The sequence below is a fragment of the Triticum urartu genome, chromosome 7A (genome assembly GCF_056163025.1).
Source record: "Triticum urartu cultivar PI428250 chromosome 7A, HENAU_Tu73, whole genome shotgun sequence".
In the NCBI taxonomy this organism is placed as follows: Eukaryota; Viridiplantae; Streptophyta; class Magnoliopsida; order Poales; family Poaceae; genus Triticum; species Triticum urartu.
In genome coordinates, this window is record NC_141879.1 from 380556878 (window position 1) to 380628966 (window position 72089).

Here is a 72089-nt window from a genome sequence, read left to right on the forward strand (position 1 = left end):
ATCGGAGCCCGGGGAGCGTCATCGAGCTGTACGTGTGCTAAAGAACTCGGAGGTGCCGGAGTAACGGTGCTTGGATCGGTCGGATCGGGAAGACGTACGACTACTTCCTCTACGTTGCGTCAACGCTTCCGCTTCGGTCTACGAGGGTACGTAGACAACACTCTCCCCTCTCATTGCTATGCATCACCATGATCTTGTGTGTGCGTAGGAATTTTTTTGAAATTACTACGTTCCCCAACATTCAACCCAAGTGAAAACCTTTCAGAATATTGTTGGACTTGTATATCTTTCCAAGACCATTTCTTTTATCAGTGGAATTATTTCTATAATTATTTTTCCTGAGCTTTATTTCTTTAAAAATGGGTTTTCATAAGTTTTAGGGTTCCATTTGCACTACAACCCTTTCAAATACTCCTTTAAAATCCCCACCAAAAATTGGGGATGTCATGTGATGTTCCCACATCACTTTTATGCAAAACCTCTTTTAGTCATTTGGAAATTTTGAGCCCTACCTCAAGTTTTCAAATCTGGATCAGTTTGTGGTTTGCACTGCAACCTATTTAAATATTCCTTTAAAAATTCCACCAACGTTGGGAGATGTTAGTAGGAGTGTATAATTCAACTTTATGCAAAAACCCTTTGGTGTTCTTTGAAAAATTTGAGCAAAACATCCTCATCTTCATTCTGGTCCAGTTTAGTGTTTTGCACTGCATTCACATTTTATCTTGCCCTATTGCCCTTGATCTTTCTCCTGCTTGTAAACCACCCTACCAAACCCCTAAGTCCAGGAGATTGGACCCATTGGAGTATTTTTGGTCCATGCAATAATGCCTTTCATTTTCTGTCCAGATTTGGTTTTCTCAAAAACTTGCACTAACAATTTTCTGGTCTTGCCAAACTAACCTTGCCACCATCACCTACATCTAAAGAGACTATGATCTGGAGTTTTTGGCCACCAGTAGAGATGCCTAGATGCCCATGGCATTCTGTCGAGCAGGTTAGGAGCATGGCCAGTTTTGGCATGCTTTTAGACTTGCATTAGGAAGTTGCTCTAATGGCCTTACCAGCATGTCTATTAGCTCTCATATAGTCATTAGCCTAGTTCTGTTTAGTTGCAGAGGCATCGGAGAGGCCTAGAACACGTTGGCATTTTATCGAACGCCTGGTGTGCGTGCTCTGGGCGCGCCCAGAGCGCACGTTTTGCACGCGCGCGCAACCGAGCCGCCGCGTCTTGCCCCTGGCCTCCGCTCGCCCGCAGGGCCGTGCCTCGTCCTCATCCACTCGCCAGAACCCTCCAAACCACCCCTGGCGCCCTACAGCGCCGCCGTCAGAGCCCCTTGGCGGCACGCCGGCGTCCACAGCACGCCCCTGCCATGGACGGCGCCGCCCGAGCCACAGCCGTGCGCCAGCTCGCCCCTGAGCAGCACGAGCTTATCCACACACACATCCGCTAGCGCCCGTCGTCGCCACACACCCCCTGGCTACAGAACGGCGGTTCGCCGTTCCTATCCACGGCCGTTGTCGGAACCGACCTCAACCGCTATAAATAGGGACCCCCAAGCTCGTCCAGACCCTCAGGCAACCTTAGGCCGTCCCTCTAGAGCCCCCACGTCAAGCAATCGACGGAGGGAGGCTTTCTTCCTCGTCTCCGATCAGTTCGGCCGCCGCCACGCTCCGGTGCCGAACGTCGTGAGCAGGGCCTCCCCTGTCCTTCCAGCACCACCATCCTCTCCCCCTCGACCTTGCGGAGCCACCCCACCTCTCAAACATGATCGAGAGCCACCGTAGCTCGAGACCCCAATCCTCCCGAAGCTACCGTTCGTCGCGGAGCTCGCCGCCGGCGACTCCCTTCGTCCCTGCCAGCCCTTCGACCACTGGGAGGACCGCCCTGGACTGGCGGATCCATCCCTGCCCTCGGGACCCCGTGGGGAGCCGCCGTTCGTCGACGGCGATCGTCGGAGCCCCGCCTCTGCTCGGCCAGAGGAGGAAGGAGGCACGGGCGACTGGTCAAACCTGACCAGTGGGCCCAAGGGACCCACTGTCAGCGACACAGCGACGACCCGCGCTGGCTTAAGTGGAAGCGTACTCCACCGATTACGTCTTCTCTAAAAGAAAAGCGTAAGCTCCCCGAAACGTTTTCTTTTTCTGATTTTTATTAAAAACATATTTTTGACTAAACTTTGACTGGCTATAACTTTTTAAATATAAGTCCAATTGACTTGATTCTTTTTCTATTTTTTCTCAAATTTTTTCTAGTTTATTTTCATATTTATTTGAAAAATTTCCAAGCAACTTTTTTGTACTGTTTTGAAACTATGTGTTAATTTAGATTTTCTTAAAATAGGATTTTTGAAGAAGGAAGCAACTTTCAAAAGTGCACTCCCACTTGCATACTCTTGAAGGCAAGCATTCTAAACCATGGCATAATATTTGTTGTGTGTCATTTGATGCAAATACGACACCACCTTGACGCGAAGTATTCGGTATTTTATGTGGTGTCATGATCATACTCATGAGTGCATATCGATGATTCTGTGTTGTTGGAATTTGATATGTTTGTGATAGTAATCACCCTTGTATGCCTTTTATGCCTACCGGAGGGAATCCGGGAAAGCCTCTGTCTTGGGTAGACATGAGCTTGTCTCTAGTTCTTCGTCGAGACGGTTGTGTCCGGTAAGGCATGCCGAGGTATGATGAGTGGTGATTCTGTCTGATTGGTGTGAAATATATTTCTTATGCCTATCATGCAGGAAATGCTTTAACCTCCTGAGTCGACCATAGATCGAGTCTTGTTCCAGTAACCCCCATACTTGTTTCGTACTACCACTCGTCCCTACCATAGGTAGGGTATGGTTCAGTAAGTTGTCAACCCCTTCCTAGCACACACCGTACAGAGAGGCCATGGTGGAAGATACCGGCTGCATCCGGTAGGCATGCCACCTGGTCCGGGGGCATGGGTGTTTTCGGTTGGAGCCGAAGGGGGTAGCTCCCCTAGTTTGCGCGCGTTATAAATTTTGTGATCCCATGCTATTCGAGGTTGTAGCCTCCCCACTTAGAGTTTCGCTTAACGGGTGTCGTGGGTGATTCCAGACACTGATAAGTTAGGCTGGTGTGTGCAGTCAGGTGTGTTTTCAATTAAAAGACCGTAGACAGAATTAGTCCCAATGGACTAAAGGAATCCGTTACTCGTGGGTAAAGAGTACACCCTCTGCAAAGATTATATCTATTCGAATAGCCGTGTCCATGGTTAAGGACTACAGTCTGGGATGGGTCAAGTGTCGGTCTTAGTGTCGGTCTTGGAGGAAAGATTGCTAAACCATAACATGGATCATGACTTGTGACTCATGATGATTATGATTACTGTTATTATGGACTAACCATTTACATTATTTGAATATCCCTGGGACGGTTCTACCTCCTGGATATTCACTGTGATTGTTCTCATATAAGCCCTTTATGTGGTGTCGCGGAGACGCCCGACTGTGGCATGCTTGTTATTCATTTACTTATAAGCCCTTTATGTGGTATCGCGGAGACGCCCGACTATGGCATGCTTGTTATTCATTTACTTATAAGCCCTTTGTGTGGTGTCGCTCAGACGCCCGACTGAGGCATGCTTTATATTATTATCCTTTCGAGGCGTCGCTTCAGACACCCGATCCGTGTATTCTAATTCTACTCTCTGACTACATATTCATATTTGACATGAATAACCTGCTTGCGTGCATCATGGATTTTTATTTCGTGACTAACGTTGTGATCATGGAATATCTCAGAGCACGATTACCATTTGTTATATTATACCTGTGTTCATAATGTTTGCGAGTACATTCAAAAGTACTCACTGGCTTGTCCCTGGCTATTGTCTTGGCCAGATTTCTTGCGTGGAGAGGAGCGTTGCGATGATAGCCCGGAACCTACGCAATGGTGATAGCAGCCTCGCGAAGATAGGAGTTATCCAGGTCAGCTGTTCATGTGGGAAATGGAGTCCCATAGACGCTGATGAACCACAAACCGCTTCCGCCATCAACCACTAGAAACCATTTGTTGTACTCATAGGCCAGGATGGTCTTGTACTACACATTTTGTATTTTGCTTGGAGTTTCTGTATCAAGTTGGTGTCTCATCAGCTAACAGTAATCCTGGGGTTGGTGAGCACAAGGGCCATTTTCTGGGAAATTAATATCCCGAAAACCCGGTCCTGACAGGTGTTTTGGCTAAATGTGCATTCTTGGTTTCCTAAGCAAAAGCACTTCGCGCTTTACAACTTGCAAGTGATCCATGATTGCAATGTTAATTCGCTAACCCATCGTTGGTACATCATCTCAAACTCTGTTGTGAAGTATTGTAGTGCAATTGCACAAGTGGAGAGGTTTCCAATGAGCGTGTCAATAAAGATCCTAAGTTTTGCTTCTTGCTCTACAAGTTGGTCAATTTATTCATGCACTCACTAGTGTAACTTGATAATCATCATGTTGTATAGCTACCACACGCTGCCTTGTTGTTCCAAAGAACGAGAGCGGGCCATTCAAGTATATGCATTGTTGAGGCACATCTTGATTACCAACATTTGCACATACTGATGCATTGTTGGACTCTAGTAACATTGAACTTGTTACTTCATGTTATTTATGGACAGATTGTTGGACTAGTAACGTTGAACTTGTTACTTGCATGTTATTTATGGACAAACTGTGCTACTGGACACAGGAAAAAAACCCGAAGAGGGCGTTTGATGGACAGGGTTCCATGTCCGCGGACGGACGGTGAATCTGTTTTGCGGGTTGGAGATGTCCTATGTTAGGAGCTAGGGCCGGTTCTAGGGCGGAGATTGTAGGGGGGGTATGGAGGAAGACGAGGTCGAGGGCGCGGCGGCCGGCGGCTGGGCGCCGTCCTTGCGTGGTGGAGAAGAGGTGGTGGCGACGCAAGAGGCGGCTAGGGTTAGGTCTCCCGGCTCCCTAAGGGAAGCCGAGCAAATACTGATTGCTTCTTGCTTGATTAGATTGATACATCTCCTCTCCTTATATAGAGAGGTTTACTTGACTCCTAAGAAAACGATCCTAATAAGGATAAGATAATTGGGCTAAGCCCCTAATAATGATAAGATAACTTGGGCCACAACTCATTGGGCTAAGCCCCTAATATGCCAGTCATAACACTTCTCCCCGCCCGCACAAACAGCTCGTCCTCGAGCTGTAAGGTGGGGAAGCGCTTGTTGAACTCCTCGAGGTGATCAACCAGCATCAAACACCTTCGCGACAGCTGGGGCGGCCAGGTCGGCGGCGACGTCCTCCGGAATGTAGTCTGAAGCCTTCAGGTAGAAGAGTCGTGGGCAGACGTGGTCGGGCGTGTAGGGCTCGTCACAGTTGAAGCACAACCCTTGGCAGCGGCGCTCGAGTAGCTCGGCCGAGGTGAGCCGGTGGAACGGGCGCGCCGCGGTCACGGCAAGGGGTGTCGCGGAAGTCTGAGCAGGCCGAGCCTGTGCGGGAACATCTGGCCAGGGTAGCGACCCAGCGGCCCGGGACGGTGATTCCTGCTGGATGGCCACCGCGCGGCGCTCGAACGCGCGGGCGTAGTACATGGCCGTATGGAGGTCCTGGGGTCCACGAAGCTCCACGTCCACGCAGATGTGATCCGGATGTCCACCGACGAAGAGGTCGGCCCGCTGCTGACCCGTCACGCCCAATGCGTGGCATGCCAGGGCCTGGAAATGGTCGGCAAAGTCCTAAACCATGGAGGTGAAGGGAAGGTGGCCTAGCTCTGCCAGGTGGCTCCCGCGGATCGTGACCCAAAACGAAGGATGCAGAGCTCGTGGAGGCGCTCCCAAGGGGGCATGCTGCCCTCATCCTGCTCGAGGGCGTAGTACCAGGTATGTGCCGCGCCGCGGAGGTGGTAAGAGGCGAGCCAGGTACGCTCTGAGGCGAGGGTTCGCTGCCCGCGAAAGAACTGCTCGCACTGGTTCAGCCAGTTGAGGGGATCCTCCGTGCCGTCATAAGTGGTGAAGTCTAGTTTGGCAAAGCGCGGCGGTGTCTGAGTCGGAGCGTCGTGGACGACTGGCTCGGAGGTGCAAAGCAGCGAGGATTGGGCCGCCCGGTCAGCATGGTCGTGGTCCGTGGAGTGCCCCGCCGAGCCGGAGGGATCGCCAAACTGCAGAGTGGGTGCCGGCGGGTCTCCAGCCGACGTGTAGACGGGTGGCGGCGATGATCCGGTCAGCTAGGCCGGTATGGGGGACGGTGACGGCGAGAAGCGTACTTGCTGGATCAGTACGCCTCCCTGCGTGGGTGACCCGGGCCCTGTGCTGGGCGGGGGCGGGGCCGGCAGCTGCGGCGGTACGAACCCGGGTGGCGTGGGGGCGCAGCAAGGGCCGAGGCTGGCCACTGTGACCATTGGGGCGCGGCAGCGGGCGGCGGTGGGGCCGGCAGCTGGAGCTGCGGCTGCCCGGACCCAGGAGGCATCAGGGGCGCGGCGATCGCCGAAGCCGGCCACTGCGGCCAGTGGGGGGCGACGGCGGGCGGCGGCTGACCGGGCCAATGGTGGTGTAGAGGCCCGATCGGCGTCATGGTGGTCGTGTACCAGGGGAGGGCGGCCGGCTGCAAGGGTGGCGGCTGCCCGTAGGGCCCGGCCAGGTAGAGGCGTATGCCCTGGACGGCAGTGACGAGGTCGTTGAGGATCCCGGTCATCTCCGCCGGCGAGTAGATGGCGACGGGCGGCGCGGTGGAGGGCGGCGGCGTCTGGCCGGTGGAGTCCAACGGCGCGGTGGGGAGAGCCAGCGGCGCAGTGGTGACGGGCAATGGGGCGGTGGTGACGGGTAGCGGCGAGTTGGGTGGTGGTGCAGACATGATCGGAACCGAGCTACCTGATACCAAGGTGTTAGGAGCTAGGGTTCTGTCGGTTCTAGGGCGGAGATTGTAGGTGGGAGATGGAGGAAGACGAGGTCAAGGGCGCGGCGGCCGGCGGCTGGGCGCCGTCCTTGCGTGATGGAGAAGAGGCGGCGGCGGCGCAAGAGGCGGCTAGAGTTAGGTCTCCCGGCTCCCTAAGGGAAGCCGAGCAAATACTGATTGCTTCTTGCTTGATTAGATTGATACATCTCCTCTCCTTATATAGAGAGGTTTACTTGACTCCTAAACAAATGATCCTAATAACGATAAAATAATTGGGCTAAGCCTCTAATAGTGATAACATAACTTGGGCCACAACTCACTGGGCTAAGCCATAATGATAAAATAATTAGGCTAAGCCTCTCTTTTTTTTCTTGAATATGCACGAGTGTACATATCATATATTAAAGAAGAAGGGCAAAGATGCCTCCACAGTTACATTACAAGCCTGTATGGCCTTACAGCCCATACATGCTCCACTTACACGATCCCATATCCTACTCCTCCCTACTCATCCACCTATGTAGTCCCCCCAGAAACCCCTCTAGGTTCCCTTTGAACAGGCCCGCATCTGCCCATAACGCGCACTCAGATTTTACCTTGTGTATGAGTCTCTCCACCGACGGTGACGCGTCGTCGAACACGATTGCATTACGATGCTTCCATAGCTCCCACAGGACTAGTAGCAAGATAGTATGAATGTCCTTGGTGCCGAGGTAGTTGTCTCCTCTCTTGGCACACAACCACTCCCCAAGCTCATCCTCATGACTTGGCTCCCAAGCAAGCTTACCCAAAGCTTCTCCAACCACCGCCCACACTGTTCTGACGAAGACACATGTGAGCAGCACATGGTTTAACGTCTCCGGCTCCTGATCACACAACGGGCAAGCAGATTGGTGCGGTAGCCCTCTCCTTGCTAGTCTATCTAAAGTCCAACACCTGTTTTTCAGGGCCAGCCATGCAAAGAAACGACATTGCAAAGGTGCCCGGCACTTCCAAGTCAGCTTCGCCGTGGGAACCACCTCCCGACCCCAAAACCTGGCTGCATACGTCGAGCGCACCGAGAACTGCCCATTCGCATCCCAAGTCCAAGTGAACTCATCCTGCTCGCCTGGCAAAGGCTCCCATGCCGCGACCCTCGGCCAAATCTGGAGGAACTGCTGCAGCGATGCTACATCTAAATCCGGGTCGATATCCATCGCCCACCGCCCGTTGGCTGCCACTTGCCCAACCATCCTAGCCCGACGAACTCTCTTCGGAATCCTCCTGTACAAGTCTGGAGCCATTTCCTGCATCTTCAATCCATCTAGCCACCTATCTTCCCAGAACAGGGTGGATTCTCCATTCCTGACGTTGACCCTCAAAGCAGCTTGGCAAACTTGCATGGACTCGGCCGGCACTTGTATTTTGAACTCACTCCAAGGTCTGCTCCCATATGCACGTGATAGCCATGGCCACCGCGCCTGCATCGCCGGATTCATCCAGCGCAAATTGGGGATGCCAAGGCCACCCGCCCACTTGGGTGCACACACAGTCTCCCATGCAACGGCACAATTGCCCCCGTTGGCCTTTTCCTTGTTACACCATAAGAACCCTCTGCACACTTTGTTCATCACCATAATCGTTTTCATTGGCAGCTCCAGAGCCATCATCGCATGTATCGGCATGGCACACAACACTGACAAGACAAGCGTCAGCCTTCCACACTTTGCGGCATTAGCGCGGCCTTCCACTTAGGCAAGCGGCTCGCCATGTTGTCCACCAGGTACTGTAGCTGTGCAGCGGATTGTTTCCTTAGAGCAAGAGGCAATCCCAGATACTTGATTGGGAAGGCCCCAACCGGGCATCCCAGCTCATTCGCGGCCAAAGCAATCTCCTCCTCCGTACACCTAATCGGCAGGGCTGCAGATTTTGTCATGTTAATTCGCAGACCAGAGGCTTCCCCAAACAAGGCCAAGATTGCCCTACAAGCTTCCAAATCCACCAGCCTTGGCTTTACGAACAAGACCACATCGTCCGCATATATCGACAGCCTTTGCTTCATGCCCCTCGCAGCCAATGGTTCCAACACCCTTCGGTGCATAGCTACCTCGAACAACCTCTGAAGTGGCTCCATAGTGAGGATGAACAGCATAGGAGAGAGGGAATCGCCTTGCCTCATCCCCTTTCAGTTGTAGGTAGTTTCCCCTGGTTCACCATTCACCATTACTTTGGTAGTTGATGTGGCTAAGATTCCACATATCCACGCTCTCCACATGGGGCCGAAACCAAGTTGCTGCATTACTTCCAACAGAAAAGGCCATTGCACCGAATCAAAAGCCTTAGATATGTCCAACTTGAGCAGCACCGCAGGACTCCTCAACGCATGCAGCCGTCGTGCCATACACTGAACGAGCATGAAATTATCATGCAGCGACCTTCCCTTCACGAACGTGCTTTGATGGTTTCCCACCAGGTTCGTAAGATCCACCGCAAGCCTAGTCGAGAGAACCTTTTCAAAGATTTTGATAGCACCATGCACAAGATTTATCGGCCTGAAATCTCCCACCTCCAACGCACCTTCCTTCTTCGGCAGGAGAGACACAAGGGATTTAGTGATTGCAGCCATTCCCCTCATATCCTCACGGTACACGCAGTCCATGGCTTTCATGAAATCCACTTTGATAATGTGCCAGCACACGGCGTAAAACCTCCCCGTAAAGCCATCCGGCCCTGGTGCCTTGTCCAAGGGCATGGCCTTTACCACGTTCTCCACCTCTTCTAACGTGAATGGCTCCTCCAAGTGCGACAAGTCCCGACGTGGAAGATCCAGCTGATCCAGATTTAGGGTGTGCTCCCGCTGTTCCCAATAGCCGAAAGCCTGTCCATAATACGCATCCACCGCAGAGGCAACCTCCTCATGTCCCGTATACAGCCTCCCATTGTATCTAACCGATCGTATCACATTTTTCCTCTGCCTATGGCTCGCCTGTTGATGAAAAAGTCTTGTGTTTCCATCCCCCTCCTTTAGGTGTAACAATCTCGACCTTTGTCTTGCAATTGATCGTTCCAAAGAACATAGCCCCAGAAGTTTTTGTTTCAACGTCTTCCTCATCTCCCTTTCCATGTCCGAAAGAGCCCTAGAGTCCATTGCCACATCCAGCCTCAAAATCACTTCCATGGCAATGGCAATCTGCAACTTGACATTGCCAATCCAACGGTCACTCCAACTTTGTAAGGCTTTTGCCGTGGCCCTCAATTTATTGTGCAGCGTAACATAGTCATTGGACGCTGCTGGCGTTGAGTCCCAAGATCTCTGCACTATCTCCATAAAATCTGGCGCCTTGACCCAGAATGCCTCAAACTTGAAGCGTTTATGCATCCCAATCTCCACATTCATATCTAGCATTAAAGGGCAATGATCCGAGATCGCCATCCCAAGGGCAGATAAGAAATAAGCCGGGAACGCAGCATTCCAATCATTAGAGACAAAAACATAGTCAATCTTCTCAAGGGTTGCATCCTGCCTTTCATTCAACCATGTGTACCGGCGCCCATTAAGGTACAACTCCTTCATTTCAAGTCTATTCAGCCTCGCCCGAAACCTTGCTAACATTCTTCTCTTAATTAAGTCATTGCTCTTGTCCTCCTGCTTCGCAATTAAGTTGAAGTCTCCTGCTATCAGCCACGGCCCTGCGTGCAACTCCATGATGTCTGCAAGCTCTTGCAAGAACTTCACTTTGGCCCCATCCTCATGCGGACCATACACACGTCATCCACCACTCCGCGGCCCCCGACGACTTTACAAGCGCCGTGAGCGAGTTGTTTTGATAGTGTGGATTGGATAGCCTTGTCACTGCCTCGTCCCAGGCCAGAAGAATTCCACAAGATAACTTGGCCACAACTCACTGGGCTAAACCCCTAATATGCCAGTCATAACAGTAACATTACACTCGACTAACCAAACAGTTTACGTTTTTGGTAGATGCCGTTTACATTCCTAGTGTCAGAGATGCATGTGCGTTCCACAGACAGCAATCATTGGAAAATAGCAGTCATTAATGAGGGCGAAATAGAACATGTTACAGAAGGATAGCAGCAACAGCGTGCTATGGTATTTTCATTCGGACGGAAAACCAAGTCATGACAAGAACAAATGACACACGACACCTGATATGGTACTTCAAAATGAAGTTCTATACAACCAAAAGGTGGATCTTCATTATGCCCATTATATGTACCTCCAAGACGAAATAGAGGCATAAATCACACCATGTTGAAGCATGAAAGAATTTTTACAATAAGGCTTAGGTTAGATCATCCTCATCGTCCTCTTGCTTCTTCAGCTCATTCTTTGCCCTCAGCAGCAGTGTCGTTTTCCAAGGATCCTGAACAACAAATGCAGTCACTCCAAATATACACAACTACACACCTTACCAAGATATAAGTTGTAGTTTCAGTCGAATGAATGGCATGAGTTGTTTATTTTTACATGGTTACAGAGAACAAACTTGCAGCATGCCTTTGCCATATAAATGACACACCAATGGGTAAGACTAAAAACCAGAGTACACTACAACATACCAGGCGTGTCATGCCGTCAAATTCCTTGATGGCATCAGTAAATTTGGCAACATCTCCGTCATCCATTGATGCAGCAAGATCCTACAATAAAAACCCAAAATCCTAGATAACTATCACTATACTTCATGATAACCAATGGATACAATTTTTACTATTAAAGCCAGGAAATGCAATGATCAAAAGGGGCAAGTGTTGCAACGGAAAGGCAAATAAATGTTGTATCATACAGCTAAAAGTTTGTATTCACGAGTTCCTGAGAAAGTCGGGTCGATTTCCTGCAAATGGTAAGACAACTTTAGAAATAAAGCAATGGCAGAAAATAACTGGTTGAGATTTCAACAGAGCAATATACACCTGGTATCTCTCCAATGAATTTTGTATAGCAACAGCATCAGCTCTACATAGTTGGCAGATCCCTGCATTAAGGAGGATGCCTCTGACACTATACTTCAGCAGATTGTTGTTAATTGATTGACGAGCAATTTCTTCAAAAATCTCAGTTGCCTTTGGGTACCTAAAACATAGAAATTGGCATGAGAGATAGCATTGAATGTTGTAGTGACACAGTGCGAGTTAAATACATACTCCCTCCGTCCGGTGAAGAGTGTACATCTAGAGATTTTAGGACAAATTATGGAGTGAAGCAAAAAATGCATTGGAAAGGTGCAAGCCACCATCTCTCTCCTCTTTAATTACTCAACCCCCAATGAGCTAAGTGCATGTAGAAATTAAGAAGACCATGCGTAGATTGTTGTTGGTCTTGATTACCGTGTGATGAGAGGTATTTTTCTACTTTAAAGTGCATTGGGAAAATAGAAGTACACTCTTTTGTGGACAAATTTTGAAGCCAAACGTACATTTTTTACCGGACGGAGGGAGTACTCACTCGGGTCACTATTGAAGCTGTCGTTTGAAAAAAAAAACACTAGTAATATATTTACATCTACAAATATTTGTTGGATACTTTAGTCCCAAACAAGCTGGGTTAGGCTAGAGCTGAAACCCATAAGATCTCAAAACCAACTCATGGTTCTGGCACGTGGATAGCTAACTTCCACACGCATATATATATCAACGTGCCACCCCATTTTATCTCCGTTAAATGCATGCCTCGTGATCTGTGCGACCACTATGTATCGTCTTTTCTCTATCGGGATTGAATTAATGAAGCATGCTAATGATCACACTAATATATTCAAGCAGAGCATGTGTCAGACTATTGGTATCAAAATCTCAAAATCATTAATACTTAAACCATCTAATTAAACTCAACACAGATGTACAAAAATGATATAACTTCATAAGTTTCTATAATAATACAAAAAAGTTGGTTCATGAGTAAGACTTAGATTCCCTAAAAAAATTCCCCATGAACTCAAATAAGATCCCCCCAAAATGGATCGATGCGTATACACATAATCAACATTGCATTTTGTTACTACTCAGTGAATGAACTCATCTTGGTGCAATTAGAAAAACGAAAAATTAATCAATGGCAAACCTAAAAGATGCTACACGGATCTCAAAACATGATCAAACGGAAGCTGGAGGGGTGGTATAGGCCCCAGGTGGCAAAGACATATAGTAATGCTATTCATCAAGATATACATTTTCTTACATTCTCCTTTGACTTCCAGTGTAAGAACAAATTTGCGGGACGTAAAAAATATATATAGGCACCCCAGAGTATCATAACAGAAGTGAACAAATGAGGATACCAGATAGATTAATACCCACAACCTAGAAGGCTAGAACAAAAAAGACATGCTCATGAAGCATAAATTTGAGAAGTATGCTAATTCAAGAAGCATAAATTTCTGGGCAAATCTGCAAGACTATCGCAGAAGCTCATGACCTTGAACTCTGAAACCAATTGTTCCAGGTTCTGACTTGTATCAAGCTAACAGCACATGAAAGTAGTCTTACTGTTCCAACTGCGCAGCAATTTCTGCAACTTTCTGCTTAATGGTGTTTGATTGAGATGTCTGTCCTTCACTGTCGAAAAGATCAGCGGCCCTTTCTAGGTAATCTGAAGCCTTCTCCAAATCTTGTTCTTGCTGATAAATCTCACCAATGTCCTGAAAATGCACAAAAATGAGATCTCTCTCCTGCTGAAATAAGTCTTCATGCAATGATAAAGATTGATTGAAAGGAAGGATTTACCTTGCAGTATCTTGCAGCCATGCTCAATCTACCAATTTCCAGAAAAAGATTAACAGCCTGGTCTAGCGCTTGCGCAGCTTCTGCATAAAATGGAAACATTTGTAGAAGCTAAATGAGAAAGATGGAATAAGAATAAAAGAAGTTACAGGGAACATTAAACAGCACACATAATGAATGATATATGCAACAAAAATGAAATTTATATTTCCCTAGTTTCAAATGTTTTCAAGATTCCAATCTTAGAGATGCAATACTTTGGCTCGGTTTGGTATACCAGTGGCTTGGTTAGTTGGAAGCTCCTTAGGATGGTCGTACCTTTTCATGAGGTGTAAAACTTTTTTCTACTAAAACTAGTAAGATTTCCCTAACTCCAAATTACACAGTTCAGCACACCGATGATAAGTTATGTTCAATACTACAAAGCTCTCAAAGACTGTACTCCTTCTAACAAACATTTGCTTTGATGAATTATAAATTCATTGGGAGAAGTTCAAAATATCATATATCAGACGCATATCAGTCAGGCCACCCAAAAAAGGATGTGACTGGGATATCGGTCGATACTACTGGTATATCGGTCTATACACAGTATCAGCAGCCAGCTGATACCACGATATCGTCAAATACAATTAGGACAATGACTGGGACTGGATAAACAGCTAAGTTTGCATAAAATCACTAAGTACTTTATGTCCTTAGCAGTTGGCACGATTCATTCCCTTGTTTATTTTTGTAGTTAATCAAGTTGACTGAGGTTAGATAGAACTTCCTTTCAATGGCTTTGAGAATGGTGGTAACTGGTAGAAGTATAAATAACTGGTCCAAAGCTGATCCAGTTTAATGGAAGAGAGTTGTTATTAAATCAGAAGAAGTGCAGCAAAATTGGATCACGCTGGTTCTGATGACATGAGGTAAGGAAAAAAAGTACAGAATCGAAGAATTTTTAAAGGCGAAGGATATGTATCATGTGCGGTAAATTGTAGAAAGAAATACCCTGAGGTGAGAATTTTTTGTAGCAGTTTGCGGCTTCCACATAAGCTGAGGCAGCTTCATGCTTACTATCACCCTGTCAAGCATGGCAATAAGCAACATAAACATCTCACTGAAATTGCACCATTGATCAAGATGACAAAACTGATAACTCAGATAACCAAACCAACCTTCAGATGGCAATTAGCAATCTTGATATACACAGATGCAGCTCTGTTCCCTGCAAACCAAGTTGGTAGCAACATCGATAGAATAAAGGGATGAGTGCTTAGACACTAAGCCATTAAACAAACTCGGAAATGCAGAACAAGGGCAGTAGTCATACTCCAATGCATAGCATAGTTACTCAATTAGTGATTCGCTGGGTTCATGGTTTGCAAGTTACTACCTCATACAAATCTGGTTCGCTAGGGGGTATACATCTCTGTTTCGCGAATCAGAGCTAAGGTTCGCAAACCCACTATATTCGATTCGATATTCGCCACCAGTATGCATATCGATACATAAATACTCTTTTCAGTGGAGTATAATACTCAGGAAATAGCAGAGAATATTCTAGCCCACCAACAACCTTAGGGCCTAATCGTGACTCTCATCCAGCTGCCTCACATCCTGCTTACTCCAGCCGCTGCTACTCAACATATGTAGAGTTGCAACTTACCACCACATCCATGCTTGACTGCAACCTACCACCGCATCCATGCTTGACTGCAACCTACCACCGCATCCATGCTTTACTGCAACTACCCGTTACCTGTGTCCCCTCGGGTAATTACTCTGGGGCTGTTTGGATATCGCCCACGCTGACCCCGCCAATGCATAGGCGAGCCAAAATATTGGCGCTGCTTTTTGCCGCCCATGCCCTGACCGATAGTTGGCAAAAAAAATGAACTAGAAAGCTGAAGGTAGTCAGGGCACGCCAAAGAATTGGTTTCGATCCAAACGACACCCATGTGCCCGGTCAACGCCGATATTTTGGCTTGCCAGCCTCGGGCGTCAATCCAAACAGCCTCTCTATTACGAGACAGGGATGGGCCAAATGTATTACCCAGCAGATGGGACATGGACGGGGATGGGACAGTGTTACCCGCCTTACCCGTCTAAATCTGACTACTGGGCACCTTAAACCCTAGCTCCTGCCCATCTAACTGGAAATTTCCAGCTGCCCGAGCAGGCATGCCCAATAAACACCTGAACCCCTAGCAACCGAGCCCAAAGGCCCCCAAAAAACCTAACCTAGCCTAGTCCAAAGTCTAAATTGATATTGTGTAGTGTGCTGCTAGTGCTGGTGCAGGTTTACCCGCGGGGACGGGCTTGGGTTGCCCCTCAGCTCCTCCCAGCAAATCGCCTATTCTTTTCTCCCTGAAGGCGCCTGCAGCTGGGTGACCACAGCGAAGCACGGCAGTACATTGGGCCAAGCAAAGGGCTGAGCTTCAGAGATACACTTGGAAACTGTTTAGTTGGCGTCTGGGATTCAACTTTTCTGATTGACAAATCATGGTATGAATCGACACTTCAAGAGCAAATCGGATGCAAACCGGAGGGGTCTCAAACCCCGATCTGGATTCAAAACCCATTCCCCGGAATCCGGTAACTAAGCCCCAATGCTTTCCAATGACACAACTTAAAGTTGAAGCCAACCAGACCTATATAGACACAAGACAACAGAACTTGCAACCCTAGTCGGAATCTCTACTATTTAAGGGGAGTTTGTACGTCGTTTGTTTCGTCCCCTGCAGTCATTAATGCGAAAACAATCTGGAAACTGAACGCCGAATCAATTTTGAAAACAAGCCATTAATGCAATTTATCAGCTAGACAGTTAATTAGATGTACAGTTAATTAGGTCCGTTTAAGATGTTTTGCGACGAATCTATTTGGAAACCGAGCCATTAATTAATAGGTCTGCTTAAATAGGGGTTTTTTCCAGCAGTCTAACTCCCTCTGATCCATAATAAATGTCGCAGTTTTAAACTAAGGTCCCTTCGACCCATAATAAGTGTCGCAGTTTTAAACTAAGGTTGCGACACTTATTATGGATCGGAGGGAGTAATAAAAAGGGGAGCTGCTTCATGGCTCGCCGACCCTATAATCCCGAAAGGAGGGAATAACTTCACCCATTGTTGTTTTTCTCACGCACCAAAGTATGCCAACCGATTTGTCTACGTATAACAGAATTAGGCTTTCCATCTAAACAATCAATAGATCAGGCAGCAGCAAGTGTTTCTACGCTAGGGCTTCTACGCCACCACCACATCTCCCTCTACTACTTTATGGTCGGCTCCGACGGCTATGCACTAATTGCTCATCAACCACAGACACAGGTGCCTCATCGACCACGGAAACAAAGGTGGCTCCCCCACGATGACACTGTCTGGCGCCCCGGCTGCCTGCACAGGCGGCCGTGCTAGGTCGCGCAACAACGCTTATTACCCATCAATCAGCAGGCGGCATGACACACTAGCGTCCCCTTCCGCTGTTGGCGTGTGACAGAGCACAAGGAGACCTGGGTGGTTGGTTCGAGCGACAACCCCAGGATCGGATCTAAAACCCAACCTCACCTCTCATCTCGCCACCCTTCTCCGGGCAGGAGCTGGCAGTCACCAACATCGTCACAGCCACCATGGCCAAGGACAATCTTTCACACGCCACCACTCTCCGATATTGTTTCATCCCGCAGCAACGCACGGTATTTAGCTAGTAAAAGTAGACAACTAAGAACCTGACCTGAACTAGAAAGAGAGCGCCAACATATGTATATACATGTGGGATAAGTCCACCAGATCCCGCTCATGGAACCTTATAAAAAGAGTTGGAAATCAAACCAAACCGCACCGCACAATCAATTCCGTAGCCTCCTCAAGCGAAACTATCAAACAGCTCCCTCCCCTCAAACTCGAGATCGGCACAAGAGAATTGGGCGTCAATAATCTAAACACGGTTCACTGACTAACAATAACACCAGATTACGCGGCACAATAATAGATCCACAGCCCAAAAAACTCATTTTAACCCCAGCGGGTCGCCGGCCAGGATCCTGCCCAGATCGACCGGCAGATCTTGCCCGTGTAGAGGGAAGAGAGCGTAGTGAAATTGGGGGCAAAAGAATCCGCCGATCGGGGACGGCGCGGTAGGAATGGGAAAGAACGGAGGCGTCGTGAACTCACAGTTCTTCGAAAGCTTGAAAAAGTTGGCGGCCTTATCGTATAGGTCGGCGGCGTCCTCGTACTTGGAGCCGAAGAGCCCCCAGCCGGAGAGCTTCTTATCCGCCTTCCTCTCCGTGTCGTCACCGCGCGCCTCGTGGTCCCCCATCGCTGCCGACGGGCCGCTGCTCCGATCGCTTGTGCCGGCGGCGAAGCGACAAGATTTGTTGCGGGGGAGGAGCAGAAAACGAAGGGAGAGGAGGAAGGGGATCGGAAACGCAGCACGCGACCCCGCAAACAAAAAAAAGGAAACGCAGCACGCGACCCCGCAAACAAAAAAAGGAAACGCGGCACGCGGGCCTGTAGTGGGCTGGCCTAGGAGCCGCGAGGGGGCGGTTTACTTCGGGGTTTTTTTTCATTGTCTCAAAAAAACTTCGGTTTTTTCAAGCGGGTTTTCTAGCTCGGCCATTGAACCTAGTGTGCCCGACGTGTGGCCACAGACGGGGAAGATGCATATGTTGAACTCGGGCAAACTTGGATGAAGAACAATCAATTCTTTCGTGTGCTTGGAGAGTATTTCAGGCAAAAAAAATTATGTTTTGTAAGAATTGATGATTTCATAAGCCTTTGCCTGTATAGATACGGCCAACAAACTATGATCTAATTTTATTCCTCTTTAACTTTGTTTAGATCATCCCTTGTTTTGCAAGTCGTGAAATTCTGAATGTCGCAGGTTCTAATTCGTCAATATATGATGGTTGAGGGTCACCTTGGAATGAAAAATGGATTCAACTTCTGGGTTATGATCAAGAATGAAGAAGATCAAACCTTATTTTCTATTGCCCCGGTTTGGGAGGATTTGCCACACATAGATGCTTGATGCGGGGACGAGCATCGAGATATACATTCTCCACCACCCCGAACTTGACATCATGGTACGCTTGCCCAACGATCCAGTGATACCCCGTGTAAGTTTTCATGACCATAAATAGGTTGAATGAGCAACCTTTGTGTTATATTACCTATTGTAACCAGACCCTTGATTACATGTAATTTGGACAACTTACTTCATGGGGTCCTTCGAAACTCATAGAATTGTGGACACGAGGCATGTCACTGCACGCATGACGCTTTCTTGGCAAGAGTTGGATGTGGTTGAGACACTTGTTCAGGAGTACAATGTTGGCATGTACGATGTCTCATTTGTGCAATTCGTGTATACCTTAAACAAGAGCAATGTCAAGAAGTCACTCCTAATATGAACTGTATTATCTATGAGGTAATATCACTGGTGGCGCCTAAACTTGCCCTGGATGTTCAGTTTGGTGCCTCAACTTGTAAAATACACGTAATGAGTGCTAAAACTTGGCAATTTGGTTCAAATACGGTGCCAAAGACGTTTGTCTACGGATTCGCTGCTGACTGGGCTTGACAGCGTGGCGTGGGGCCCCTTGTTAGCCACTGAAGAGGCGTGCCCATTGTATTTTTTCCAGAAAACACCCTCGCTTTAACATTTCTCACGGAAAAGCCCCTGGCTCGGCGGGACAGGGTCGACCGCACTGGATACTGAATATAGTTAAGTACAGAGTAGAAGGCTAAATCATCAGTTGTCTCTGACCGTCCCACTGGCTACTAGCACAAGACTTGCACACCCAGGTCCTGGGTTCGAATCCTAGGACACCCTTTTTTGGAATTTCTTGTAACATGTTCAGTTTGTGAACAATATAATCACTGGAATTTGACAGCATCGGAAGAACTGGATATTTTTTACAACATGTTCAGTGTGAACAATATAATCGCTGGAATTTAACAGCATCATAAACTGTTCTCCAATAACACATAAACTTATAAATTCTGACAGCATGAGAAACTAATCATCAGTAACACAGTTACACTGAATTTTAACGGCAAGAAAGAATTTTAACAGCAAGAATGACAGCAGATTCAGATAACACTTCAAGACTAGAAATTGACAATACATGAACATAACACTGGAGCTATAAAACATACTGAAAGTGCCGCATGCCAACATAGGACACCCTTTTTTGGAATTTTTTGTAACATGTTCAGTTTGTGAACAATATAATCACTGGAATTTGACAGCATCGGAAGAACTGGATATTTTTTGCAACATGTTCAATGTGAACAATATAATCGCTGGAATTTAACAGCATCATAAACTGTTCTCCAATAACACATAAACTTATAAATTCTGACAGCATGAGAAACTAATCATCAGTAACACAGTTACACTGAATTTTAACGGCAAGAAAGAATTTTAACAGCAAGAATGACAGCAGATTCAGATAACACTTCAAGACTAGAAATTGACAATACATGAACATAACACTGGAGCTATAAAACATACTGAAAGTGCCGCATGCCAACATAGGACACCCTTTTTTGGAATTTTTTGTAACATGTTCAGTTTGTGAACAATATAATCACTGGAATTTGACAGCATCGGAAGAACTGGATATTTTTTGCAACATGTTCAATGTGAACAATATAATCGCTGGAATTTAACAGCATCATAAACTGTTCTCCAATAACACATAAACTTATAAATTCTGACAGCATGAGAAACTAATCATCAGTAACACAGTTACACTGAATTTTAACGGCAAGAAAGAATTTTAACAGCAAGAATGACAGCAGATTCAGATAACACTTCAAGACTAGAAATTGACAATACATGAACATAACACTGGAGCTATAAAACATACTGAAAGTGCCGCATGCCAACATACTTAAGTGCAGTACGTGTAAACTGACATGTTCATTACATCAAAATAGGCCTCTAAACAAATAGACCAAGTTCATTGGTGAACTTAGTTGCATTCCATAAAGTTCAGTCATGAACTTCTGCATCCATGATGGGCATCTACATGTGCATGAAGTCATCATCCCACTCATCCCCTCTTGGTGCATTTTGCGTGATTGGCTCTTCCTCTGCTGCCACATGTGACCTATCTGAATCAGGTCCAAACATCAAGTTCCAGAATCCAGCCCCTGGTCCAGTCCTTCCTCCATTGTCATATAGAGTTCCTCTTCCACCATTTCCTCTTGCACCTCCTCCTCTTGTCCTTCCATTTCCTGCAAGCATGACAATTGAGAAAATTAGAACTGATAACAAATGACAACAATTTCATTCTTGCTGACTTGTAGATTTCAACAAAAATTACACCTCTTGTAGCATTTCCCCTCCCACCTCCTGTAGCATTTCCTCTACCACCTCCTCTAGCTTGCCTCTTCCTGCCTCTTTGTATTATCACTTGTTTGGTGGCTGGATTGAGGCACATCCTCTAGAATATCTTCAGTAACACCCCTCCTCCTACCTCTTCCACTTGACATAGCAGTTGTCATGATCATCATCCCCATCTTCTATGTCATAGTCACTATCATAGAAATCCTCATCTGTCTCTGATTCAGCTGCATTTACTCCATCTTCTTCCTCCAGTTCTTCATCAGCACAACCTGAGGATGAACCTTCCCCAAAAAACCTCCTAGACCTCCTCTTATTTGGCCCACTTCTCTCCTCGGGACAGCTATATTGCTCTTTTCCCTTGCTTTCTTTTCCTGGAGTAATGACCTTTGAAAGTACAGGAACTCCATCAAGTAAAATATCATCTCTGAGAGCACTGTCAAATCTCTCTCCATGGTCTACAATCAGTAACAAGTTCTTCTGCTCTGTAGTTGCTGTTATCATTGCAAGGATATTTGCATCACATGTCAAATTTCTTAGCCCATCAACCAATGTCTTTCCAGGCTGACACCAGTACACATCAAGCTTCAAACAATCTCTGTCATAACCTAGCTGCTGCAAAAAGTCATCAATCCATAACAAGGACCATGTATCACTATCACAGTTGTCAAACCATGCAACTTCATAATCCATGTAGGTGTTGTTGTTGTCAGTTCCACAAAAGAAACCTTTGTGATGTATCTCAACCGAGAAAAGACCATCAAAAGCATCTGAAATTAAAATTCAGTTGAGGAGCTGTAAGATAATTTTAGTTAACAACAATACATTTTCAACAGTATGCAGCACTTCATAATACAGTACAAATAGTTCACTCAAACTAAATTCAGTTTGAGTGGAGTTCAAAAAATGCATCAATGTTGTTTGGGTACTTGCCAGCAATGTTGTTCTCCTACTACATTAATTCTATAGTTTTATTTCCAACAGTATGTAGCACTGCTGACCTGCATTTGTTCAAAAATTCAGTTCAACTACTATCCACATGTTCAGTTAAGGTACTATAGAAAGATTCAGATAAAGCTACTGTCGAAATATTCAGAGAACCCACTGTCCAAAATTTCAGCAAACGTACTTTCTTTTTCAGATAACCTAATCGTTCTAACACAAGCAAATCTTAAGTAATGTTTATATGCCCTCACTTCAGATTCTTCTTCGTCACCAAAATTAGCCAAATAAAGACCCTTCTAACCCGACCAAACCCTCTCATATAAACCCTAGTTTGAAAAGCCTGCGAGTCATTGCGCATAGGGGTTTTAACTCATAATCATCTACCAAACATCAGCGCACACCAGAAACTTAGAAATTGCAGGCTTTTAACAGAAGGCGAAAGCAATCTTAACCCTACCGTGAACACGGGAAAGCTGGGTCGAGAAAGGCGAGGTGGTTCTCACCGTAAGGAGGGGCTGCATCTCCAGGAGCACGCCGACGGGGCTCCGACATCCTCGCCGGCGGCGATCAATGCGATCGCCACGATCCACGGGGGCGGCGCCTTCCCACGATCAGAAGGGAGAGACAGAGGAGGAGGAGCGCTCGAGGCAGACAAACAGGCATGTACCGATTTGCCAGATGCAACGAAACATGAGGTGATATGGAAAAAGTTGTGCGGGCTGCCCTATCCCGCCGAGCCAGGAGCTTTTCTAAGCGAGAAACATTAGTCCAAGGGTTATTTTGGAAAAAGGCCAGCGGCGGCACGGGCACACGCCTCTCCAGCGGCACACGCCCCACGCCACGTTGTCAAGCCCAGTCAGCAGCAAATCCGTAAACAAACGTGTTTGGCACCGTATTTGAACCAAATTGCCAAGTTTTAGCACTCATTACGTGTATTTTACAAGTTGAGGCATCAAACTGAACATCCAGGGCAAGTTTAGGCACCACCAGTGATATTACCTCATTATCTATCAACTTATTCATGTATTATTTTTAAATTTAATATATACATATATATAGTGCTTACCAATTGTGTTCTTGCAATAGGAACTCACAAGACGTGTGGTGCCTTGGCAATGCAGGCCTAGCATAGTGGTGATATGGGAGTTATTGTCTATGACGAGACAGATATAATGATGAGGACATCCCCAGTTCACCTTGTTTGTCATCTTCGCATGATAAATCTCGGTTACAATGCGCTCCTAGCTGATCATAATTCAAATATTCATGAGAACTGTATACTACCTAAATCTTGTGTGCTGGCTTTGCTCAGGCACAATGTTGAGGATAAGCATCAACTTTCAGCTCATGACAAAACAAGTTCTACAACCCTTGCAATAATTCTGAAGAAAGCAAGTTTCACCTTTGATGTAAGCATGTTTTGGTGACACTTCAGGTATGAATAGCAAGACATCTCAACCATCTACTATTGCACACACAGTTCCATAATTCTTTCCATAACTTGTTGCATCATGTCGCATGAATATATGAGTATCTAGCATGTGTGGAAGGCCAAAATGGACAACATATGAACTCTACTTTCAGAAAAAAAAAAAGCAAATTGTGCATCATTTGGGGTCTTGGATCAAAGGATATGAGAGTTCCAATGCAAGTTGTCCACAGCACTAAATGTTGTGTGAGGCTCCATGGTTTGCTCCCTTTTCCAGCTGGTTAGTATGAATTTGAGCCCCTCTTTTGGACTAGTTTCACACCTAAGCTAGGGGGATTGTTCCTAGTATAAATACCCCATCCTCCACTTCTACTTTAGCTCTTGGACATTAATGCTCAATTTGATTTCAACATAGGTTAGCTAAGTGCTACCAGAATCTTGTTTGAAAGTTCACTTCCTGCTTAGCTCTTGTAGTCTTGCCTTGTGAGAGGGTAAACTCACTTTGTGATTTTACAATAGTAGTCGTTGAGTCAGTGACCAGTTCGTGCTTCCAACTTCTTGTGTGGTTGCGTGGATTGGAAACTAAGAGTGTGGTTGGATGAATACTTGTTGGTTGTTGCATATGCAATAGTTGGCTTCGGTCTTGTTAGGTTGCACTACTTCTCTCTACCCAGCAGCATTGTTGGCTGGGATTGAGGGTTTCCTTCTTACCCTTCATGTGACGTTGATTCGTTTCATCAAGCAGATCCTCCATGAAGATCGGCAACCCCGTATCGCATAACATGCACCCACTCGACATCGCCAGAAGATGGACGCCTTGTCGTCAATGGCTGGAAGATTTGCGACCTCTACGACTTAACGGAGCTTGGAGACAAGATAATTGGCGTGCTCCACCTAGGACATGCATGTCGTGCCCTTTTTCTACATACCATCGCTAATGGGTGGGTGACGAGTAAGTGTCTTTAGAGAGTCGAACATGCATGTCTCTTTTGATTATGGTTGTATTTGTTAAGTACTCCCTTCATTCCATAATGTAAGATGTTTTTGACACTAGTGTAGTGTTAAAAAATGTCTTACATTATGGGACGGAGGAAGTACTATATATGGTTGTATTATTAAGTACCTTGTGTTTCAGAATTGCTACGGTGTATGTACTATGTGGTAGTTAATTATGTTGAACATGTGGTCTGTTTAGATTATGATCCTATGCTAGTAATGCCAGATTTGATTTTTGTAGCCCAAAATAGAACCGTGGCACCATATTAGGCTACAAAATGTTGCATTGATCCTATTTTGCTACCATGGCATCATAAGGAGGTCTTTGCCTCATAGATGATTCCATGGTAGCAAAATTGGATACAAAATCTTGCCTAAAATAATAAATGTTTTCTATGTTTTTATTTGGGCAATTGTTCACTAGTGCAGAAAATGATAGTGTCGGTGTGCCAAAAACCACATTGCTGGCATAGGAGGTCCACGTCACTAATATGGCGCCATTGTTAAAAAAATACTGATGGCGTCGGGCCCCACGCCATTGGTATTTTACATACTGATGGTGTGGCATTGTTCGTCACACCATCACTATGTCAAATAGCAATGGCGTGCACATGCATAGCATGCCATCACTATGTCAAATAGCAATGGTGTGCACATGCATAGCTCGCCACCACTATGTCAAATAGCAATGGCGTGCACATGCATAGCACGCCACCATTATACACAAGTAATAACAATATTTACATAGCCTCCCACGCCACCACTATGTATTTACTGATTTTTTAAAATTGTGTACAATACATGCCTGCAGTCAAATATTTATGTATTCATCTGTATATTCTAATATGTACATTTAGAATGTATACATTGCCAGAGATCCACGAGTCTAACACACCGTTGCGTCGCATTGTCGTCGTGTGTACAGGTTGTCGTTGTCGTAGCCTCTTGTGGATGTCGTCGTCGTCGCTGATACGTCTTCACCATATCTACTTTTCCAAACGCTTTTGCCCTTGTTTTGGACTCTAATTTGCATGATTTAAATGAAACTAACCCAGACTGACGTTGTTTTTGGCAGAACTATCATGGTGTTGTTTTTGTGCAGAAATAAAAGTTCTCGGAATGGACCCAAATTTTTTGGAGAATTATTCCAGAGTATATAAAGAATATTGGAGCCAAGAACCACCGGAGGAGGGCCCCTGGGTGAGCACAACCCACCAGGACGCCCCCCTCCAGGCGCGACCAGGTGGATTGTGCCCACTTGGTGGCCCCGCAAACCCTATCTCCAACTCCTTAAATACCCATATTAGGAGAGAAAAATAAGAGAGGAAGAATTACCGTGTTTCATGATACAGAGCCGCCGCCACCTCCTGTTATTCATCGGGAGGCTAGATCTGGAGTCCGTTCAGGGCTCCGGAGAGGGGGATCTTTGATCTTCATCATTACCAACCCTCCTTCACCGCCAATTCCATGATGCTCCCCACCGGGAGTGAGTAATTCCTTTATAGGCTCGCTGGTCGATGAGGAGTTGGATGAGATTCATCATGTAATCGAGTTAGTTTTGTTAGGGCTTGATCCCTAGTATTCATTATGTTCTGAGATTGATGTTGTTATGATTTTGCCATGCTTAATGCTTGTCACCTTGGGCCCGGGTGCCATGATTTCAGATATGAACCGTTTTTGTTTTCACCATTATATCTATGTTCTAGATCTGATCTTGCAAGTCATATTCACCTATTACATGTTATGATCCGTAAACCCCAGAGTGAAAATAGTTGGGATACTTTCCGGTGATGACCGTAGTTTGAGGAGTTCGTGTATTCATCATGTGTTAATGCTTTGTTCCGGTTCTCTATTAAAAGGAGGCCTTAATATCCCTTAGTTTCCTTATGGACCCCGCTGCCACAGGTGGGTAGGAGAAAAGATCTCATGCAAGTTCTTTCCATAAGCACGTATGACTATTTACGGAATACATGCCTACATTATATTTATGAACTGGAGCTAGTTTTGTATCGCTTTAGGTTATGACTGTTATATGTATCATCCAACAAAATCACCGATCTAATGCCTACGAATTTTCTACATATTGCTCTTGCTAAGTTACTACTACTGTTGTTACTGTTACACTTGCTACAAAATCATTGCTATCACTGTTACCGTTACTATTGTTATTACCACTACTATCAAAATTATCACACTACTTTGGTACCGATCACCTTGCTGCAGATATTTAATTTTCAGGTGTGGTTCAATTGACATCTCAGCTGCTGATACTTTCAAATATTCTTTGGCTCCCCTTGTGTCGAATCTATAAATTTAGGTTGAATACTCTACCCTCAAAAATTGTTGTGTGACGCCCCGAGACTGATGCGCCAGGTGTCTTCCAGTTATTCGCCGTCATTGCCATGTCATTCGATTGCGTGTTGCACCTTGCCATGTTGTCATGTGCATTTCATCTGCAGGTTTTTCAAAACCTGCATTCGTTCGGGTCTCCTAATTCTTTCTGTTGTCTGTTCTGAATCCGGCACTCTCACATGCACCCGCCGCACCTTCCAGATCTTGTTTCGTGAGCGGGAGAAAAACGTTCTCGGAATGGGCCGAGATTTGTCGAGTGGCCTTGGTATATCACCGGTAGGCCGCCTGTCAAATTTCGTTCCATTTGGAGGTCGTTTGATGCCCCAGCGGTTAACCGCGTTAACCGCCGGACCCCTTTCTCCTTGCAGCCTAGCACCCCTCCACAACAGCCCACTAGCCCATCTAAACCCCATCCATGCTCTTCGCCATTGGATCACGATCGTGTGGGCGAAAACCGCACCTCATAAGCCCTCTCCTAGCTTCCTCTATTTATAAATAAGTCTCCCCCTCAACAAATTTCAGGCAAAACCCTAGCCTTCTCATCATCGCGTCGCCGGACATGTCCACCACCGCCCTCCAGCCAATTTGCGGCCGCCACATCGCCCACCAGCTCCCCACCACCCCACCGGCTGTCACGGGCCTGCGAGCCCACACCTCACCACCTCGCCGGCGTTTTGCCGGAATCCCGCCACCGTCGCCTCGACGCCCGCGCCACTCGGAGCCGCCTCCTTCGCGCGCGCGCCGCGCACCGCTGCCTCCCGCTTGCTGCCTTTGATGAGGACATCAATACCATTGTTACACCCACAGCCCCTGCTGCTATACATACTAGACCAATTACTAGAGCTCGCGCACGCCAATTGAATTATCAGGTACTTTCGTTTCTTGGTAACGATTCTAATGCTCATGAGAATATGATGCTGCCTAAATTGGATACATTGTTTTGCTTACAAATGAAGGCCTAGCTTGGACAAGAAAGATGAACCTTGGAGCAAGTTCAAGCATGGAGATGATGGCATGCGCAAGGGGATCAAGAACGGAGTTACAAGTGGTGATTTCAGTACTTTGAATCCACCATAAGGAGTGCATGAAGCCTTGGACGAAATATACAAGATGCCACTTCATAAATTTCATCCAGAGGCTATTCTAGGTGCTGCGTCACCTTATTATTGGGCCAGGCCCATGTATTTTCGAAATACTTAAGTATATGTTGTTTTTAGAGTCCGTATGTGTGGGGAAACAAGAGTTAGGGTTGGTTTCAGACCCCTCCTCCAAGGGCCACGAAATTCCCCCCTCTCTCCTCCATATATACATCCCTTAGGGCATCGTCTAGACTCTGGGTTTTGTTTAGATTAAAAGTTCACCATATCTGCAACTTCGCGTATTTCGTTTGTGTCCAACGACCAGACTAAGACGTCACAGAACCCCACCTTCATTAATAAAGCTTTCCTCTTTAATTCGCAATATCCAGATTGCAATCTCAGTTTCTTGCTTGTTCTTCGTTTGCTCGCAGGAAATAGACCCTCATGGTCAGGTTGATCGTGCTTCGGCGTGGTCAATAACCCTCGGAAGTTGGTTTAGCGATTGCTAAGGCGCGACGTCCTCGCACATTCGTAGTCGGATCGTCAAAGTCGACTCCCACAGAAAACGATATCTATCTCATCGAAACATCGGGACACCTTTGCCTCTATCAGCCTTGCTCCACCGCCGCAGCACCTCCCACGCTGCCGCCTCACCGCCGCTGCTCGTCGTCGCCCCGCCGCCTGCAGCTCGTCGCCGCCCGCGCCAGGCGCCACCCCGCGCCCCACCATTGTCCCGCTTGTCGTCGGCCGGATCCAGATCTGTCCAGATCCAACCTAGGGCCGCCTCGCCGTCGTCCTCCCTGCAACTTCGGTGACCTCCTCGCCCCCGTCTCCAGCGAGGCGCCGCCGCCTCGGTCTGGGTTGACCTCGGAACCCTAGATCCGAGAGGTAGAAATTCTGCTAAGTCCCAATGTTTTCCATATCTTGTGCACTTGTTTGACCTAGCGTAACTTCGTGCTCTTGGCTCCGATTTGTGCATATGGTATGTCGAAATGTTCATCTCTGGATGCTCTACACGATGGTGTGCTTTGCATGTATGTTGTTGTTCATCTTCATGCCCTAATCATAGTTGCAAAAGTGCTAAATGTTATAACCTACTGAAAACTGTTGCAACTTGCTGATTTGTCTTTTTCATAGCATTTTGTGTGTTTATCTCTTGTGCATAATGTCATGTTTTAGGAGCACATTCATGCCATTTTTACAGTGGTGCAATCCATGCATTTTTATGTGCCCTGTGGTGACTAGCACAAGCATGCAAAGTAGGGTACTTGTTGTTGCTGATTTCAGTGACTGTGTTTTCTTCTAAGTCTGAACCTGCTATATTATTTTGCCATGTTAACTTGATGCTACAAGTGAATCCATACATAATCTAGAGATGCTCAGTAAGGATGTTTTGTAGATCTTGTTATGCTCTATCCATCCATGCTCTTGTTTGCAATTATGGCCTACTGTAGCTTATCATTACCATGCTCTCAAATTGCTAAATAATGTTTCTGTCAGCCTGTTATCAGTAAGTTCAGTTTTGCCATGTGAATAGCTAGTGTTCTATGCATCCTATGACCATGTTCTTGGCATGAGTAGCTGCACAAATATGACTTCTTGTTGTTGGTTGTAGTCACATGCCATTATATGCCTTGATATGAGTTGCACAGGCTTGCAAACATGCCTACTTGTCGCTGTTCCTGCCATGTTCAGTTTATTTCACTAAGTCTGTGAATCTATTATCATTTGCATTCTTGCCATGATGTTTTGAGCATGTTTGGGTGGTTTCTATCAGTAGTTCAGTGTTCATGTTTTGTAGTCTCTACCTGTGCATGCTTACCATGCCCTTTGATGCCATGAAATGTTCCTGTAGCATATACTTTTGTTGTCTCAAAGTATGCATCATGAATCTGTTTTCTGCCATACTCTGTTTTTCACTATGTCTGAGAATCTATTATAAATTGCAATCTTGTCTTGATGAATGCCATTGATCTAGAGGTTATATGGAGATGATTAGTAATCATGTTTTGTCAAGTCTAATATGTACTTTAATGCCATGATTTTGCTTGTTATGTTCTTGCAATGTAGCATGTTTGTTTCATGCCACCAACATGTCAACATGTTATTTCTTCTCACATGTATGCCATGTTTTTCACTAAGTCTCAATCCGTGTTATAAAGTTGTTTTTTGCACTGATCTCATTGGATTAATCCTGATGCCTATGAACCTGAACCTTGGTGTTATTTGAAGCATGTAATCTGTACTTTGAGCGCATGTCAAGTTTGTGTCCATATGTTTCCTGTAGCATGTTGTTTCCTTGATTGCAAAGTGCTTAGTTGTTGTTTTGGGCAGATTGTGTTTGAAACTTGTATTGAGTGTATGTGTTGAACCGTGGCTCTGTTTGGAGCATGCTCTACATGAAACTTGCTTGGTTTTGCATGTAGTGTTGGGGATATAACTATTAGGTATGACCCGCCTAGGAGGGGCCGGGTCATCCCTATGACGATTCAACATAATGAAGCCCAAGATTGTGTGGCGGTTCATAGATAGGCTTAGTATAAGGCCCAGGCCCGAAGGCGGCTCAAGGCCCGTAGAGATAAACCGCCGTATGTACATGACTTGTATTGTAAGGTAGGAATAGTTAGATACCGAGCCGGACAATTTTTATGAGCCTGCCGGGACTCTATGAGCCGCCGAGCATCAGCCTCTGTATATAAAGGGACGACCCGGTCGGCGGTTCAGGACAAGAAAACACAGATCGAAAGCTAGGTCAAGCGGATTCGCTCCCTAGCAATCGAAACATAAGCAATACCACCTCAAACTGGATTAGGCTTTTACCTTCATCGCAAGGGGATGAACCAGTATAAACTCTCGTGTCCTTTGTCCCGTTTTTACCCCTTTAAGCTTCCTAGTTGCGATGGCTCCACGCTTAAGTCCTTTCACTAGGACATCTGCCGTGACAATTCCATGATAGTTGGCGCCCACCGTCGGGCCAGTGCATGGTGGATTTGAGTTCTTGAAGGGCAGCTTCGAATGGCTCAAGGGATACGCTGTGGGCCAGATGACCAAGAGTCGTTGCGGCAAGCTCTACATCGACGACGCAGGCTGGGGCCCTGACGCTGACTCAATTGAGTACGGATACCGGGTCCCCTTCGGCGGGATCCACATCTTCATCGGCCGGATTGGCGAGCCGGGCCCTGAGCCGGACATCTGCACCAACATCGTCGGGATGGCTCAGCGTGCGAGACCCGCCCGGGCTCAGCCGGCCGTGAAGCGTGCCTTCGTGGGATGCATCCATGGAGGGGAATTTTCTGAAAGATCTGTGTCTGGTGGTGAGACGGCCGTCCAATCTGATGGCGAGTCATCCACGGGTGAGATAGATTCGTTGTATCAACTGCAAGATGGTGGGCTCGGGGGCTGTTCCGGTGGCAGCAGTATTTCGAACCCCTTTGAGCCGCCGAGCAGAGCGGGGATCTTCATGGCTGGCATGCAACTCGTTCAAAACTCTACGGCTGCGGCAGCGATAACCTCTGGATCAGCGGCAGCCGGGGCAGGAGGCCCTGTGCGCCCGCCGGCTCAGGTGTTGATGGAACTCATGGATAGGATGACAGCCCTATTAACCGCTGTGGTTACTCCGGTGGATCAGGATCAACATGATGCATAAGTGGCATGGTTACGTGAGGAGGTAGCACAAGCCAAGGAAAACCTAGCAGCAGAGGACGTCAGGATGGCCGCAGAGCGGGCGGCTTTGGATGCTCGAGCCCAGCAGATTCAATCCGAGGCTTTTCAGCTTACAATGAATATGAACGCATCAAATGAGGTCATGAGAAGAAGGAACCAGAAGGCTCAATCCTATCTGCCTCTGACATATGATCCTAGAAATCTCTTCCGCACACCCGGTGCAGGCCCCAGTAACCCGCCGGAGATAAACCACGTTGCAACACCTGGGACAGGGGCGTCAGGTCAGCCACGGGCGATGGAACCTCCTCGGATGAATACTGCTCCACCTCATTATGTACCGACACCACCAGGTCATTATTCTAACCCTTTGGAGAACATGATCACCGCGGCCGTATGATTGGCGGCTCTCCCGATGGAGGGCGACTCTACGACGGCGGTTGAAACACGAAGGGTCACAGAACTTCTTCAGATGGCTTTAGCACAGCAGGAGGCATATTCTTATAGTCGAGACACGGTTCATTTGGCCCCTCGCCCAAGCCGGAGTCCGAGTTATAGCCGACACATGGATTCAGCAGCTGTTTCAAGCAACGCTCGGCGCCATGACTAGCCGGGCGGGCATGACCCGGCATGTGATGGAGCTCTCAATTTGGTTAACCAGGACAGGATACGCCAAGAAGCTGAGCGGGCAGTTCAGCAGGCGGCTCAGTGGGCGGCTTACCAGTCTTTTCCGGTTTATCCGACGACTTCTGTTGAGGCAGGCGTAACCACGAGGACTGGAGGTGTCCCTTGTTTGGTGCCGGCTCTGTGTAATGAGCGTTTGCCCAAGGATTTCAAGGGGCCTCGAAAGGTACCTAATTATACGGCCAATTTATAGCCCGGGGCATGGATTGAAAGTTATGAGATGGCCATGGAATTATTGGAAGTCAGTGATGCAGCAATGGCCAAGTACTTCACCATGATGTTGGATGGGACGACCCACACTTGGTTAAAGGGGCTGCCACCCAACTCCATTAGTTCGTGGGCAGAGTTGAAGGCCCGGTTTATTCAGAACTTCAAAGACACATGCAAGCAGCCTGTGTCAATTGTGGATTTGACTAATTGCAAGCAAGAGGAAGGTGAGTTCATGACCCATTGGGTGCGCCGGGTCAAGGCCATAATACATTCATCTGATAAGATGGATGCCGGCTCTGCAGTCTTAATGTTGGAGAAGAATTGCCATTTTACGCCTCTGAAACAGAAGCTGGGGCAGCTCAAGCGCGATTGTAATGACATGGGTCAGTTAATGGTGGCTCTAGTCAAGTACGCTGATTCTGATAGTACCAAGGATCCCGAGTCTGACGAGGAGAAGACAGGAAAGGGAAAGAAGAATGGCAATGGTAAGGGTCAGCAACATAACCCGGCGAATCAAGGAGGCAATAATAAACGTAAGGCTGACAGTAGTTTGGAGTTTGTGGCTAACGCCAATGCATAGGGCAACAATCAGCGGCGTAAGGGGAGGCCATCTCCTCGGTCTGGTGGGTCAGGTCCCACTCTTGAGCTGTTATTAAATGAGCCCTATCCAAGGCACGGTACTCAGCAGAAACCAGCCACTCACCTATGGAAGGACTGTATGATCATAAAGGCTTTCAAAAACTCTGACATGTTCGACGGCAATCATGGGCCGGGCAGTGGCTCATGTGGCGACTGTTTTCACGGCCCGGGCGGCGGTTCAAATTCCGGCTTTCAAGGCTCTCAAGGAAATCAAGGTGGCTATAACCAGCAATCTAGTCAGGGAGGTCAGCAGCAGTAGCAGTCTAGATATCAGAGCAACCCAAATCGGTTGAACAGTGGACATTATCATGTGTTCACCACCAGTTTGTGCAAACGGGACCAAAAGCTTCATAAGAGGGCTGTAAACGCTGTTGAGCCGACAATTCCTCGTTATTTAAGATGGTCTAAGCAGCTTATTATGTGGAGTAGGGCAGATCACCCTCCCTGGGTTGACAATCCGGGTCACTTGGCTTTAGTGGTGGCGCCTCAAGTTGGTGGATATAAATTCACTAAGGTGCTCATGGACGGAGGCAGTAGCATCAACATACTCTATTATGAGACTTTTCGACGTATGGGGTTGACTGATAAAAACCTTAAGACGTCTAACACTGTTTTCCATGGAGTAGTGCCTGGTAAGTCGCGTATCCAGTGGGTAAGATTGAGCTGGAAGTAGCCTTTGGAGATGAGCATGATTCGAGGGCTGAGAAATTAACTTTTGAAGTGGTCAAAATTAAGAGCCCGTATCACGCCCTGTTTGGACGACCGGCTTATGCTAAGTTCATGGCGCGACCTTGTTATGTTTATCTGCAGCTTAAGATGCCGGTTCATAAGGGTACTATGAAAGTGCGTTATATCGACTAGAGGGGGGTGAATAGGCGATTTTTATGAAATTCTTCACTGAGGAATTTGCCGGTGAGGAAATTCCTTAGCGAAGAACTACTAGCAGCGGAATAAGTACTCAAAAGTAAGCATAACAGAATACAAGCATGGTCATCATGATGAAATGAAGACAGGCACAATGTACATGTAGCGTAAGCACAGGATGAAGACAAACAGACTGAAGAAATTAAACTGAGGAAATTGAGAAAGTCTTCAGTTAAAGTCTTCAAACACAGATATGAACAAGTACACAACACAGTTATGAGGAAATGAAAGAGTTGAGGAAATAGAACCAGTAAGCTTGGTGAAGACAATGATTTGGTAGACCAGTTCCAACTGCTGTCTCAGTTGTATGTCTGGTTGGAGCGGCTGAGTATTTAAACTCGAGGACACACAGTCCCGGACACCCAGTCCTGAACACGCAGCTCAGGACACCCAGTCCTCACCGTATTATCCTTGAACTAAGGTCACACAGACCTCGTCCAATCACTCGTGGTAAGTCTTCAGGTGACTTCCGAACCTTCACAAACTTGGTCACTGCTATGTCTTGAGCTTGCGTTGGTTTTCCCCGAAGAGGAAGGGATGATGCAGCAGAGTAGCGTAAGTATTTCCCTCAGTTTTTGAGAACCAAGGTATCAATCCAGTAGGAGGCCACGCTCAAGTCCCTCGTACCTGCACAAAACGATAGCTACTCGCAACCAACGCGATTAGGGGTTGTCAGTCCCTTCACGGTCACTTACGAGAGTGAGATCTGATAGATATAATATTTTTGGTATTTTTGGTATAAAGATGCAAAGTAAAAAGTAAAAGCAAAGTAAAAAAGCAAAGCAAGATTAAAGTGATGGAGATTGATATGATGAGAATAGACCCAGGGGCCATAGGTTTCACTAGTGGCTTCTCTCAAGAGCATAAGTATTCTATGGTGGGTGAACAAATTACTGTTGAGCAATTGACAGAATTGAGCATAGTTATGAGAATATCTAGGCATGATCATGCATATAGGCATCACGTCCGTGACAAGTAGATCGAAACGATTCTGCATCTACTACTATTACTCCACTCATCGACCGCTATCCAGCATGCATCTAGAGTATTAAGTTAAAAACAGAGTAACACCTTAAGCAAGATGGCATGATGTAGAGAGATAAATTCATGCAATATGAAATAAACACCATCTTGTTATCCTCGATGGCAACGATACAATACGTGCCTTGCTACCCCTTCTGTCACTGGGTAAGGACACCGCAAGATCGAACCCAAAGCTAAGCACTTCTCCCATGGCAAGAACTACCAATCTAGTTGGCCAAACCAAACGGATAATTCGAAGAGACTTGCAAAGATAACCAATCATACATAAAAGAATTCAGAGAAGATTCAAATATTATTCATAGATAGACTTGATCATAAACCCACAATTCATCAGTCTCAACAAACACACCACAAAAAGAAGATTACATCGAATAGATCTCCACAAGAGAGGGGGAGAACTTTGTATTGAGATTCAAAGAGAGAGAAGAAGCCATCTAGCTACTAACTATGGACCCGAAGGTCTGAGGTAAACTACTCACACTTCATCGGAGAGGCTATGATGAAGTAGAAGCCCTCCGTGATGACGGCCCTCTTCCGGCGGAGCTCCGGAACAGGCCCCAAGATGGGATATCGTGGATACAGAAAGTTGCGGCGGTGGAATTAGGTTTTTGGCTTCTGTTCTGATCGTTTGGCGGTACGTAGGTATATATAGGAGGAAGGAGTACGCCGGAGGAGCACCGAGGGGCCCACGAGGCAGGGGGCGCGCCCTAGGGGGGCGCCCCCACCCTCGTGACCGCCTCTTTTGTTCCTTGGAGCAGGGTCCAAGTCTCCTGGATCATGTTCGGTGAGAAAATCACGTTCCCGAAGGTTTTATTCCGTTTGGACTCTGTTTGATATTCTGTTTCTTTGAAACACTGAAATAGGCAAAAAAGCTGGGCCTCCGGTTAATAGGTTAGTCCCAAAAATAATATAAAAGTGGAAAATAAAGCCCAATATAGTCCAAAACAGTAGATAATATAGCATGGAGCAATCAAAAATTATAGATACGTTGGAGATGTATCAGGCATCCCCAAGCTTAATTCCTGCTCGTCCTCAAGTAAGTAAATGATAAAAAGAGAATTTTTGATGCGGAGTGCTACTTGGCATAATTTCAATGCAAATCTTCTTAATTGTGGTATGAATATTCAGATTAGAAAGATTCAAGACAAAAGTTTATATTGACATAAAAATAATAATACTTCAAGCATACTAACAAAGCAATTATGTCTTCTCAAAATAACATGGCCAAAGAAAGTTATCCCTACAAAATCATATAGTCTGGCTATGCTCCATATTCACCACACAAAGTATTTAAATCATGCACAACCCCGATGACAAGCCAAGCAATTGTTTCATACTCTAACTTTTTCAATCTTCACGCAATACATGAGCGTGAGCCATGGATATAGCACTATAGGTGGAATAGAATGGTGGTTGTGGAGAAGACAAAAAGGAGAAGATAGTCTCACATCAACTAGGAGTATCAATGGGCTATGGAGATGCCCATCAATAGATATCAATGTGAGTGAGTAGGGATTGCCATGCAACGGATGCACTAGAGCTATAAGTATATGAAAGCTCAAAAAGAAACTAAGTGGGTGTGCATCCAACTTGCTTGCTCATGAAGACCTAGGACAATTTGAGGAAGCCCATCATTGGAATATACAAGCCAAGTTCTATAATGAAAAATTCCCACTAGTATATAAAAGTGATAACATGAGAGACTCTCTACTATGAAGATCATGGTGCTACTTTGAAGCACACGTGTGGTAAAAGGATAGTAACATTGTCCCTTCTCTCTTTTTCTCTCATCATTTTTTTATTTGGGCCTTTTCTCTTTTTTTATGGCCTCTTTTTATTTGGGCTTATTTGGCCTCTTTTATTTATTTATTTATTTTATTTTCATCCGGAGTCTCATCCTGACTTATGGGGGAATCATAGTCTCCATCATCCTTTCCTCACTGGGACAATGCTCTAATAATGATGATCATCACACTTTTATTTTTCTTACAACTCAATACTTAGAACAAAATATGACTATATATGAATGCATCCAGCGGTGTACCGGGATATGCAATATGACAATGATGAATGTGTCATGATGAACTAGATGGTGGAAAGTTGCATGGCAATATATCTTGGAATGGCTATGGAAATGCCATAATAGGTAGGTATGGTGGCTGTTTTGAGGAAGGTATATGGTAGGTGTATGATACCAGCGAAAAGTGCGGGGTATTAGAGAGGCTAGCAAAGGTGGAAGGGTGAGAGTGTGTATGATCCATGGACTCAACATTAGTCATAAAGAACTCATATACTTATTGCAAAAATCTAGAAGTTATCAAAGCAAAGTATTACGTGCATGCTCCTAGAGGGATAGATTGGTAGGAAAAGACCATCGCTCGTCCCCAACCGCCACTCATAAGGAAGACAATCAATAAAATAGATCATGCTCCGACTTCATCACATAACGGTTCACCATACGTGCATGCTACGGGAATCACAAACTTTAACACAAGTATCCTTTAAATTCACAACTACTAAACTAGCATGACTTTAATATTATCACCTCCATATCTCAAACCAATTATCATGCTTCAATGTTTTCTTAGTATTCAACACACTCAAAAGAAAGTTTCACAAATCTTGAATACCAAGCGTATTATTATTAAGCAAATTACCATGCTATTAAGAGACTCTCAAAATAATTTAAGTGAAGCATGAGAGATCAATAGTTTCTTTAAAACAAATCCACCACCATGCTCTAAAAGATCTAAGTGAAGCACATAGAGCAAAATTATAACGCTCAAAAGATATAAGTGAAGCACAAAGAGCAAAAATACTTAGCTCTAAAGATATAAGTGAAGCACATAGAGCAAAATTAACTAGCTCAAAAGATATAAGTGAAGCACATAGAGTATTCTATCAAATTTTAATTCATGTATGGCTCTCTCAAAAGGTGTGTACAGCAAGGATGATTGTGGCATACTATTACACAAAGACACAAATAATACAAGACGCTCCAAGCAAAACAGATATCATGTTGGTGAACAAAAATATAGCTCCAAGTAAATTACCGATGGAAGTGGACGAAAGAGGGGATGCCTTCCGGGGCATCCCCAAGCTTTGACTTTTTGGTGTCCTTGGATTATCTTGGGGGTGTCATGGGAATCCCCAAGCTTAGGCTCTTGCCACTCCTTGTTCCATGATCCATCAAAAGAATTCACCCAAAACTTGAAAACTTCACAACACAAAACTCAAAATAGAAAACCCGTGAGCTCCGTTAGCGAAAGAAAACAAAAGACAACTTCAAGGTACTGTAATGAACTCATTATTTATTTATATTGGTGTTAAACCTACTGTATTCCAACTTCTCTATGGATTATAAACTATTTTACTAACCATAGATTCATCAAAATAAGCAAACAACACACGAAAAACAGAATCTGTCAAAAACAGAATAGTCTGTAGTAATCTGTAGCTAGCGCAAGATCTGTAACCCCAAAAATTCTAAAATAAATTTCTGGACGTGAGGAATTTATCTATTAATCATCTGCAAAAATAATTAACTAAATAGCACTCTTAAAATAAAAATGACAGCAGTTCTCGTGAGCGCTAAAGTTTCTGTTTTTTACAGCAAGTTCAACAAGACTTTCCCCAAGTCTTCCCAACGGTTCTACTTGGCACAAACACTAATTAAAACACAAAAACACAACCAAAACAGAGGCTAAATAATTTATTTATTACTAAGCAGGAGCAAAAATAAGGAATAAAAATAAAATTGGGTTGCCTCCCAACAAGCGCTATCGTTTAACGCCCCTAGCTAGGCATAAAAGCAAGGATAGATCTAGGTATTGCCATCTTTGGTAGGCAATCCATAAGTGGCTCTCATGATAGTTTCATATGGTAATTTTATTTTCTTTCTAGGAAAGTGTTCCATGCCCTTTTTTAATGGAAATTGAAATCTAATATTCCCTTCCTTCATATCAATAATCGCACCAACCGTTCTAAGGAAAGGTCTGCCAAGAATAATAGGGCAAGAAGGATTGCAATCTATATCAAGAACAATGAAATCTACGGGCACATAATTCCTATTAGCAAGAATAAGAACATCATTAATCCTTCCCATAGGTCGGTGCGAGGATAATTCCTAACTCGGCGGAGGAAGACGGCTACGGCGGTGGCGGAGTGAAGATTTCCGCGGTCGGCGCGAGTACGGCGGCGACGAGGTCGAGGCAGTGAAGCTCTTCCTCACCGGCGATGATGAAGTAGCGGCGGCGCTAGGGTTTGAGAAGCTCGAGCTGGAGAGAGGTCGAGCGGAGTAAAAGAAGTGAGGAAGGGAAGGAGGGGTATTTATAGCCACGGTGAAAAACTGTTCGCCCAAAGAAATTAGACGAACGTGCCCCCGACCCTTCTCATTCGCTTGACATGTGTCACCCACGTACTGAGAGGTGGAGATCGTGTGCGATCGTGGGTGAATGGATAAGTGTATCGTGGGATGCGGAGCGGTTTGAGCGGCAAAGCCGAAAATTTAGATAAGATAGGTTTTAAAGTTCCGTTCGCAATTTCTTCAGCTGACAAGGACACATTGAAGATTTTGAACGAGTTTCAAATAGAACGCACATGAAGAATTTGTGAATAGTTTGGGTTGAGTATAGCATAGAGGGAAAGGGTCCGATCACATTCACTTAGCAGAAAAACCAACTTGAAGAATTAGCAATAAGTGAATGCTGTAGTGGACATAAACTCATATATATATAGCCAATGAAGAAATACGACGGAAACTGTGAAGACAATGCAAAGTTGAAGAATATGAATAATTGAGAAATTTCAACTTTTGGTGGTGGCGTGACCCACCGTATAAGAATGATGATTTCATATACCGCGTACAATTATCGTAGGGTTCTGAGAATCAAATTCTTCGTTAATTTCTTCACACTAAGAGTGTTATTCTTCATTGATTGAAGAAAAACGTTTCTTCATATGTTGCACATCTAAGTCATCAATTTTGCATAAGTGTTAGGATGAGTGTCCTTTTCAAAGAACATTCGAAGATTCTAGGATATTTAGCTCACACCGCAACTTGCTAAATCTCTTCTCATCCAAGGGCTTTGTGAAGATATCGGCTAGCTGTTCTTCAGTCTTCACATGCTCAATAGAAATGTCGCCCTTCAACACATGATCACGAAGAAAATGATGACGAATCTAAATGTGCTTAGTCTTCGAGTGTTGAACTGGGTTGTGAGCAATCTTGATGGCACTCTCATTGTCACAAAAGAGAGGCACATTCTTCATGTTGACATCGTAGTCCTTGAGAGTTTGCTTCATCCATAGCAATTGAGCACAGCAAGAACCAGCGGCAATGTACTTAGCTTCAGCAGTAGATAGTGATACACAGTTCTGTTTCTTCGAGGACCAACAGACCAAAGATCGTCCGAGGAAATGACATGTACCAGATGTTGATTTGCGGTCCACACGATCACCAACATAGTCAGAGTCAGAATATCCAATGAGATCAAAAGCCGAGCCCTTGGGGTACCATAATCCAAGTGTTGGTGTGTGAGCTAGATATCGAAGAATATGTTTCACAGCCTTATGGTGTGATTCCTTCGGTGTAGCTTGAAATCGGGCACACATGCAAACACTAAGCATTATATCTGGCCTAGATGCACATAAGTACAATAAAGAACCAATCATGGAACGGTGTACCTTATGATCTAAGTCAATACCATTTTCATCAGTGCACAGATGGCCATTTGTGGGCATAGGAATTTTGACGCCTTTGTAATCTTGCATGCCGTATTTCCTCAGTACATCCTTGAGGTATTTCTCCTGGGATATGAATATGCCATTGCGTTGTTGACGAATTTGAAGACCTAAGAAGAATTTCAACTCTCCCATCATAGACATTTGATATTCTTCACTCATCATATAGGCAAATTCATCACTATAACATTGGTCAGTACAACCAAAGATAATATCATCAACATATATTTGGCACACAAACAATTCACCATCATAAGATTTAGTGAAAAGAGTAGGGTCAAGTGAATCGGGTTTGAAGCCTTTCTTCATGAAGAATTCCTTCAAGGTATCATACCACGCCCGTGGGGCCTGCTTGAGGCCATAGAGGGCCTTGTTGAGTCTGAAGACTTTGTCAGGATTCTTTGGATCTTCAAAACCCGGGGATTGAGCAACATATACTTCTTCCTCAAGCTTACCATTGAGGAATGCACTTTTCACATCCATTTGATATAAAGTGATATCATGATGGTTAGCATAAGCAAGTAATATGCGAATAGCCTCAAGTCTAGCAACATGTGCAAAAGTTTCATCGAAATCAATTCCTTCAACCTGTGTGTAGCCTTGAGCTACGAGCTGTGCCTTATTCCTCACCACAAGGCCATTTTCATCTTGCTTGTTGCGGTAGATCCACTTTGTGCCAATGATATTGTGCTTGCGAGGATCTGGACGTTTGACCAGTTCCCACACATTGTTGAGCTCGAACTGATGTGATTCTTCTTGCATGGCCTGAATCCACTCATGCTCCAGAAATGCTTCATCTACCTTAGTGGGCTCTGTAATAGAGACAAAAGCATAGTGCCCACAAAAGTTAGATAAATGTGAAGCTTTTGAGCGTGTGAGAGGACCTGGCGCTTTGATGTCATTGATGATCTTTTCAACTTGCACTTCTTTTGCAATGCGAGGATGAGCTGGTTGTCGTTGAAGAATTTGATCAACATTCTCTTCAGCACCATTTTCTTCAGTATTTTCTTCAGGTGCATTAGCTCGACGTTCTTCATGTTCTGGAATGAATTCTTCAGCAGATTCTTCAGTAGGAATGACATCCTCAAAAGCCTTGAACTTGATAGTTTCCTCAGGTGCTGGTTCATCTATCACAGTAGGTAGGTGCTCTCTTTGCGAGCCATTAGTTTCATCGAACCGCACATCTACAGTTTCAACAACCTTGTGAAGAACGTTGTTGTAGACTCTGTAGGTGTGCGAGTCCTTTCCGTAACCAAGCATGAAACCTTCATGTGCTTTCGGTGCAAATTTTGAGTTGTGATGAGGATCGCTTATCAACATTTAGCACTGAAGACTTTGAAATAAGTTACATTGGGTTTCTTATTAGTGAGGAGTTCATAGGCAGTCTTCTTGAAGAATTTGTGAAGATATACTCTGTTGATGATGTGGCATGCAGTATCAATTGCCTCAGTCCAGAAACGACGAGGCGTTTTGTATTCATCAAGCATAGTGCGAGCCATCTCAGCAAGAGTCCTGTTCTTGCGCTCCATGACGCTGTTCTGCTGAGGAGTATAAGGAGCAGATAACTCATGAGTAATACCAAGTTCATCAAGATAGTCATCGAGACCAGAATTCTTGAACTTAGTGCCATTGTCACTTCTGATGTGCTTGATCTTCACACCAAAGTTGGTTGAAGCCCTCGAGGAAAATTGTTTGAAGACTTCCTGCACTTCATGTTTGTAAGTAACAAGGTGTACCCATGTGTAACGAGATTAATCATCAACAATAACAAAGCCATATTGAGATGCTTCATTTGAAACAGCAGAATAATGATTAGGACTGAAGAGATCCATGTGAAGCAATTCAAATGGGTGAGTAGTGGTCATGATAGTCTTCGCTGGATGCTTGGCCTTTGTCATCTTCCCAGCTTCACAGGCTCCACATAGGTGATCCTTGAGGAATTTGACATTCTCAATGCCAATGACATGCTTCTTCTTCGCAAGCGTGTGCAAATTCCTCATGCCTGCATGACCGAGTCATCGATGCCAGAGCCAGCCTTCTGAAGCTTTTGCAAGTAGACACACGGCTGGTTGTGGTCCTGTAGAGAAATCAACAATATACAGGTCTCCTCTCCTAAAGCCTTCGAAGACTTTGGAATCGTCAGCTTCCATAACCACAACACAACGGTATTTGCCAAAGACAACAACCATATCAAGATCACAAAGCATTGAGACAGACATAAGGTTGTATCCTAAGGACTCAACAAGCATGACTTTGTCCATGTGTCGATCCTTTATGATCGCAACCTTACCTAGACCCAATACCTGACTTTTGCTTTGTCAGCAAAGATGATATGCTTCAGATGCGACAGAGATAATGGAGCATCCATCAATAGATTCTTGTCACCAGTCATGTGATTTGTACATCCACTATCGAGGACCCACTCAGTGGCTTTGGGTTGATCATCCTGCAGATGAATTAGTGCAGCTTACAAACTCATATACTTCATCAGTGAAGAATATGACATCAATTCACCAGATCAATTTCATCAAGCAAAAGAACAGATAAAGCAATATGAGGACGTGAGAAATGAAAGTTCATTTCTTCATGATTAGCCTGCGTCCTATCAGGCATGCTCAGGTCTCCAGCAAATTCTTTAGACGATTACGTACGTTTGGAGACCTGACCCTGCAGAAGAGATTAGTTCTTTTTCTTCACCACCCACATCTGAAGGGGTGGCAAAGAGTTCATCATTCTACGAGCTCCATACGAGAAGGATGGCATAGAAGCCAGTCCATTTCGTTTCACATAAGAGGGGTTAGAGTAAGCATAAGAGTAAGCAGAGAAATTCTTTGAGGACTTATGGACATAATGATTTGAAGAATAATGCACATATCCATAATCCTTAGATCTTCCATGCGAAACAGACGGGTTAGCACGATGATGTTCATATGAGGACTTTGATCCTTTTGAGGAATATGATCCATGTGAGGAGTTTGGTCCGTATGAGGACTTGGATCCATATGAAGAATTTGGTCCATATTAAGAATTTGATCTGGGGTTCCTATTCTTCACAGGTGGCGTCATGATGACATTCACCTGAAGATTTTCAAGGCATCTTTTGGGAACCCAGATTTTCTTCATAGGGGAACCGTTCTTGCAGTTAGTGCCAACATATCTAGCAAATACTTCACCATTCTGATTTTTGAACAGTTTATAGTTGGAGTCAAATGACTCATCATCAGAACGAGGAGATTCACATGCAAATCCAGGTAAGTTAGATGGATCAACTGGAGGTCCCTTTGCAGCAACCCATGTAGTTTTGGGGTACTGCTCAGGCTTCCAATATGTACCATCAGCATTGAGTTTCCTCTCAAAGGCAATACCCTCTTTCCTAGGGTTCCTGTTGAGGATCTGCTTTTTAAGCACATCACAAAGAGTCTGATGCCCTTTGAGGCTTTTGTACATGCCTGTCATGTACAATTTCTTCAGCCCTGCATCGTCAGTGATACTAACAATGTCCTTAGATGAGGAATTAGTGATAACAGAAGCATGTGAAGAATTTGAAACATTAGCAGCATTTGAACATTCAGGTGAAGAATTAGCAGATTCACGTTCAATGCATTTCAAACATGGAGGAACAAATTCTTCCCGAGAAGCGCTGATTTGTTGAGCAAGTAATGAATCGCGCTCCTTCTGAAGATCTTCATAACTCACTCTTAGCTTCTCAAGGTCTTGCTTTCTTTGAAGAAATTCATAAGAAAGCTTCTCATGATCGGATAAGAGAGTGTTATGATGACCTTGAAGATTGTCAAACCTAGTCTGAAGTCTCTGAAGATTTTCAGTCAAGGCTTTAGTGCGATCCATTTCTTCACCCAACATATCATCACTTTTGTCTAGCATGTTTTGAACCTTTTCTAAAGCCTTTTGTTGTTTTACAGCAATCTTAGCAAGTTTAGAATAGCTGCGCTTAAGGTTTTCATCAGATTCATTCTCACTTGATTCAGAGGAGGTATATTTGAGTACCTTGGCACCCTTTGCCATGAAGCAATAGGTGGGAGCATAGTCATCATCGCCTTCATCAGCCTTGTTGGTGAGGTCATTTTCTTCGGTGTTGAAGATAGACTTGCTGACGAATGTAGTAGCGAGATCTAGGCTCGCCACTCCGGATTCGGACTCCTCAGATGTCTCCTCTTCATCATTTTCTTCCGATTCAGCCTCAGAGTCCATTTCCTTGCCAATGAATGCCCTAGCCTTCTTGGAGCTGCTCTTCTTGTGATATGAAGGCTTTGAGGATTTTGATGATGAAGATTTTGTGGATTTCTTCTTTTTCTTCGCATCATCAGAACTGTAATCCTTGTATTTCTTCTTCTTTGATTCCTTTTCCCACCGAGGACAATCTTGAATGTAATGTCCAAGTTTCTTGCATTTGTGACAGAGCCTCCTCTTGTAGTCACTGGATGAGGAATCATTCCTCCTTGAGGGTCTTCCAAGGTGACCACGTCTTGAGAACTTTTGAAACTTCTTCACGAGCAGAGCTAGATCATGGCTTAGTTCTTCAGGATCACCAAGGCTGCTACCAGAGTCTTCATCTTCGGACTCAGATACTGCCTTGGCCTTCAGTGCACGTGATCTGCCATAGCTCGAACCATAGAGATCTCTTTTTTCAGCAAGTTGGAACTCATGAGTATTTAGCCTCTCGAGAATATCAGCGGGATCAAGTGACTTGTAATCAGCACGTTCTTGTATCATCAATGGCATAGTGTCAAATGAGGAATCAAGCAATCTGAGAAATTTCTTCACCACCTCATGGTCGGTGATGTCAGTGGCACCAAGTGCTTGAAGCTCATTTGAGATGTCAGTGAGGCGATCGAAGGTTTGTTGAACATTTTCATTGTCGAGTCTTTTGAAGCGGTTGAAGAGATTGCGAAGAACATCAACTCAAGAGTCACGCTGTGTTGAGACTCCATTCACTTTGGACAACCTGTCCCAGATAAGCTTCGTTGTCTCCAAAGCACTCACTCTGCCATACTGTCCTTTGCTCAGATGGCCACATATGATATTCTTCACTTGAGAGTCGAGTTGCTTGAATCTCTTCACATCAGCAGCATTCAGAGAAGGTGTGACTGAGGGAACACCATTTTCCACAACATACTAGAGATCGTTATCAATTGCCTCAAGATGCATTCGCATCTTATTCTTCCAGTAGGGGTAGTCCGTCCCATCGAAGGTAGGACACCCAGCAGAGACCTTGATCATACCTGCGGTCGACATAACTAAAACTCCAGGCGGTTAAACCAAAATCACATAGAACAAGGGAGTACCTTGCTCTGGTACCAATTGAAAGTGCGTTATATCGACTAGAGGGGGGTGAATAGGCGATTTTTATGAAATTCTTCACGAGGAATTTGCCGGTGAGGAAATTCCTTAGCGAAGAACTACTAGCAGCGGAATAAGTACTCAAAAGTAAACATAACAGAATACAAGCATGGTCGTCATGATGAAATGAAGACAGGCACAGAGTACAGGTAGCGTAAGCACATGATGAAGACAAACATACTGAAGAAACTGAACTGAGGAAATTGACAAAGTCTTCAAACACAGATATGAACAAGTACACAACACAGTTATGAGGAAATGAAAGAGTTGAGGAAATAGAACTAGTAAGCTTGGTGAATACAATGATTTGGTAGACCAGTTCCAACTGATGTCTCAGTTGTACGTCTGGTTGGAGCGGCTGAGTATTTAAACTCGAGACACATAGTCCCGGACACCCAGTCTTGAACACGCAGCTCAGGACACCCAGTCCTCACCGTATTCTCCTTGAACTAAGGTCACACAGACCTCGTCCAATCACTCATGGTAAGTCTTCAGGTGACTTCCGAACCTGCACAAACTTGGTCACTCGGCGATCCACAATTCCTCTTGGATGCTCTAGACCATGACGCCTAACCGTCTGGAAGAAGCATAGTCTTTAAAGGTAACAAGCGTCGGATCCACGCAGGATCAATCTCTTCAGTGATGCTCAATCACTTGGGGTTTGTAGGTGTTTGGGTTTTTCCTCACTCGATGATTTTCGCTCAAAGTCCTCAGACGAGGGGTTGCTCTCAAATGACAAGTGTCAATTTGTCTCGGAGCAGCCAACTAGCTAGTGGTTGTAGGGGCGGCTATTTATAGCCTAGGGAGCAGCCCGACATGATAAGACATAAATGCCCTTCAATGATATGACCGTTAGATGGATAGATATTTTGGGACAGCTGGCGCATAGCACAGCAACGGTCGGAATTTTGAGTAGCAAAATCCTCAGGGCTATCATGTTCCTCAGTGTGTAGGAAATCCGCACTGGCGAATTCATAACTCCTCAGTCAGAACAAATTCCTCAGAGACTAGAAGGACTTCGTCTCTGTCGCTGAAGAATATGACTGGACTGTATGAGATTTCCAATGGCTTCACTCAAAGGGATTGGTAGGTGTAGGATTTTGAGTTGAGCATCACATGGAAATTTTTCCTTAGTATTTCCTCGACCCCCTTTAACAGTACGGTGTTCCTATGACTCAAGAAAGAGAAAATGAAACAACGAAAACAAAAGTCTTCACGCTTCATGTTCCTCGAATGAATACCAAGTCTTCAAGGTCACACCAATTTCTTCACTTTCAAAGTCTTCAGAAAGTCTTCAGAAATCCAAAGTCTTCAGTCGAAGAACTTCATTTTTAGGGGTCGACTTTCTCGGTAAATATCAAACTCCTCATAGACTTATAGACCTCTGTACACTCACAAACGCATTAGTCCCTTAACCTATAAGTCTTCAATACACCAAAATCACTAAGGGGCACTAGATGCACTTACATACTATCACCGTGCATGGGAGTTGGAAGATAGCCTTGGAATGTGAGGAAGGCGATGTTGCCTATGCCGAATCTGTGTTTGCGACAGAGGAATTGAAGTTCTATAAGGACAATGTTGACCCGGCAGACATGCCATCTTTGAAGAAGCCAGCCACAGAACATGAGCCGATGTTAAAGTTTAAATCGGCTGATGAAACCAAGCTTGTTGATTTTGTCCCAGGCGACTCATCTAAGCAGTTCAGTATCAGTGCTAATCTGGATCCTAAATAGGAAAGCGCGCTCATCGAGTTCATCCATGAGAACCGAGACATCTTTGCATGGAAACCTTTTGACACGCCGGGTGTACCGAGAGAACTCGCTGAGCACACTCTCAATATTGATCCAAAGTTTAAGCCGGCCAGGTAGTTTCTTTGGCGGTTCAATGAAGAAAGGCATAAGGCTATTGGTGAGGAAGTGGCCCGGCTCTTGGCGGCCGGGTTCATTATTGAAGTCTTCCATCCGGAGTGGTTGGCTAACCCGGTGCTCATGCTTAAAAAGAACGACACCTGGCGTATGTGTGTGGACTACACGGACTTAAACAAGGCTTGTCCGGCTGATCCTTTCGCTCTTCCTCGTATTGATCAAATCATTGATGCTACGGCAGGTTGTGAGCGCTTGAGTTTTTTGGATGATTATTCTGGGTATCATCATATCAAAATGGCGGTTAAGGACCAAGAGAAGACAACTTTTATTACTCCGTTTGGAGCCTTCTGCTATGTACCTATGCCTTTTGGGCTTAAGAGTGCCCAGGCGACTTATCAGTGGTGTGTGTAGAACTGTCTTCATAGTCAGATTGGACGCAATGTTCATGCTTATGTGGATGACATCGTAGTGAAGTCCAGAGAGAAGGAGACCTTGATAGATGATCTGAAGGAAACCTTTGATAACCTCCAGATCTACAAGATGATGCTTACCCGACCAAGTGTGTTTTTGGAGTACCAGCAGGCAAGCTTTTGGGTTTTCTGGTTTCTAATAGAGGTATCGAGGCTAACCCGGAGAAGATCAAGGCAATCACTTCTTTGGCTAAACCGGCGTGTATCAATGATGTTCAGCGTTTGGCGGGTCGTATTGCTGCTTTAAGCCGGTTCATAACCCAGCTAGGTGAGAAGGCCATACCGTTGTACCAAATGATGAAGAAGACAAATGATTTTGTTTGGAGTGATGCTGCTAATACCGCCTTTGAGGATTTGAAGAGACAGCTCGCTGAGCCGCCGGTCCTTGCTGCTCCTATTGATAAGGAGCCATTATTATATGTGGCTGTGTGACAGCCGGATAATTAGGCTACAATAATCCCCTACTAATGAATTCCAAGTCATTACAATTAGTTTGCCAATCATCACTTTGTTCCAAATCAAACTCAAATTCAAATTCAAATATTGCATGTCAAATTATTTTCTTCAAAATTTAAAATACAAAATGTTCGTTGGGTTGCAAATTTTCTGTAAGTAATTAACATATAATAACTAACATTTTATAAGGTATTTAAATACCCAAAAATAATTTAAACAAGGTCAAAACAGTAATTTAAAATGTTTTCCCAAATTATAAAATTCCAAAACATTTAAGTAACTCACAAACCTTTCTGTGGCAGAGTCTAAATTAGCAACACTATTTATGGACCAAGTTTCACATTTTATAAAACTAGTTTACTATTAAAATTAAAGTAAAAAAATTAAAAGATACAGAACTACAAGAAAAGAAAAAGAGCTAAAGTGCACTGTGCACTTGAGCCCACTAACTATAGTAATGGCCCAACCCACCACAGCGGTCATCTCCTTCCCCTGTTCACCAGAGGTGCCGTGGACGCAGCACACACGTTGCCGCCGCCGATGCACACGCGTCGTTGATCCTTCGGTTCCATGGATGGGATAAGACCACCCACGCCCCCAAGAACCCTAGGCCACCCCTTTCCCCTCGCACACCCCATGCCTTCTCACCCGAGCGCCGCCGCTCACCGTCGTCACCGCATTGTCGCCGTTGCCATGGCCACGACCGCTCCCTGGTCGCACTGACTAGTCCAGGAGGACCGCCACCGTCAACTTCGTCTATCCAGAGCATCAAATCGAGCGGAGCCGTCCTGTGCGCTCGCCATCGATCTCCTATTCACCGCGTACATCACTGGCCGCCGTTGACAATTGCCTCGTCTCCGGTCCACCTCCGGCCTCCCCGTCGCTTCCGTTGGAACCATTGTGAGCTCCTCTTCCAAAACCCCCTCTCTCCCTCTCGATTTCATCACCGTAGCCGTCGTCCCCTAGTTCGTGGCCACCATGGTCGAGCTTGACCCCCCGTGCGTGCCCGCGCTGCTGGTCCCCGCATTGGCCTCGCCTCCGCGTGCCGTGGCGCGTCTGTAGCTGCCTTGTCGCTCTCGGCCGCAGCCGCCCGCTGTTGCTCCGCGCTGCTGGTCGCCGCTGCTGCTTGCTCACTGCTGCTGCTTATTCCAGCCGCTCCCTGCTCTGCTGCATGCTGTTCATGCTGCCCACGCTGGCTGATGCCGCTGCTAACTACTGCTGCTTATGCTGCGATGCTACTACTGCTGCTGGATGTTGAGACCGCCGGCACTACTCATGTGACGTGCGTGGTCATGGCCATGTGCATGTGAGCATGGCCATGTGTGTGGCCGATTGGCACTTTGGATGTGGCCGGGCCTATCCAAATTCGTTAGTATCAATTAGATTGGTTTAGGGCTAGTTTATATGTTAATTAGCCTAATGTGTCCATGACATGTGGCCCACTAATTTAAATAGTTCAGACTGGTCAAGTACTGCTGACTGGACCCACCACCCCCACTGTCATGCCCCCATGCTACACAGCCCCCATGTGACAAAAGTATTTAGATACTTATTCTGGAATTAAAATATTGCAGAAAATCTTTTAAACTTTAGAAATTAATATAAAATAAAGCGTACATCGGATGAAAATACTTTGTACATGAAAGTTGCTCAAAATTTTGATACGAATTCGGTTACGCAATCCGTTCGTTCACCACACGTCCCTAGCATAGCAAACATGCAACCGCCCCTCCATTTCATCTGTCCGAAAATGCCAAACACCGGGAATAGTTTCCCGGATGTTTTCACTACAAAAAAATACACTTCCGTGATGATACGTGTTTGTCACAGTAGGTCACGTTTTTTGTCATGCATGTACATCCATGACAAATTTATGACATAATCAAGATAGTCATACCTGTGCTGTCATAGAAGTGTTCCATGACATTACCAAAATTATCATCACGGAAGTGTCCACTTCCATGACGATAAATCGCGCGTCACAGAAGTGCTTTCGTCAAGGGTGACCGACACGTGGCATCCACCGTAACGGAACGCCGTTAAGCTATCGGGTCGGGTTTTGGATCCAATAACCCGTTAACAGCCCTGACCAATGGGGATTTTCCACATGTAAAATCATCATTGGCTAGAGGAAACACGTGTCGGCTCATCGTTGGGACAGATGTCATCCACTCACTGGACAGAAGGCGCCTATGATACATCGACACGTGGCATGACCCAATAGTGGCCCATTCCTGTGAAAAGGCCGGCCCGTTTGACTTGGTCAAAAGCTGGCGGGTCGGCCCATGGAAAGCCTGTTAACGGCCTGTTTGCATATAGCCCATTTACAGCCCGCTAACCCAAGGCTCGTTACGCCCTACCCGAATTAGGCCCAGTAGTGTCATATGGGCCATCCAATATGATTCCAGCCCGTTTTCACTTCTGGCCCATGTATAGCCCATGACGTCTTTCGGCCCATATGAGGCCCTTTGTAACTCTTGGCCCATTAGCGGCTCGTGCTGAAACTGGTCCGTAATGAACAGTGTATTACTTTACACCCATTAACGACCCATGGTGAAACTGGCCCGTAATGAACAGTGTATCACTTTATACCCATTAACGGCCCGTTATTCCGTTGGGCCGTTTCCAACCCAAGTTAACTTTCGGCCTTCTGAGGGCCCATTTATTCTTGGGCTCATTTGCAGCATTCGGTTACTTACGGCCCGTTACTGTCATTTTCTGCTTGTGGGCCAAATTTAGCCCGTCATTATAGTCGGCCCGTTTGTGGACTGTTAGTCTGTTGGGTCATTTTCATAGCATCACCAAATACGACCTATTAACGGCCCATTATGGTTAGCCCATAAAATGTACGATTTCCATTAAAGGCCCGTCTACGGCCCATTAAAGGCCCGTACAAGACCCATAAATGAGTCGGCGACCCATGGATCCTACGAGACATAGAAGGCCCATGGATCCTATGAGACGTAGAATGCCCATGGATCCTACGAGACAAACAAGGCCCATGGATCCTACGAGACGTAGAAGGCCCATGGATCCTACGAGACGTAGAAGGCTCATGGATCCGACGGCCCGTGAAGGGCCATGGTCAGGCGAGTTGGCCCCCGTTTGAATGATATAGCATATTCAAAGAATTATCCTACTCAATACTATCACCTCTAAAAAGCATACACTATACAACAAAGAGATCAAGGCATAGAAAGGTAGAGTAATCCTACACTATACAATAAAGAAATTATAGCCGATTATACCCACTGGGCATTATGGTTCGACACAGGTGATAATAAAGCATACACAAACAACAAATTACATACACTGGGCAAATACAGCTCATACATCATGGACGCGCATCAACTTAACTCCATTTGAACTATAATCTCTTCAGAAATTAGGATTGGCCGGATTCAGATAGCACAAATTTCAGTCTGCAAAATCTCCAATTCCTTCATGGTTACCTCAGTGTCTTGTTTCATTTTTTGACTCCTGCATCTAATACCTGCATGTCCAGTCTCAACTTGTTGATTATACGTTGACAATCATGTACACGTTGTCTTGCCACCTCTAGTTGATGCTCGAGAACATCAACACATTCCAATTCCAATCCATAATCATTCGGTAACAACCATGCCGCACTGCTCGCAGATCTTTGTGTTGATGTCACTTCATCCTGAAATGTTTCTGTAAGTACACATGACTAGGGCAAAAATATAGTTACAACAGTGAAGCGAACACGACACTATTTTGTACTACATGGCAAAACAGGACTAACAATAATGTTACACGTCACTTTAAAAAAATGTTACACGTCATGAAGCATAAGCAGGTGATATTTTAAAAATTATAAAAAATATAGTCTGTGCAGCCTGCATACAGAAATCCCTCTTAGCTCACCAGAGGAGCTTGATGTTGGGGCCCAATCGAAAACACAGACAAGTTACAAATTTAGACAGCACGTTGCGTATAAGTAAGCAAGCAGTTGGCCATTCTGTGCCTCAATTAAAGTCTTAGGGAGCATAATGAACAGCAGAGGGTTTCATACAAACATACTACAGCAGGCAAAACTATGCAATCATTAGCGTAGTATAAACTAGATTGTGAGCCTCATGCAATAATAGTTGGTTAATAGACTTTAAAGCTTCAGGCACACTTCGACAGAGTAATTAAATGGTAAGGCCTTTAATTATGTCAACTAATAGTGATACAAGTACCGAACATCAGGCATGATTATTTGGGCATCTCATTAACTAAGGACAAATACAGCAATTGAAAAGAGAAAATTAACTATGCCTGAAACAAACAAGGAATTGAACTGTTGAGTTGCATACAGTGACTTACCTTAGCAGGTTGAAGAGGCTCAGCGCAGCTCCTACTTCTCTTGCAAGGCTCCTTCCTAACATCTTGTACTTGGAAATCCTCAATCTTATCTTCATTGCACCCCCTCTGCAAGGTGACACAAACTAGTTACTCGTCTCCTTGGAAGATAAATATGCATACTTTCCAGTCTGTGAACACAAAAGGATGAGATTATAACAAAACAACACCACATAATGAAACATGCCGCATCTCTTGCACTTGCACACAATGAAATGAGCATTTACTATGTCTGCACTATGTAAAAACTAGGCATACCTTCGAACTGGATCTCCAGGTACTCTTGGAGAGCCTACTGTAGTGTACAACCAAACCTTTATGTCACCTATGAGTTAGACAAGGCCCCACTATAGCAGCCCTTAGTGTTTAAATCGTTGACAAGCTCTGTTAGAGTGTTAGGTCAAGAACAACAAGTAATCAAAGCAAACAGTCCTAGTATGGCTGGCTGATGCGAACAAGCAATTGAACAGATGTGTGAGCAAATCTTACATATTAAGAAAAGAAGCAAAGAAGGAGGCTTAAAGACCATCACTTGACTGACTAGATTTAAGGGGCATTTAAACATCATGTGAAACGTATGAACTAACATAAACATTGCATATTCCAGATTCTACAATGGAATGCACATGTATTAGGTTATGCCATGTATGATGATGCCTAAATGTACAGATAGCAGGCAGGAGTGATTCATCATTGCACACACAATTGAATTGCAGGTTCAGGGCCAGTTCGATTCCGCCTTTTCAGGGCATATTGTCAAAATAAGCCATAAAAGATGTAAAGAAGTCATTTTTGAGTTATAGGCTTGGGCTTAACTAATTTCGCTTTGGAGGGGGGTGTTTCGGGTAGAACCTCACTAAAAATTGAAGGGAAGGGGAATAGTGAAATGACTCTGTTGTCTGCCTATATTACACTCAAAATGCAACTGCTGATGCCCGTGTCACACCTGACCCTCAAGTAAAAACAAACACGCAAGCATTCATTGCCCTGCCCGCTTGCATCTCCTCTCCCCTTTCCCTCTACCTCGATCCCCTTCCTGCAGCACTAGGGTTCCTCCAGCGAGCCGTCGCCACTGGTCCCATCTGGCCTGGTCCTCAACGATGCTATGTCCAGCTAGGCTACATGGCCGGCGGGTAGGGGAAAATCTCCCTGGCTTCTCCTCCCTCTGGCGCTGCCCCTCATTCTCATGGTCTCCAGCAGCTGCTCCACTGTGGTTCGTCCAACGCACTACTCCGGCGGGCGCTGCACAACTACGACTGATGCCACACTGCGGCAGAAGGCACCTTATTCCCCCTCCCCTCCTCCCAGGCCATGGCCTTGAGGTGCTGTTGAAGGATGAGCTCATCCAACAAGGTGAGGATCTCCTCTGATTTTTTTGCCAAATTTTCATTCTGATCCACTATACGATGAATTGCTATGAGCTGCTTCTACTGCTGCTATATGATGCATTGCTATGATCTGCTCCTGCTGCTGTTATATGATCAATTGCCATGAGCTGCTGCTGCTGTATGATGAGTTGCTATGAGCTGCTGCTATATGATGAATTGCTATGAGCTGCTGCTGCTGCTATATGATGAGTTGCTACAAGCTGCTCCTGCTGCTGCTATATGATGAATTGCTATGAGCTGCTCCTACTGCTGCTATATGATGAATTGCTGTGAGCTGCTACTGGTATATGATGAATTACAGACTGCTGCTGCTGTATGATGAGTTGCTATGAGCTACTGCTGCTATATGATGCTTTCAGGTGGTGCTGCTATACGATAATAACCAGCCACTTGGACCATCGAATTTCAATAAATAATTGTTCTTCATTTAAATGTGGGTCATGTGTTCTTCGTTTAAATTAGGCAATGGGATCTCTATGGAAAACATTGACCAAAGTAGATTGTGCCAAGTAGATGGTATCTTTGTATTTGCATTTTGAGCAAATAGTGATGGTCTGTTTTCCTATCATATTAATTACTGCACTGGGTTCAATTTGTGATGTTTGCAAGTCAAATTAATTTCCATATGGGCAGCAAAATGAAAAAAAATATAATGCAATCTATACTTTCCACTGATCATACCAAAGATAAGCTGAAAACGCAATGAAAAGAACCGGTTGGCTTATTACATGGAGCTTATATTCATAGGTGCTTATTTTCTTAGGATAACTCGTAATAACTGTCCCTAAGAAACTTGGCTAATAGAAATGGCATACAAATAACATGTCACGATGATTGCAATGGAGGAGTGACGTGCCATAGCACACTGTATAGGCTCACTGCTGCATCTCCTTTTTTTGCGATGTTCCATGAAATTGCCACATACATCTTGTACTTTTTCATTGTGTAACCCTATCTGCAAGTTGACACGGCTAATTTCAAACATCTCTACATGATACCACATTGCATATCCCTTGCACATATTTAAACCACCAATTAACGATTATGTGCGTACCATAAACTAGCCATGACTCTGTATGCTGGACTAGCAGGCACTCTAAGGGAGCCTAATGTAGTGCACTGGATTCCTACATGCCACCTACGATTTTGTGTAATGTACTGCCCATGTTCCTAAATATATGTCTTTGTAGAGATTCTAGTATGGACCACATACAGATGTATATAGATGCATTTTCGAGTGTAGATTCACTCATTTTGCTCCGTATGTAGCCTATAGTGGAATCTCTAGAAAGACTTATATTTAGGAACGGAGGTATGAGGTAGTATCATGTATGACATCTACATATCTAATTTAGCAGCTAGTAGTAGAAATCATTGTCTGCACAAAGGGATTACTGGTCGAAAATCCTAGCAAACCACGCTGGCAGGCACAGAACAATACAAGAGAGAGAGAGACGCGCTTACAAGATCATAACAATGCCTCAGTCCAGGATCTTGGTTGGCCAAGCTGTTAGATCGAGAAGAAACATTGTCCTTGTAGTTTTTGCCAGCTGCATAACAGGTAACAGCGGCCGGTTAGTATATTTGAAGTACATCGGGCAGGTGATGCTGGATGGGTTTAAAGGTGACAAGTACCTATGCCATGGCGGGTGCTTGGCATCTCTCCAGACGATGGGAATCAGGTTAGAAATGTCGAGGGTGATGACGCTGCGCTCGCTGTCGGGGTCCGGTAAGGAGATCTAGAACCGTCGAGTAGGGTGTTTGTGGAGCGGCTCCGGTAGGGTGGACTACGGTGTAGGCGAAGCGGATCTGTGGCCGTGGACGAGGGCGTAGGTGAAGCTGCTCCGGTGGTTGGGTTAAGGATGGTGTCGATGACGCGAATCTGCGGTCATGGACGGGGCGTCAGAAGCTGCTCCAGTGGTTGGGTTAAGGATGGTGTCGACGATGCGGATCTGCGGCCGTGGACGGGGCGTCAGAAGCTGCTCCGGTGGTTGGGTTAAGGGTGGTGTCGACGATGCGGATCTACGGCCGTGGACGGGGCGTCAGAAGCTGCTCCGGTAGGTTGGATGAGGGTGCGAGGAAGCGGATCTGAGGCGTGGACTTGTGAGTTGGCAAAGCGGCCCCGGTAGGGTTGAGAATGGTATAGGCGAAGCTACTCCGGTAGGGTTGACGATGGTGTCGGCGAAGCAGCTCCGGTAGAGTTGAGGAAGGTGTCGGCGAAGCGGCTCCGGTAGGGTTGAGGAAGGTGTCAGCGAAGAGGATCAGAGGCCGTCGACGGGGGCGTCGGTGGGGCGGCTCCGGGGGGTGTGGACGAAGCGTCTCCGGTGGGGAGTACGAATGAGCCGCTGCAGATGCGCGGCAGTTGACGAGAGTACCAGCGAAGCAGATCCGGCGCCGTGGACAAGGCCGACACTGAATGGGCTGTGGTACAGTGGTGGATGAGCAGTCTACTTGTTTCTAGGGGAGGTGGGAGGGGTAGATGCAGCCGCAAAAGCAGATCCGGCGAGGTGGACGCCGCTGGCAGTGAATGGGGTATGGTACGCCGGCGGATGAGCAGTCTAGGGTTTCGAGAGGGGAGGGGAGAAAGGGCGATGAAGTACGGACGGCGTGATGTAAGATGCACTGGTGCTGTGGAGTTAGTCGTTTTTGCGGGAGGGGGAGAGGAAATGGGGGTGCTGTGTAGTGGGGGAACCGGAAGTTACCAAAGCAGCCCCGACCTATCATGTAGATGAGGGCGGTATTGTAACTGTTGGTCTCCGTGCACCAAGGACAAAAGGGGGATTTCACATGCTAAAGACTAAGGTGGCGGAAATTTTAGAAGGAGGCGGGAGATTTTGCCGCCCGCGGGATCGTTCGTATCCAGTTTCAACTAATTTTTGGACTGTGCTAGTGGGAAGGTCATGCTAGACTGTGTACACGGGGCACGCGTCAGCAGTTAATAACTGGTGTGAAGTCCACCCCAGAAAAAGAGACAATAACTCGGGATGATGCGCCGATAACTTGGACGTTCACACGGGCGTGGCCAATCATATGGGTGTAGTGGCGCGTTCACAAAAAAAGGGATCAAACGCTCAGCCTATGTATTTCTCGTGTAAATAGATAATTTAGTGCCATTGGTTATTTACTTTAAACATAATACACTGACGTGTTAGTGTAGAGGCGCACAAAAAGAAGTGGATATTGTAGTCAGCTACTTAAAATTGCGTACCCGTTGAATTCATATATGAATATTACATATATTACTTCAAAATAGAAACTTAAATCATCCAAGACTAATGAATTTGAATGCAAGAGTAACAATGGTGCATGTACATGGTAGCTAGATTGGTTGTTTGAAGAAACATCACTGTAACTTTGGCATGCACAACTGAAAAGGTTTATTTAAATAGAAAAAATGTGATATGTGAGTGTCCAATCTTTATAGCGTTGAATCGATATTGTACCTTTGGCCACGATACGAAGTAGATATTGACTTATGTTCAAGCGATGCATGCCCATGATCGCTAGATAGTGATACGTGAATGAATTGTGCAATCTCTCTCACACGCATACATATCTCATTTCCCTGTGGGCATCGGAATCACACACGCGCACTTCGTGTATTTCTCTCCCTCCGTCAGGGTTAAATTCGTCTTTCTACCCCGTCCTACAAGTCTCTCACACAGAAACACACACGCTCTCTATGTCTAACACGCCCACCCCTTTAATTCCGCCCACCCACAGCCACTAATGTCTCAAAGTATAATAATGTCTCTCACACATATGCTATCTACCTATCCCTTTATATAGCTAGATATGTGTCACACAAACTCCTTCTCACTACTAGCAAGATGCCCATGCATTTCACGGAACATCAAGATGCATTTGTATGAGAAGTTTATCTTGTGGGAGAAAAGGATGAATGAGGGAATGCCTTATTTGCAAATGCGGAGAGGGGTGTGGGTATCTTTTTGCAAAATTGCCATAGTTTCCTTCCTGTCCGTTGGATATAAATCAGATGACCTATATTGCAGGATGGCAGGAACACCATCATCACCGACTCTGTTTTTTATAAGAGTAGAGATATGTGAGTGTCACTGCCCCCCCCACACACCCACACTTCCTAACACCGAAGGAGTAGGGTGGCACCTCGATCTTGATACTAATCTATCGACTGGCTTCTCTCTCAAACACACACACACACACACACTACCTGGCACCGAAGGAGTAGGGTGGCACATCGATCTTGATAATAATCTATCTACTCCTCTTTCAAACACACACACACACACGCTAGTTGTGCCTCTGTGCCTACCGCGCACACTCTCGATACGTCTTTCTCTCCCTCCCCCCGACAATGACAGCAGAAGGGTGACAAATCGATCTGATCATAATCTATCAATTGGTTTCTCTCTCAAACATTGTGTCTCGGTGCCTCGCTCGGTAGCCCCCTCGATATGTAGACTTCTCGCGCGCGCACAACTGTAGTGATGATGACGCTGAACCCAGTGTGCCTTGTTTTTATCGGCCTCATGTTCACCCTATTTTCTGTTAATTAACAAGGCAACCTTTTCTTTGTTACTACTAGTGAATTTGAAATCATTCGGGGCAGACATAAAATATATCACTTTAACCCAATTATCGCAACAACTATTTTAAAAGAAATTAGCTAGCTACCCGTGCATTGCATAGAACATTAAGATGCATTTGTATGAGTAGTTTATCTTGTGAGAGAAAAGGTTGAACGAGGGAAGGCCTTATTTGCGAACGTGGAGAGACGTGTGGGTATATTTTTGCAAAATTGCCATAGTTTCTTTCCTATCCGTTAGATAGAAATCCGGCGGCCTATATTGTAGGATGGCACGCACACCATCATCACCAACTCTGTTTTCTACTCCCTCCGTCCGAAAATACTTGTCATCAAAATGGATAAAAAGAGATGTATATAAAACTAAAATACGTCTAGATACATTTCCTTTTATCCATTTTGATGACAAGTATTTCCGGACGGAGGGAGTATTTGTCTTTTTAGAGATTTCAACAAGTGACTATGACCGGACCTTACCAACATACTCAAAAAAGTAGTCCATAATTTTGATGTTACCCTCTTTTCTTGGCGGTGCAGTGCCATCTGGATACCTCATAAATAAATCAAGGACAAATCCGACCCCTTCCTGAAAAGACATACGGAGCAAAATGAGTGAATCTACACTCTAAAATATGTCTACATACACATCCGTATGTGGTAGTCCATTTGAAATCTGAAAAAGACAAATATTTAGGAACGAATGGAGTATATATAAGAGTGGACATGGAGATATATCTCCAGCATGGTCTACAACAAAAATGTGTTGGGCTGCTTAGCGCCGGATGCTCGCAACGCGATGACATGAGTTCGAATTCTGTATTTTAACTTTATATTTTTATATTATATATTACTCTACTTATTTAATATATACTTCTTTCGCTAATGTACTGACAGTGGAACCCATAGAGTACTTAGAATACAAGATTAAGGATGGACTTGTTTCTTTTTAACTTTCTGTACGAAGCTGTAGCCACCCTGCAAGTCACGTGTACACTCTACATGCAATTAACTTTTTATAGAGGGACAATAATACAAGAAATTAACTCAAATGGATTGGATGTCACTCTATTATTTCCAGCATAAAGAGCATCTCCAACGACAGCCGGCAAATTTCCTCCCGCTTCCTTAAGCGGAGGACGACATCAAACGCCAGCGGCATACATTTTTACAACTCAAACCAACCAGATGAAATTCGTGCAAACACAGACTGATTTCATATAAGCATGAAGGATTTCATATAAAAAGCCGGATCTTCATATAAACATGATGGATTTCATTACATTTACATGAACTAAGAGGTGCCAATCCAGCTCTCTTGTATAATTAATACTCCCTCTGTCCGGAAATACTTGTCCTAGAAATGGATGTATCTAGACTTGTTTTAGTTCTAAATGGCCACCCGCGGATCCCTTTGTCTTCCTCATGTCCATCAGACACTTGCGGGGTCAACGAAGGTCCTCGGAAGAGACGAAGCAGCAAAGAAACCACCTGAATCCGCGGTCGTCGCCTCGGCGGTGGCCTTCATGGGTCCCAAGTGGCGGCGGCCTCCCGTGTTCTACTTCTCCTCGATGATGGCGGCGGACACGGAGAAGCTGGCCACCGACTCATCGCTCTCCACGCACCTGGCTTCTGTCTCTGCCTGCATGGCGCTGCCGCAGTCACGGGAGGCGCGCCCACAGCCACAGGAGGTGCGGCCACCGCACACACTGGTGGCGCGGTACAACGCGGCAGCGACGACGCCCGCACCGGCGTGCTCGCCGCCGTGCCGGCGTGGAGCAACTCGCCACTCCTCATCGAGCTGAACTGGAGCGGCGAGTTGCTGAACCACGCGCCTGCTTGGGGCGGCAACTGGCTCCGTCGGGCCAAGTGAGGTTGGTGAAGCACCGAGCGGCCTTGCGCGTATCCGGAGGGCTCGGCGGGCCACCCAGCCGGGTAATATGCCTGAGAACGGCTCATCGGAAGCCATCAGAGGAGTGGAGAAAATGGTGAAGGAGGAGATGGGGAAGCGGCGGAGGGGTGTGATTCTTGCCCGCTGTCTGTCTGGCCTCGTGTAAATAGAGGGCGGATGGTAGGAGCTTGGCCGGCGTCTGGCCTCGTTTAAACTGAGGGCGGACGGGAGGAGCTCGGCCGGTGTTGCGGTTAATTCCAGCCCACTCATGAACAGACATGTGGCCGAAGTAGGATTCTCGGTTTGCATGCGGGTTTAACGGAGGGGTTTAATGGAGGCGCCGGGCGTGCAGCGGGCGGCGCAGTACTATTCGATTTGACAGCAGTAATGAGCCGTCAAATCACAAAGGCCCTCGCCTCTCGTGAAACCGACCGAGCTAGACTGCCCCGCCCTCTAGCCTTTTAAAAAATGCATATACTCCACTTTTGTACAGTAGCAGTATCGATGGATTGCGCCATGGAGCAAAACTTGAAATTGAAAAAGGTGTTACATATAGAGAGCGCTCGTCACCAAATTATGCATATAGTACTATTAAAAAGGCTTGTCACAATAATGGTGTCCAACACAAGTGCACAACCCACCCCTCAAATAAAACTAAGCACCCTGGAATTCTTTGACAAAACTAAGCACACTGAAATTCTTTGACAACTAAACTGCTGGCTCTATGATGTTGGCCATATATATTGTACGCATATAATGTGAAGAAACAAGTGGTAGTACTATACCAACTAAAAGATGAAATGTAAGAAATACTAGTATGTACGTACTGAAGGGTTAAAGTAACAAGAAGAAACATAACATAGTTCCGCTGGGGGCTCAGCACAACACACCCCTCAAATTAAATTAAGCACACCTGAAATTGAACTTTGCAACTATTCCGGTAGACACTGCATTAGAACCACCATGAGCAACGCCACTGCCACCTTACTCGGAGTCCTCGTCCACGTCCTCGACTTCGTCCTTGTCCCTCTTCCTCTTGGCCGATACTTCTTTGCTTGAACCGCACACTTGGCTGTTGCTCTTCATCCAACCCTTGTAGATATTGAAGCAAAGGTAGCCATCCATTGCAACGTAGTGGATGTGGTCTATATCTAGTACATTCCACTGCCATGCATGACGATGACACGTGTACGGAGGTTTCTCTAGTTTACCATACGAAGGATGAACCATGTGATGCGGAGCATCCTTCCATCATCCCCATGGACTCTATACCGACACATCAAGACCCACATGGACCTATGATAAGAGCGAGAACACGTGCTTTGGAAACCAAGGTGAACTCCTTCCTACTTAGCTTGCATATGGATACGCATGGAACATTGTTGCTACCTCACCAAGATACACTACGTCTCGTTAGGTACGAAGAGGAACACCACCAAGAGGCTCAGGAGCACCCCCAAGGAGAAGAGGAACCACCCCAAGGCCACGCGGACCAAGACGGAGTGCAACACCAGCAAAACTGGAAGTCCCAGGTGACCCAGTGCGCACGAGCCCCAGAGACCCCGTGCCCACGGGCTTTCCAGGAAGTTGGCGCTGGAGCACCCCGTGCGCACAGGCATGTACCATGCCCATGGGACCCCCGTGCGCATGGGCCCAACTTACCCCGTGCGCACGGGCCTCCCAGGATGGACGGCTGAGATCCCCAAACCGAGCCCCTCTTCATCTCTTTCGACCCCAAGACTATATAAACCGTACCTAGGGCTATGTTTAGGGTTAGCAAAGTATGAGATGAGATATTTGTGAGCTTTGCTCCTTCTACCTTCCCATTTGTGGAATCAAGGCCCCTCTTGGGAAGAATCCTACTGGATTTCAAGACCTCCTCTAGGAGAAGACTATCTTCAAGACCTCATCTCCTAGGAGTGGGAAGAACTTTGCCATTGTATCTTTCCTTTGATTGTGCTTGTGACTTGTGGATCTTACTTTGCTATTCTAGTGGATGTGTGATTGGGGAATTGTTTGAGTGATTTCCTCTTTGTGTTCTTGTGAGTTTTCCCTTTCCCCCTCCAAGTGTGAAAAGATCCCCCTCTAGGATTTCATCCTATATAATTTTGGTATCAAGAGCAAGGTTGATTCACACCTTGGAGTCCCATCCCCCCATTTGCTAGCTTGATTTTGTTGTTTTTCGTCCTAATTCGAAAATCCCCACAAAAATAGCCCCAAAATGTTTTTCTTGCAATTTGTTGGATCTTGTGAGATTTGGTTGTTTTGATCCACGAATTTGGAGTTTGGCAAGTGGATCTACCCATCTTCTTGCTTCCCCACCTTCCAAACCCACGAAAATTGCCTCACCTTGCCTAATCCCCTCAGATCCGGAGCTGTTCTTCCGCTTGCCGCACACCCCATGCACACGGGCCCTCGAGACCCCGTGCACATGGGCCCCACTTACCCCGTGCGCACGGACCCTCCAGAAACTTTTGGCCATTTTTGTTTTGCTCCATTTTGCATCCATACCAACACTCGTGTTCTTCCGCACTATTTCTCATGGTTGTTTGAGTTTCGGACCGCGGTTTCTCTTGTGTCCTAAGGTGTTTAGGCTACTTAGGCGCATTTGGACATCATCATCGCCGCCACTTGATCATCAACTCGGACGGTAACCTCGACGACATCTCACCCTTGCTTTTGCCTTGATAACCCGAGCCATTTTGCATCACTTACCCATCGAGACTAGCAAGTTGAGAATTGCCGGGCCATGCTATTGTGCACCGTAGTGATCTTGTTACCATCTTAGTGCCATAAGTCTCTCCCGTGCATTTCTTACATACTTGTCTCATATCATACTTGGCTCTAGCTTCAAAAAAAAACAAGAAAAGCTTTTAAGCAAAAGAGGAGCAACAAAGAGCTTGTAAGCAATAGCATCGAGTCATTTTTGCATATCATCTTCGACACCTCATACATAGCATAGTTGGGATTGAAGACGGCACATTTCTCTTATAGGTTGGTGCACATGCGTATCTAGCCCATTTGAGCAATCGAGCTAGCGTCTCTCTAGTATTCGCACAACAAGAGCATTTTTCGTGGTTGCACATTTGGAGCTCACCCCTTGGTTGTGCAGATCCCATCTATCTTCCGTGTGTGTGTTCCTAGTGACATCATTGGGTTTGATCTATTTGTTTTTACTTGCATTTTTGTGAATCTTCTCAACCTTATCGATATCTTGACTAACATTTGCTTGAAATTTTTGCCACTATCCTAACCGAGCTCCTCCATAAGCCTTTTACTTGTAGGTGTGAGAAACAATTCCCGGTACCAACTCCCCTATTATAGCATCGTGAGATCGCACTTGTTACATCCACAATCTTAGGAAAAGGTAACTTTGGTTTTGTTCTCTCATTTTTCCTACTCACCACCACTATCTCATGATGGATAGGCCAAGTACTTCTACCAATCCACTCTTCATGGCGCAAGACGACGACATGAACTCCTCCGTCACCAAGAGTCACCTCTTTGGTGCACAACATGCTTTGCATCAAGAGCAACAAGCTATGAGTGACCGCATCGACAACCTTGCCGCCGACTTGCGAATTTCCGAGCAACGTTCAAGGGACTACTTCGACCACAAGCTCGACGATCACAAGCAAGAGAATGACGCAAGGATGGACGAAATTCGTGCTTTGTTGCTCAACCGCTCGTCTTCCACTTCAAGAAGGAGCCGTTCAAGCCGCCACTCCGACTTCACCCTCTCCGGCTCAAGTACACCGTCATCGAACACTCTTCGTCGAGCCGCGCGCACCGACCGTCAAGCAAGCCTCAATCTACTTCGAGACACCGACTCTCAAGAGCGCCGACAACGTCAAACTCAAGAGGCCTTTGCGCTAGCACGAGAACAGCAACAACAACGCCAACATGAAGAGGAAGAACTTGCGCGTCTATACCAACTTGCACAAGATGCCGAGGCACAACGTCAAGAACAACAACTCCGTGACGCTCAAGCACTTGTGGCGCAACAAGCTCTACGTGATTCGAGTCGAGCCATTGTCGACCGAAGCCGTCAAGCCCGTGAATAAGATGAAGCACTTCGCGAAGAAATTCAAGAACAAAGATTTCAAGCTCGCGTGCATCGTCAAGTTCCTCCTCGAGCTCGCGAAGCTCCCACTCAAGCTCGACAACACCATCAAGTTCATCGAGAGCATGAAGAAAAATCGTCCACGACAAGAGCAACATGAGTTTGACAACCCCCTGCGTCAAGAGCACCATGAGTTGAACAATCATCTACAACATGGGCGTCATCATCCCCGACCCCAATATGATGAAGAGCAACACTACGACAAGCTCAAGTTCACCATGCCCAAGTTCAACGGAAGCAACGATCCCGAAGAGTACCTTTCATGGGCATTGAAAGTTGACAAGATCTTCCGTTTGCACAATTATGAAGAAGAGAAGAAGATCGCGATGGCATCCCTTGAGTTCCAGGACTATGTCCTTATTTGGTGGGAACAAGTCATTGAGCGCCGAGAGGCAAGAGGTGATCCACCCATCAGTACTTGGGTGCAAATTAAAGATGTCATGAGAGCACGTTTCGTTCCTACCTACTACAACCGCGACCTCTTCAAGAAACTCCAACAACTCAAGCAAGGAACCAAGAGCGTTGAAGAATACTACAAGGAGATGGAGATTGCAATGATAAGAGCCAATGTCATGGAAGACGATGAACAAACAATGGCACACTTCTTGAATGGCCTCAATCATCCCATCAAGAAGATCGCCGATTTCCAACCATACTCAAACCTCATTGAGCTGGTGCACCAAGCCACCAAAGCGGAACACCAAGTGCAAGATGATTTCAAGTATGCCAAGTTCTCGTCAAAGACCTACGGCTCCTCTTATCAAGCTCCCGCGACTTCGGCAACTCCTACCTCAACTAGAGCATCACCAAATACCGGCGACAAGTCAAGTTACAAGAAGACTTCGACAAGCGCAAGTCGTCCTCCTACTACAAGCAACTTCAAGCCGAAAGCTTCATCATCATCTACTCCAACCGTTGAGACCATCAAGACAAGTTCCATCAAATGTTTCACGTGCGGAGGCCGAGGCCACAAGTCCTTCGAGTGCACAAACAAGCGCACCAGGATCCTCAACGACGACGGAACCTATGACTCTTGAGTGAAGGAGAAATGGAAGCCCTTGAGCAAGTGGCCATGCACCGGCAAGTGAACAATGAAGACGAAGATGATCAAGTCTTTTGTGATGAAGATTCAAGTCCCGCTCTTGTTGTCTCCAAGGTCTTGACTCTTCAACATCAATAAGACGAAGATCAAAGATGCCATATCTTCCACACAAAGGCCGGCATCAATGGACGGTCCGTCAAGGTCATCATCGATGGAGGTAGTTGCCACAACTTAGCAAGTGAAGAACTATGCTCCAAACTTCAATTGGTCAAGACGAAGCACCCTCACCCCTACAAGGTTCAATGGCTAAGTGACACCGGCACCATACAAGTCGAGCATTGAGCACAAGTCTCTTTCAAGATCGGCGCCTATGAAGACACTTTGGAGTGTGATGTCCTTCCGATGACCGTTTGCCATCTTCTTCTTGGACAGCCATGGCAATTTGACCAAGGTGTCATTTACAATGGGCGTACCAATCACTATAGCTTCAAAATGAAAGGGAAAGAGTTTGTGCTACGTCCTATGTCTCCAAGCCAAGTGCTCGCCGACAAGCAAAACACCCATCGTGGAGAGAATAGTGAGAGAGTGAGCCACCAAAAAGAGAGTGAGCGCCACAAGCCCAAATTGAGTGCCTCCACAATGAGCGATAAGAAAAACTGAGTCCTATTTGCCACCAAACATGAGATGAGAGAAGTGTGTGAGAACCCATCAAGTGTCCTACACTATGTCCTCTTGTGCAAGGATGAGGCACCAAAAACTAACACCTCTCACAATCTACATTTGGTATTATCTTCTCTATTGCAGGAATTTCAAGATGTTTTCCCCGATGAGCTACCTCTGGGACTACCTCCACTTCGAGGCATTGAGCACCACATCGACCTCATCCCCGAAGTGCCACTTCCAAACAAAGCTCCCTACCGCGTCAACCCCGAGGAAACCAAAGAAATTCAAAGGCAAGTAAAGCATCTCATAGACCATGGCCATGTGCGTGAAAGTTTGAGCCCTTGTGCCGTCCCAGTCATCCTTGTGCCAAAACGTGACGGTAGCTTTCGCATGTGCTCCGATTGTAGACCTATCAATGCTATCACCGTTCGCTATAGGTACCCCATTCCACGCCTAGATGATATGCTTGATGAGCTTAGCGGTGCCACTATATTTTCCAAAATTGATCTTAAGAGTGGTTACTATCAAATCCGCATACAAGAGGGTGATGAATGGAAAACCGCCTTCAAAACCAAGTTTGGTTTGTATGAGTGGTTAGTCATGCCTATGGGTCTCTCGGAAGCACCGGGCACTTTTATGCGCCTTATGAATCATGTCTTTCGCCCTTACATTGGTATATTTGTTGTGGTTTACTTCGATGACATTCTTGTGTTTAGCAAATCCATCAAAGAGCATGTCAACCATGTCCGCACCGTTTTGCAAACTCTTAGAAAAGAGCGCCTCTATGCTAATATGGAGAAATGCCTTTTTGGTGTTGATAAGCTCGTTTTCTTGGGCTTTGTTGTTTCTTGTAAGGGTGTTCATGTAGATGAGTCCAAGATCAATGCTATTAAGAATTGGCCACAACCAACCAACTTGCATCAAGTGCGTAGTTTCCTTGGTCTTGCGGGTTTCTATCATCGTTTTGTGAAGGATTTTAGCACCATTGCTTCGCCTTTGCATGCCTTGAGCAAGAAGAATGCGCCTTTTGTTTGGGGTCCATCCCAAGATACCGCATTCAATGAGCTTAAGAATTTGCTTACTCACGCTCCCGTGCTTGCTTTACCCAACTTCGATAAACCTTTTGAAATTCATTGCGATGCTAGTGGTAATGGCATAGGAGGTGTGTTAACGCAAGAGAAGCGCCCCATAGCTTACTTTAGTGAGAAACTTTCCAGAGCGCAACTCAATTACCCCATCTATGACAAAGAGCTATATGCTTTAGTCCGCGTTTTACATGAATGGGGACATTACCTTCGTCCCCATGAGTTTATCATTCATACCGATCATGAGACTCTCAAGTATCTTAAGGGTCAAACTAAGTCGAACAAGCGTCATGCTAAATGGAGTGAATTCATTGAGTCTTTCCCTATGTCATAAAGTACATCAAGGGTAAAGAAAACATTGTAGCAGATGCGCTTTCCCGTATATGCATGCTTGTCACCCAACTTGAATTGAATGTCATTGGTTTTGAGCATATCAAAGACTTGTATGAGCATGATGCAACTTTTGCTACTCCTTATGCCAAGTGTTTGTCGCATACATCTTGGGAACGCTATTACTTGAAAGACGGATATCTTATGAGAGCTAACAAACTTTGCATCCCCGAGTCGTCTCTTCGTTTGTTGCTTTTGCAGGAATCGCATGGAGGAGGCTTAATGGGACACTTCGGACGCGACAAGACACTCGCTACGCTCTCCAAGAGCTACTTTTGTCCAAAGATGGTTAGGGACGTCAATCGTTTCACCAACCGGTGTTCTACATGTCGCAAAGCTAAGTCCAAAGCTCAATCTCATGGTCTCTATATGCCTTTACCAATTCCATACCAACCTTGGGAAGACATTAGCATGGACTTTGTACTTGGTTTGCCTAGAACTCATAATGGCAAGGACTCCGTGTTTGTTGTTGTGGACCGTTTCTCCAAAATGTCTCATTTCATTCCTTGCAACAAGATAGACGATGCTTCACATGTTGCAAACTTGTTTTGTAGGGACATATTACGTCTTCATGGAATGCCAAGGACAATTGTCTCGGACCGCGACATCAAGTTCTTGAGTTACTTTTGGAAGACCTTATGCGCCAAGCTCGGAATCAAGTTACTCTTCTCCACGGCGTACCACCCTCAAACCGACGGCCAAACGGAGGTGACGAACCGTACACTCTCCACTCTACTACGAGTCTTGATCAAGAAGAACATCAAGGAGTGGGAGGAGTGCCTACAAATCGCCGAGTTCGCCTACAACCGTGCAACACATTCAACTACCGGCAAGTCCCCTTTCGAAGTCGTCTATGGATTCAACCCATTGTCCCTATTGGACATTCTTCCTCTACCACTACAAGAGCGCATCAACATGGACGCGAGCGACCGAGTGAACCACCTCAAGAAGATGCATGAAGATACAAGGCACACCTTAGAGCGCCAAGTACAACGACTCGCGACCAAGCACAACGCCAACAAGTCCCCAATGGCGTTTCAACCGGGTGACCTAGTTTGGGTACATCTCCGCAAGGATCATCTCCCCAACGAATGCAAGTCCAAGCTACTTCCAAGAGCCGATGGCCCATTCAAAGTACTCGCACGCTACAACGACAACGCCTACAAGATCGACATCCCATGAGACAAGTACAATGTGAGCGACACATTCAACGTCAAAGACTTGGCCAAATACCATGGTGATGAAGATCACGATCCATGGACGGATCTCTCCCAGGGTGGGTGTAACGCCCGGGTAATTAAGCTACAGTGAACCTCTGCTAATGATGCCACGTCACCTCGATTACTGTTCCTAGACTCGTGTTAGTTCGAAACTGATTCAAATTAAATTTCAAAATCAACCAAAGAATAAAAGTTTTCAAATATTAAAAGAAAAATGTTCGGGGGTTGTCAAATATTACAAGGTTAATTATGGTGGGGTGCACACATTTTTATAAAGTGTCTGAATATTTTAAAATGAAATAAAACAGAAGAGAAAATAAATTAAGAAAAGAAAAATAAAACAAAGGAGAAGGAAACCCCCCCCTGGCCAAACTGGGCCAAGCCCACCTGGCCCAGCCGGCCAGCCCCTGGCCCGGCCCACCCCCTCACTCCCATAACCCCCCCGGTCGGCGGAAACCCTAGCCGACACCCCATTACCCCCGATCCCCTTCTCCTCCCTCCCCCGCCGATCTGGATCGGGATCCGCCCGATCCCGTCGCCCCCGACGCCGGCGCCCCACCCCACCGGCGCTCGTCCTCCTTCCCTCCTCCCCGACCGGCCGCGCAGGACGCCCGAACCCCCCCTCGTCGCCTCGGGACCGTCCCCGACTCCCACCTCGCCGGATCCGCATCGCCGGACGGCCGCCGCCTCGACCTCCTCCCCGCCGGACGCCCCCGACCGCCCCCGAGCCCGCTTCCGAGACCCCACGCGTTCCCCCCGTGAGCTCTTCCCTCCCCTGCTTCGCTCTGTAGCCGTAGGGGTCGACCCCCGCGCTCGGTCGCCATGGCCGGAGCTCGCTCCGGCGCCGCGCTCGTCGCGCTCCGGCTCGCGCCGGCTCACCGCGCCCCACGTACCCCCCCTCCCCTCGCACCTCCTCCGCTCGGTCGAGGCCCCCCTCCTCTTCCCCCTCGTTCCCCTCCGTACCCGAGCGCCCCCGTCGGGATCTCGTCGCCGGCGCCCTTCCGGTGACCAAATGGTCACGGGGCCGAGCCCCTTGTGCTCAGCGCGTCGCGCAGCCCCCCCTGGCCTTCCCGTTAGCCCCGTAGCGCGATCCCGACGCGGTCCCGAATCCCACCGCCGCCTCCGCCGCTCGCCGGCGTCGTTTCCGGCCAAGTCCGGCCGTGCCTCTGCCACCGTTGGACGCGGCATCCTCTCCACGTTCGAACGCACCCGCCCGCGGCCATTTTTGCCGCCAGACGGCGAATCCCGGCGAGGTCCGGCGCCCCTCCGCCGCGGGAACGCTCCCCGGAGCTCCCCAACGCCGGCCGCCGACGTGGCCGACCTGGGGCCACCCCTGCGTCACTGACCCGTGGGCCCTAGGGGCCCGGCCGGCCTGTTGACCCGGTCAGCCTTGCTGACTGGACCGGCCATGCCACTGACCGCAGGCCCCCCCCAGAACGTTAAAAATAAAAATAAATGTTAATTAAAATATTAATTAATTAAGTAAATACTTAATTTAATCAATCCTGATTAATTAACCTAATGGCTAATTAACCTAATTAACTATTCTTAATTAACTAACAGAGTATGACGAACGGGACCCACCTGTCAGGTTGACCAAGTCAACCCTGTTGACTGCTGACGTCAGCATGACATCATGCTGACGTCATAAATTCATTTTTCGAATTAAATAATTAATTAATTAAATTCCAGAAATTAATAAAATCTTTAGAAAATCATATCTTTTAATCCGTAACTCGGATTAAAATATTTTCAACATGAAAGTTGCTCAGAACGACGAGACGAATCCGGATACGCAGTCCGTTCGTCCGCCACACACCCCTAACCTATCGAACCCGCAACTTTCCCCCTCCGGCTCCTCTGCCCGAAATCACGAAACACCGGGAATACTTTCCCGGATGTTTTCCCCCTTAACCGGTACCACCTCATACCACGTTAGGGCACGCCTAGCATCGTTACTTGTCATGTCATGCTTCACTATGCATATGCTTGCATTATATTTATTGTTTCTTCCCCCTCTTCTCTCTCTAGACGCCGAGACCGACGCCGCTGCTACCCCGTACGACTACGGTGTTGACGACCCCTCTCTCTTGCCAGAGCAACCAGGCAAGCCCCCCCTTTGATCACCAGATATCGCCTACTCTTCTCTATACTGCTTGCATTAGAGTAGTGTAGCATGTTACTGCTTCCCGTTAATCCTATACTGATGCATAGCCTGTCCTTGCTACTACTGTTGTTACCTTTACCTGCAATCCTAATGCTTAGTATAGGATGCTAGTATTTTCATCAGTGGCCCTACATCCTTGTCCGTCTGCCATGCTATACTATCGGGCCGTGATCACTCGGGAGTTGATCACGGGTATATACTATATGCTTTATACATGATACATGTGGTGACTAAAGACGGGTCGGCTTGTGGAGCACCCGCGAGTGATTCACGGATTGGGGGCTGAAAGGACCTTTGTCCCAACGGCCCTCTGTGTGGATCTTTGAGGCGGAGCGACAGGGCAGGTTCCGACCACCTAGGAGAGAGGTGGGCCTGGCCCTGGTCGGCGTT

The 72089-nt window shown here is 46.0% G+C and overlaps 2 protein-coding genes across 2 annotated transcripts; both read right to left on the minus strand.

The window, feature by feature from the left end:
* Positions 1-10939: 10939 nt before the first annotated feature.
* On the minus strand, positions 10940-18061 carry ALPHA-SNAP2 (alpha-soluble NSF attachment protein 2). Its single transcript, XM_048686968.2, has 9 exons — positions 17762-18061; positions 14765-14814; positions 14598-14670; positions 13605-13684; positions 13368-13519; positions 11796-11955; positions 11669-11716; positions 11442-11522; positions 10940-11245 (listed from the first exon to the last, which is right to left on the minus strand). Exons 1-9 carry the CDS (start codon positions 17904-17906, stop codon positions 11165-11167), a joined length of 870 nt encoding a protein of 289 aa, XP_048542925.1. The 5' UTR covers positions 17907-18061; the 3' UTR covers positions 10940-11164.
* A 1469-nt stretch (positions 18062-19530) lies between these two features.
* On the minus strand, positions 19531-22576 carry LOC125520933 (uncharacterized). The gene is made up of 3 exons (XM_048685976.2): positions 22391-22576; positions 20925-21712; positions 19531-20833 (listed from the first exon to the last, which is right to left on the minus strand). Exons 1-2 carry the CDS (start codon positions 22437-22439, stop codon positions 21072-21074), a joined length of 690 nt encoding a protein of 229 aa, XP_048541933.2. The 5' UTR covers positions 22440-22576; the 3' UTR covers positions 19531-20833; positions 20925-21071.
* Positions 22577-72089: the final 49513 nt, after the last annotated feature.

What these genes read in the sequence shown, in the direction of transcription:
- LOC125520933 (XM_048685976.2), bottom strand. Translation starts at nt 22,439, where the DNA reads ATGTCGGAGCCCCGTCGGCGTGCTCCTGGAGATGCAGCCCCTCCTTAC. An exon ending in AGATGCAGCCCCTCCTTACG is followed by an intron (nt 21,713 to 22,390) that starts GTGAGAACCACC and finishes TTTTAATTTCAG; the next exon opens with ATGCTTTTGATGGTCTTTTC.
- ALPHA-SNAP2 (XM_048686968.2), bottom strand. Translation starts at nt 17,906, where the DNA reads ATGGGGGACCACGAGGCGCGCGGTGACGACACGGAGAGGAAGGCGGAT. An exon ending in TTGCTAATTGCCATCTGAAG is followed by an intron (nt 14,671 to 14,764) that starts GTTGGTTTGGTT and finishes CATGCTTGACAG; the next exon opens with GGTGATAGTAAGCATGAAGC. An exon ending in GTGAATACAAACTTTTAGCT is followed by an intron (nt 11,523 to 11,668) that starts GTATGATACAAC and finishes TTTTTATTGTAG; the next exon opens with GATCTTGCTGCATCAATGGA.